General features: G+C 41.6%; 2 protein-coding genes and 2 pseudogenes across 5 annotated transcripts in view; 3 read left to right on the plus strand and 1 right to left on the minus strand.

The window, feature by feature from the left end:
* The window catches only part of Wrnip1 (WRN helicase interacting protein 1), a 19,710-nt gene extending 8,765 nt beyond the window's left edge, over positions 1–10,945 (plus strand). Inside the window, exons 4-7 of one of the 4 annotated variants that reach the window (XM_090356370.1) lie at positions 764–993; positions 4,652–4,807; positions 5,749–5,828; positions 6,627–7,362. In XM_090356370.1, coding sequence (XP_090212496.1) covers positions 764–993; positions 4,652–4,807; positions 5,749–5,828; positions 6,627–6,902 — 742 coding nt within the window. In that variant the 3' untranslated portion in view covers positions 6,903–7,362. Of the gene's footprint in view, positions 1–763; positions 994–4,651; positions 4,808–5,748; positions 5,829–6,626; positions 7,363–10,815 lie in introns of those variants that run through there. The other 3 variants (XM_090356373.1, XM_090356371.1, XM_090356372.1) reach the window with 3 other exon arrangements.
* LOC150048394 (signal recognition particle RNA) lies at positions 148–392 on the plus strand (annotated as a pseudogene).
* Positions 10,946–31,158: 20,213 nt separating the features above from the next.
* On the plus strand, positions 31,159–31,702 carry LOC150048395 (THO complex subunit 7 homolog pseudogene; annotated as a pseudogene).
* Positions 31,703–36,199: 4,497 nt separating this feature from the next.
* Serpinb1 (serpin family B member 1) lies at positions 36,200–44,761 on the minus strand. Its single transcript, XM_090356374.1, has 7 exons — positions 44,610–44,761; positions 43,696–43,871; positions 40,881–41,018; positions 40,015–40,132; positions 38,442–38,584; positions 38,060–38,227; positions 36,200–37,004 (listed from the first exon to the last, which is right to left on the minus strand). The coding sequence occupies exons 2-7, from the start codon at positions 43,861–43,863 to the stop codon at positions 36,600–36,602; spliced, it is 1,140 nt and encodes a 379-aa protein (XP_090212500.1). The 5' UTR covers positions 43,864–43,871; positions 44,610–44,761; the 3' UTR covers positions 36,200–36,599.
* Between the last annotated feature and the right edge of the window lie 23,393 nt (positions 44,762–68,154).

Raw genomic sequence — 68,154 nt, forward strand, 5'->3', positions numbered from 1 at the left:
CAGAAAGGAATTCTGTGACCTCTAGTATGGTGACCCTCTGTTATGGAAAATGAGAAGGTAAACCAACCTTTATTCATCCTGCAGTACAGACTACTCTAAATGATCAAAGATCCTCAGATCACCAAAATGTCTTCAAAACACCCTGAAGCCGGGCGCCGTGGCCCGCGCCTGTAATCCCAGCTTCTTGGGAGGCTGAGGCCGGCTGATCGAGGATGCCCAGGAGTTCGGGGCTACGGCGCTGCACCGGCCTGGCACCAACATGGGGAGCCCGGGGGTATCAGGTTGTCTAAGGAGGGGGGACCCGACCCAGGCCAGATACGGAGCAGGTCAAAACACCCTGAAAAAATTGTTTGGGGACCTAATGGAGCCTTTATTAAAGTTTTGGGTTTTTTTTTTTTAAATTATTACTTCGTAAAACAGTATAATTTACTGACCATAGGGCATCTGGTGTTCTGTTTCACACAGTTTATATGAGTGAATTTTCACAGTGAGGTACCCTTGTGGCTCATAAGATAGAGTACTATACCATTCAGTATGTGATTTGTAGTAAAATACTTCATGATTCATGAGATAGTGAAATCTTAGAAGATCTGGTCAGTTTCTGCTCTCCAAAATGTTTCATTAACAATACTTTTTCAGAATCAGAGGCAAAAGCCTTGATCTAAGGTAGCTTTTCAGTCAGCCTTGCCAAGAAATTTACTTAAGATATGCTGCAGAATAAGTGTGTGACCTGAGTGTGACAATAGCACTGATTGTGTTACAGGCCCTCTGTGTTCATAGAAGATAAAGCTATAGACACCCTGGCATATCTCAGTGATGGGGATGCCCGCACTGGCTTGAATGGACTGCAGCTAGCAGTGCTGGCCAGGTTGAGCTCTAGGAAGATGTTCTGCAAGAAGAGTGGACAAACCTATTCTCCCAGTAGAGTTCTGGTCACTGAGAATGATGTGAAGGAAGGCCTCCAGAGGTCCCACATTCTATATGATCGAGCAGGTGAGTAATTGAAATGTGGAGAGAGTAAAACTAGGGAAATAAGTATGCACACAGCAGGCTCTTTGCTAGGTGTCTAATCTTCTGCTGGGTCCAAAGCTTGTCCTTCATATTCAGTCGGTTTTGTATATAGAATTAAACCTCACAGGGGCTAATTACTTTCTTGAATAAAGGCCTAAAGCAGACATTCCTAGGGTAAGAATCAAGATTATTATCTCCATTTAACTCCTAGAAAATGGGAATTGGGACTGTAGCTGAAGGGTTAAAGAAGTAGCCTTGAGCTGAAGAGCTCAGGGACAATGCCCAGGCCTATGGGTAGGGCAGTAGCCTTGATCTGAGGAGCTCAGGGACAGTGCCCCAGCCCAGAGTTCAAGCCCCCATGACAAAAAAAAAGAAGAGGACCTTGAGGTTTGAAGTTTTAGACTTCTCTGTCATTTAGAAACTTGTTTGCTATTTCCCATTCCTCACTAGTAGACTTTAGTTGACAGTGAGTAGTAATTGTTGACATGTCAGTAACAAGAAAGCTTTTGCAGTAAATAACTTCGTTCTCTTGAAAGTTAAATTCTTTATATCTAGAACCTAAGCTAAAAGTTAAGTTTTCTAAGTTGATACTTTTGTTTTATAGTAGCTTTTCTGAAAATTTAGTTGTAGTATGCATGGGACTTCATTTATGGATGGTATATTTGGGACAGACATCCCAATTTATGAAATTCTTGAGCTAGCAATGTTAAATATTGCCAAGTATGGCACATTTGGGGTTTTTGTTTGTTCATCTGGTTGGTTGGTTGGTTTTGTTTTGTGTTTTGTGCTGGCTGTGGGGCTTGAACTCAGGGCCTGAGTGCTATCCCTGAACTTCTTTTTTTTTTTTTTTTTTGCTCAAAGATAGCTCTCTACCACTTGAGTCACAGTTCACTTCTGTTTTTTTGTTTTGTTATGTTTTGGTAGTTTATTGGCGACAACAGTCTCATGGACTTTCCTACCTGGGCTGGCTGCTAACCATGATCCTCAGGTCTCAGTCTTCTTGAGTAGCTAGGATTACAGCTACTAATACCATGCATGTTTCTTCTTTTTTATGAAAGCGTTGGGAGATGAAGATAATTTACTATAGATTAGGCTAAACTCTGGTACTTTAACATTTGTATGACTCTGTAGTCTTAGTGCAGTAAGTGGAAAACCTTTTCTAAACCTTTAAAAATCCTTCCAGAAAAGGAAGCTGATAAAGATAACTGCTGGCCTCTAGTGACTATGCTGTCTCTGCTATTTCCCAATGGTGGGAAGTACTAGCTAGAGAAGGGCTGAAAGGACTGAAGAGTGACTAGTCCCAGGCACCACTTCTCCTGAGTGAACTTGCTTATTGCTCGTTCTAGAGTAATTGGAGCTCTATATAGTCTTATTACCCTTTGGCTAGTGGGATTGCGGGGTGTTAATTAATGCTAAAAGCACACTGGATATATTGAACACACAATCCTATAGGTGTTCTGACCAGCACATTCCTCTCTCCAGGAGCCTACTCACATAGTCAGCACTCCCTTGTACTCTTGAAAGTCATGTCAGTGCTTGAAAAGTAAAATACTTAGATGTAAACCTTTTAAGAAGTAAAAATAGGATATTAAAATAAACTACCTTCTATTTTGAAACTTTTAGAAATCTGTAATAATCAAGTTTTAGTGGATATCAGTTCCAGTAGTGACACTGATTTTCGAGTGTCAGTTTGGCTAGCCATCAAGATCAAGTCCTTCACTACTGTCCACGTGTGCCACAACAGCCCTGCCATGCAGTCACTGAACTCACCTGCGTGTGTGCTACTGAGAAGAGTTAACCATTGTTTAGTCCTAGGGAGCCAGGGGCATTGGGTATCACCTTGATTCAAGCTCTTCTCTGTCAGCTCTTCTCTTACAGGTTCCATAAAAAAGAGTTATAGAAGTGTTGCCCTGGGAACCTGGTAGATTTGATTCTTAGGGGTTTTTTTTATAACTCCACTGAGACAGACGTCTCACCCTGAGTCTGTATTGTTTGTTTTAAAGTCAAGTAATACATAGTTTCTCACTAGGAGGATTCTGTAAGAACTTTCTACATCAGAGCAGAGAACTTTGCAAATGAGAACAAGTTTTCTGTATAAATAATGTGAAATTTCCAGTTTTAAAAAGCAAAACTAAAGAGCAGTATAAGAAAACAGCAGAAGCTAACCTTGATACCATGTTTTAGTAATGTTTGCTGTGTGCCAGGCCTGTATTATTTAAAACAACATTATGAGGTATAGCTGGTCTTGGTCACCACTTTTACCATTGAGAACCTTGGGGCATAAAGAAGATCCTCAACTTGCCCATGGATGATGAGTTTGGGATTCAAGCCCAATCTATTTGGTTCCAGAACCCATGGTTTGGCCCACTGTGGGATTATGTCTTTCACTGACAAAGTAAAGCTGAATGAATAGTATAACAGCTGACAGAAAGTAGGCTTGAGATGGTTCCTTCCACCTATCCATACTCATATTTTGGCTAAGCCTGGTCCTGTTGTGGAGCGTAGCAAAGCAACGAGTTTCAGGCTAAGATGGTGGGGGCAGGGCTAGAACCACGTGGATCACCTAGGACACTTTCCCAACCAGAAGGAATACTCAGTTTGTCCACAGAAATCTAGTGTCTGGGCTAGCCATCCATCTTCTCAAAACCTGAGTTATTAAGGCTCTGCCATCAGCTTTTTGAGTGTTTCCTCTTTGGCCAGCATCGTGTCACTTGCTCTCATTTCTACCTGACGACCAAGTGTCATCTTACCAGCTGCTAGGATTTGTTCCTGCAGCCCAAGTTCTGCCCAGAATACAGTTTTGCTGTTAACATGGCTTAGGATGAGCAGAGACCAGGTGCTTCTCTAGGACTCAGAAGAACAGTACCCTATGTCTTCTTGGGAGACAGTGTTCTCTGTGTTCTCTTCTTGCTCTTCTGTGAAAGAGTAGTCAGAGAGTTGAGAAATGTATGCAAGTGCCACTGCTTATTTTTGTAATCATTTACCTATTATTTCCTCCCTTTAAATGTGTATTTTGCAAAGTACTGATTTTTTTTGGGGGGGGGTGAGGGTGAGTGACAATATTGTCAGGGTGAGTGCTCCTTATCCATGGACCCATACCAATCCTCTTGAGATTCTGCCATGTAAGTAATCCCATACCAAGGCTGTAGTATAAATGACCACTGGCTTTGAGAATTAGGCAACTGGAAATGACATAGAGAAACAAATGGACTGTAACAGCTGCCCTACCACTCTTTTCTCTATTCTAGTGTCTATGTCTAGGCCCACAGCAGTTCTCCTCAAATAGACTTACTAGGGCAGAGGATGAGACTAGGATATTTGAGTGTTTTTCCCTCCACCCCTTGTTTCTGGCCAACCCACTGCAGTGGAAGAGTTACTTTTCAAAGTGCCCTGCCCCTTCCCTCCCCTTGCCTCTTGTCTCTGAATACACTAGATGTGAACAGCTACACAGGTTCCTCCATCTTCTTCCCCTGTATGGACATGTACCCTACTGTACAGACATCAGCCATGGGGCTGAGCCAGGCTTTGTACCCTAATAAGAGGTTTGAAGGCAGTTGTCAAGTCCTATCCTCCCCAGTGCTCCTAGCAGCCCAGGCCTCTCACTGTAACCCATTTAAATGGTGCTCTCTCTGGTATACAGGAGAAGAACACTATAACTGCATTTCTGCCCTGCACAAGGCCATGCGAGGCTCTGACCAGAATGCCTCCCTCTACTGGCTGGCACGCATGCTCGAGGGAGGGGAGGACCCACTCTACGTAGCAAGGAGGCTGGTGAGGTTCGCCAGTGAGGACATAGGTGAGTGTGATGGAAGATCACAGGAGGGTGGGTAATGTGAGGGAGGAAGAAGCTTCTTTTGGACTAAAAATATCATTAGATCCTACTGGACACGAAGAAGGAAGCTTTAAAAAAAAACTGAGCAGGAACTCAGTTATCTATTTCATGGTGTGTGGCTGTGTTCATGAAGTCACCATTTTCTGTTTCCCCTTCAGGAATTTCTTTTTAAACACAAATGGCTGTTTAATGTATTGAAATAACAAAAGATAAGCTTTTGAGTTTGCTTTGCAGATCAATACTAAGGTTTTCATTGGACCTTTCCCGAGGCAGAAATGGATGACATTTTAAACAAAGATTAGCAAGGTACTGGTGGCTCATCTCTGTAATCCTAGCTACTTAGGAGGCTGAGATAGTAGTTCAAAGCTGGCCTCACCAGAAAAGCCCATGAGACTCCCATCTCCAATTAAGTCCCCTGAAAAAGCCAGAAGTGGAGCTGTGGTTCAAGTGATAGATCACTAGCCTTGAGCATAAAAGGTCAGGGCCAGTGCCCAGGCTCTGAGTTCATACCCACCCCAGGATTGACACAAAAAAGTAAAATTAAAAAATGAAAACGAAAACAAAGATCAAACAAGCTTTACTTTTCTCTGTTCTTTGCAAATGTTTTGTTTTTAATGTGTATGTCCTTGTGAGTTTCTTCATGGCCTTTGCTCCTTATGTTTGTTGTACATAGTGTTTTTCTTACTAGATAACAAAGTTTTTTGTCCACAAGAAGGTAATTTTTGACACTCTTTAAGTATTTCTTCAGTATACTATGTCAGAAAAATCACTCTTTTACTAAATGGGACTTCATTGGTCACTAAGTCTATATACAATAATGGTTTCTGGTCACAGCAGCATGCATGCAGTTTGGAATGATGTGCATTTGACTTAAACTTTCCTTTGTCTCTCTGTGTGTGTGACAGGCCTGGCAGATCCGTCTGCATTAACACAAGCAGTTGCTGCCTACCAAGGCTGTCATTTTATAGGCATGCCCGAATGTGAGGTAAAGTAATCAGCTCATTTCTCTGTAAAACTTGTCTCTTTCTCTTGTGTTCTGTCCCTTTGTGGATTTGATATATGTTTTGCCTTCACCATTGGTTTATTGGGCCTACTGAGTAAGCTGCTTAGTTTTTAAATTCCTTTGTGTAGAGTCTTGGCCTTCTAGACAGATGAGACCTGAGTACAAATGGTACCAACAAGGTTATGTTTTCAGACTATATATAAGAATCCCAGAGCTCAAGGGAAATACTCTAGGCTGGGGTGGGGACAAGGGACAGAAAAGTTAGTTTTACTGAACAGAAAGCCTCTTTACTTTCACCTAATCATCTGGGTTTTTTTGTTTGTTTTTTTGTGGGTTTTTTTGGCCAGTCCGGGGCTTGAGCTCAGGGCCTGAGCACTTCCTTGGATCTTCTCAAGGCTAGAGCTCTACCACTTGAGGCTCAGCACCACTTCTGGCTTTTTGCTATGTATGTGGTACCGAAGAATTAAACCTGGGCCTTCGTGCATGCTAGGCAAGCACTCTACCACTAGGCCAAACTCCCAGCCCCAAATCATCTGTTTTTTATACAGTGAGTTTAAGAAAAAGTTCATATACCACAAAGTTATTCTGTTTAAAGGAGAAGCCCTGGTCTAGCTAACCTCAAGTGAATTTCTTTTCTCTGTGGTAGGTGGGTGTTCAGATGAGGTGAGAAGGATGAAAAAACATGGTGGGACTCAAATTAACTAGAGGGGTCATAAAGCACTCTGCCAAACAGGAAGTTTCTGGCATCATCCTAATAACATGTGCCTTTCTGCATCTAAGGTGCTTCTGGCCCAGTGCGTGGTCTATTTTGCCCGAGCCCCCAAGTCCATTGAGGTGTACAGCGCCTACAACAATGTCAAAGCCTGCCTGCGGAACCACCAGGGGCCCCTGCCCCCTGTTCCCCTGCACTTGAGGAATGCTCCCACCAGGCTGATGAAGGATTTGGGGTACAGCAAAGGCTACAAGTACAACCCCATGTACAGCGAGCCTGTGGACCAGGAATACCTGCCTGAGGAATTGAGAGGAGTTGATTTCTTCAAGCAGAGGCGATGCTGACTCTCAGGCAGTGGCAATAGAATGAGGATTCTGGCTTCAGGCAGGCCAGGAGGAAAAAGTCACTGGATATTGATGTTGGGTTGCCTGGTAGAAGTTAAAAAGAGACCAGCCTTTTGTACCAGAAACTTAAAGAGTTCTGTAGGCAGAGGTGGTTACTTCAACTAAATGTGTACCATTGAAATTTGTTCATTTGCACTCTGTGCAATGGTTATGCTTATGAAAATATCTGGCAGCTTTGTGCAATGAATTAATGTTATAAGGAATTATCTATTTTGTCATAGTATTTAAGTCATAATGTCATTTCAGAATTGAGTTCAGTAGGATTTTTTTCCTTTAAAAAATGTATATTCTGGGTAGTTTCAATTGGTAAAAAAAATAATGTAATTGTGATTTAATACTGCATAGTGTTTTGGGTATTTTTTTTATATGCAAAGGTCTTATGAGCCAATAAAACTATTTCAAAGTACTCTTCAGTTCTTTAATGTTTCTTCTGCCAGGAACCACTGTCATTCACCTATCATTTCAATAGTTATTATGAGCAATAAGTTGTCATAGATGAGAAGATTAAAGAGCATAGGAAGATGTAAGTGGGTCATTTGAAAATTGACTTTTTCACTTTGAGAGCATCTTGCTGTATTCACTCAGGTTGCCTAAACTTGTCATTGACCTGCCTCAGCCTCTTGAAGAGGGAGTGATTACAAGTGTGCACCACCATATCTAGCTAATTTTATTTTATTTATTTACTTATTTATTTATTGCCAGTCCTGGGCCTTGAACTCAGGGCCTGTGCACTGTCCTTGGGCTTCTCAAGACTAGAGCTCTCCAGTTGAACCACAGCACCACTTCTGGATTTTTTTTTTCTTTCTATGTATGTGATACCAAGGAATCAAACCCAGGTCTTTGTGCATGCTAGGCAAGCACTGTACTGCTAGGTCAATCTCCCAGCCCCAATTTTAATGTTTTTAGTAAAAGGACTACTTGTACATAGTTTGAAATGGCCTGTAAAAGACTTGGGTAATTCCTGGCCCATCTCCCTTCTAGTCCTTCTAGTCCTGTATTTCTTATTGCCTATTGTTTTTTTCATGAACATTCTATATGTTATATATGGATATATATCAGTATATATATATATGTCAGTATTTCTCAGCTTATATAATATGTAAGATATATAAATCCAAGTATTCCTCAGCTGATACTAACAGATAGATAGATAGATAGATAGATAGATAGATAGATAGATAGATTGCTCGATCGATCTCAGTATTCCCCAGCTTGTTTTCTTTGGATCAACTAATTCTCAGGCTTATACACCATTTTGTGTATGTTCTCACAAGAAGTTGTTGAGTCAGTTGTCTTTTTCCCCTTGATATAGGGTCTTCCTTGAAATCCTACTGTCACTCCAAAATAGCTGCCTCTCCCTTTCTCTTGAGTAAGATACCCTATTTTCTAGTTTCTCATGGTTTAGTGCACTATTTTAGTGCATCTAGTTTCATCAGCCTGCGTGGGTATGCATGCATGTACACACACACACACATACACGCACACTGCAGAGGCTTTGTGATCAGAGACCCTCCCAACTGCCTCCTCTTCCAGACGAGCTGTGATTTAGAGTTCAATTGTCATCTCAAGACTATCTTCATTGTCATCATGGAGGTTTCCTCTGCTCCAACGTGCATTGCCTCTTCAGATCACAGGGCTGGCAGAGGCCCCATATGTTTGGGCTCCTTGGTCAGACATCCTCCAGTGGTCTGGGTAGGAGAAAATGCCTAGGAGCATATCTCCCTTTGCATACCCTTTCTTTTGTGTACTTTCTAAGTCTCTGAGACATCTTCCCAATGTTGACCTTGACTGACCTCACTGAATTTTCTTCATCATCTTTGCAGTCTCCAATATCATGTTGCCATTATCTCCCTTGCTTATCCTATTTCTAAGGGTAAATAGAAGTTTTTAGATTCTTTCACTGAGGAGGAAATGAAATTAGATATACAGCCAACCTGTCAGTTTTGCTGATGGTTCATGAATGGATTCACAGCTCAGTGCTTCCTTCATTGAGGACACACACTTTTCAGTAAGTGTCCTTGTGATGGACCTGCAGGTACCATTAACTGGGAATGTGCATTTCTACTGCTCTGGCCTGTTTTCAAGGACAATACTATAGACATGGATGTGTGTTCCAAGCCAATGGACTGCAGCGCTTTCTTAGACCCTTTTACTAGACATGCAGCTCAGAGGATCATGTGTGAAAGAAACAGTGCCTGTCATCAGAGTACTGATAACTAAGAGGAAACAGTATGATTCCCAATGTCCTAAAAGGTGTTGACTATTATTGCACCATCAAATTTTGAAGTCAGGAAACACTTTTGTTGTGTATTTCATAAAAGTTAAATATAAAAAACAGAGTTCTTGGCTAGGAGTTGCCTAGAGGTTGAATGCTTGCCTAGCATGCATGAAGAGCAGGGTTTGATTCCTCAGTACCACACACATAGAAAAAGCTGGAAGTGGTGGTGTGGCTTAAGTGGTAGAGCTCTAGCTTTGAGAAAACCCAAGGACAGTGCTCAGGCCCTGAGTTCAAGGCCTGGGACTGGCAAAAAACAACAACAACAAAAAACCCAGTTCTTTATGTTTTGTTTTGGTTTTTTAAGGCAGGTCTGTGATACCTGAACTATAGCCTATGTAATAAGCATGAGTGTGAAAGTACATTCATCCAAATCTTAGAAAATCTCCTATGTCAGAGTTTCAGAGTATAGGGGCAGAACTTCCACCTGCTTTCAGCAGAATTTTGTCTAGTAGATGCAGGATTCTGTGTGAAACATTTAAGTATTATATATGTCCTCATTCTGCAGTCACCAAATACGGTGTTCACTTGAATTTACTGACAACTATGACATAATGAATGACTTGAAAAGGCTCATTTCAGTTAGTTCAAGAAAAAAATACCCTAAATTAATTCTAAATGAGAACTGTCCTTTCATATAAATGCCTCAGAGACTTGTGTATGTGTATGCCAATAATGGCATTTGAACTTGACCTCGTGCTCTCAAGCTTTTTTTTTTGCTCAAGGCTGGTGCTCTACCACTTCACCACCATAGCTCTAATTCCAGCTTTTTGCTGGTTAGTTGGAAATAGTGTCTAGGATATGTCCGCCCAAGTTGGCTTCAAACGTTGATTCTCACATTTCAACATCCTGAATAGCTAGGATTATACCAATGTTGGCTACTACCCACTCACCTCCACAGAGACCCGATTGTAAGCATCCTGGTAGACATTTCTAGATGTGATTACAGACAGTTCAAGCCCCCAAGAACATTTAAAACTTAAGTAGAATCAAGCAGAAATATTTTATAGTAGGGTTAACAAAGTATTAATAAAAAGCAACTGTTGTAAAGCTTTGTAGCACGTAAAAGTCTCATTAAAATGAAGAAGAGGTACTTGCTGTCCTGTATGCACAGGAGGCAGAGGCCAGCAGGGTCATAGGGTTACTGAAACATTCTCTGAGGTTACAATGTTCCAAAGGTATAGGGCGGGCTCAGGGGAGCATTATGGGATAGGATACATTTCCTCCAGGCTTGAAGAGGAAAAGAGTCCTAGATGGCAAGGGCCAAGGCCAGTGGTCTTTAATGAACTACAGCCTTGAATGAGTGTGTGTGTGTGTATACATGTAGGACTCAGAAGATGCTACATATCTGGAGAGGGAGAGGAGTACAACAAATAAGTGCAGGGTGAGATCAGTCTCCTCTTCTGACTTCTTATTTGTTAATGCCTCCTCCTGGCAGAAACTTCATCAGAAATTTCCCTGATGAAAAAGCAGGCTACCTTCTCAATGCTGTTCTGTGAGAATGTCTTTTGTGTGGTATTTATACTTTCCCTTGCTTTTTCAAACCATCCCTGATCTGCATCCGTCTGTACCCTGCAGGATGAAGATTTCGGCTCCCAGTCACCCAATCTACGCTCAAAATTTGGACATAGCAGAAAATCCAGAGAGTGAGAAAGTTGTCAACATCCCCTTGCTATATCTGGGATGAGTTTACCAAGTCAAGAAAAACACCAATGTTGTCATCCCCTCACTGTTCTTTCTTTCTGTCTTCAAATAATGATGATGAGGCCCACACTAGCAAGGTTTTTGATAAGAATGAACCCAGAGGATCTAAGAACTTTTGCATTACTAACGCACTGCTGTCAGCATCTTAGGATGTGAACTCTGATTTGCAGTTGGATATTCTGCTGTATTTGTTCCTTAAAGGAATGGAAGCCATCAAATGTCTCATAATTAAAATGCAGAAACTAGGAAACTTGCAGATCCTGCCAGTGTAGGCTGGGACAGCTGGAGAAAGGCAAATAAAGGACCAGAGAGATTCATATCAAAAGAATTAGGGAAAAAGAAATAAGACAAAATACACCTCAGTTTTCTCTACTGTGTGGAGAGGGTACATGAGTTTGAAATACGAAAGGAGAAAGATATCTCTGAAATTCTCATTTCCCTTCTTCTATGTGAATGAAGCCATTCTCTCCTTTACAAGAGTAGGAGGAGCCTAGGCCCAGAGTTCAAGCCCCACAACCAACAACAACAACAACAAAAATTCTTTTCTGTAAGACTATTATCTTGGGAACCAACAAGAATGATCTGAAAAACCAATAACACAGTCCAATACTGCAGCCAGATACAAACAATACATGCAAATCAGTAGCTCCTAAACTAATACTGATAATCTACCAACACACCAGAGGACATGTCATCCTTACTGGCAGCCTGGAAACAAACGTCATGATACTTAGAAAGAGGAACACAACTTAGGTAAGGAAAAACCCATACTGTTGAATCAAAGACAAGCCCAAGTAGAAGGTTGCATTTTTCATGTCTAGCAATGTGCTCCATTATACTTCCACTGTGCTTGGCAAGTAGATGTGCAAAGCACTTATTTACTTTTCCTGCAATGTATTTGATTTTTTGCTTTTTTTTTTTTTTGATCAGCCATGAGGCTTGAGCTTTGGGCCTGGGCACTGTCCCCGACCTTGTTAGCTCAAGGCTAGCATTTGACCACTTTGAGCCACAGTGCCACTTCTGGTTTTCTAGTGGTTAGTTAGAGAGGAGAGTCTCATGGATTTTCATGCCCAGGCTTGTTTTGAGAGCCTTTTGGCTAGGTATGATGCCAGGGGATCATACCTGCAAATGTAGCTACTCAAGTGAATAAGATTTGAGGATCACAGTTCAAAGTCAACCCGGGGGGAAAAAAAGTCCATGAAATTCATCTCCAATTACCAAGCAAAGAGCCAGAAGTGGAGGTATGGGTTCCAGTAGTAAAGTACCAGCCTTGAGTGAAAAAGCTAAGGGAGAGGGGTTAGGCCTTGAATTTAAGTCCCAATACCAGCATATACACACATACACACACACACACATACACACACACACACACACACACACACACAGCCTTTGGTTACAAAAGCATGGAAATGGCTACAACAGCAACAAAACCACCTAGAAAAAGATTAATATTTCCTCTCAGTAGCACCCACTATATACAATATGAATCTGTTGAGTATTGTTTCAGTGTGTGTATCAGTGACAGTCGGGACCTACATCATCTCTTGTACAGCTGGTATTTTCTCACCACCCCACATGATTTTCCACAGCCTGTCTCATGACCTTAAAGGTCTAGGTACAAAGCCACAAGGGGGCGCACAGCACACATTCTACACACTTAGAGCAATGTCAGTCACAGGGGCTGTGATCCTTTGCCATTCTTTTTTTTTTTTTTTCATATATTTTTATTGTAATTAATAGAAGGGTTACATTATATTTGCCAGATAGAAGGTACATTAATTTACATACATTGATACCCTTTCTCATGTCTTGGTCCCCATTTCCCTCCCCCCTACCCCCATTCCTCATCTTGTTTCCCCCCCCTTCCCTATCCAATTTCAAATAACCAAATACAAACATATCCAATATATCAGATAACAAGGTAAGATACTGTAACAATATGAGATAATCAAGGGATAGCAAAAGAGATAATATAGTACATTAAGGACAACAGTCACTCATTATCTGGCTTTTGTTTCTATATCCTAGAGGTCTTTTCATTTAGCATCATACTATATGGCCTTATGTATCTAGGTTTTGTTCTATTGCACATCTCTGCTAGGAGAGCCCAAGGTTTCTAATGATTAGGACAAATGTGGGAAACCATTGAGCCTATCTTCCTTTGAGTCTGGCTTACTTCACTTAATATGATTTTTTCTAAGTCTTTCCATTTCCTTACAAATGGGGCAATGTTGTTCTTTCTAACTGCAGCATAGAATTCCATTGTGTATAAATACCACATCTTGCTGATCCACTCATCAACTGAGGGACATCTAGGTTGGTTCCATATCTTTGCTATGGTAAATATTGCTGCAATGAACATCATTGTGCTAGTGGATTGAGTATGTCCTTGTTTCAAGAAGATTGGGTAAATGCCAAGTAGTGGAATTGCTGGGTCTTAGGGGAGCTCTATGTTTAGTCTTTTGAGGAACTGCCATACTGCTTCCCATAGTGGTTGAACGAGTTTACACTCCCACCAACAATGTAGTAGTGATCCCTCCTGGCCACATCCCCTCCAGCATCTGTTGTTATTAGATTTCTTGATCAAAGCCATTCTAACTGGAATGAGGTGGAATCTTACAATTGTTTTTTTTATTGTAATTAATAAAAGGGTTACATGATATTTGCCAGATAGAAGGTGCATTAATTCACATACATTGATACCCTTTCACATGTCTTGGTACCCATTACCCTCTCCCCAACCCCCCTACCCATCTTGGTTTTCCCCCTTTCCCTATCAAATTTCAAATAACCAAATACAAATGGCCAATAGACACATGAAGAAATGCTCAACATCTCTGGTCATAAAAGAAATGCAAATCAAAACAACTCTAAGATTCCACCTCACTCCAGTTAGAATGGCCAGGATCAGGAAAACAAATAATAACAGATGCTGGAGGGGATGTGGCCAGGAGGGATCACTACTACACTGTTGGTGGGAGTGCAAACTCATTCAACCACTAGGGAAAGCAATGTGGAAGTACCTCAAAAGGCTAAACATAGAACTCCCCTATGACCCAGCAATACCACCACTTGGCATTTACCCAACCATCCAGAAACAAGGGCATACTAAATCCACTAGCACAACAATGTTCATTGCAGCACTATTCACCATAGCAAAGATATAGGAACCAACCTAGATGTCCCTCAGTTGATGAGTGGATCAACAAGTGGTGGTATTTGTACACAATAGAATTCTATGCTGCTGTCAGAAAAAACTACATCACCCCATTTGTTAGGAAATGGAAAGACTTAGAAAAAATCATTTTAAGTGAAGTAAGCCAGACTCAAAGGAACTTAGGCTCAATGGTTTCCCTCATTTGTCATAATCAGTAGAAACCTTGGGCTCTACTAGCAGAGATCTTCAATAGAACAAAATCTTGATACATAAGGCCATATAGTATGAAGCTAATTGAAAGGACCTCCAGGATATGGAAACAAAAGCCATATAACGAATGATTGTTGTCCATAATGTACTATGTTATCTCTCATCTTCTTTGCTGTCCCTTGGGTATCTCATATTGTTACAGTATCTCACCATTGCCATTCTTAAGTATAAGATTTATTAAGGGACGGGACCAGAAGTTTGGCCTAGTGGTAGAGTGCCTGCCTAGCAAGCATGAAGACCCGGGTTCGATAGAAAAAGCCCGAAGTGGTGCAGTGGCTCAGGGTAGAACACTAGCCTTGAGGAAAGCCCAAGGACAATGTTCAGGCCCTGAGCTCAAGCTCAGGATTGGCAAAAAAAAAAAAAAAAGATTTAGTAAGGGGAAAGGGGAGCGAGCTTGGGACTATTCCCCCTATTCCCCCTGTCCTGTGAGCCCTCATCTCCACCACCAGAATTCTCTGTTCCTTGGCCAACAAGTCCTAGCAAGAACTACGGGACTCAGATCCTATCTAGGCCACTTCTCCACTGTGTGACCTTGATCACAATTATCATCTTTGTTTACCACCTTCCTCATTAATTGACTAAAGTCTCTAGTCATTAATTGACTAGAGACTAAAAATATTACTCAATTGTAATAGGAACTACATTATTTGAAGCATTAAATAGTTCAGCAAAATTCCCAGCATAGTCATTCTCCTGATCTCACTCAGGGAAGTGCTCTCTGCCTTCTCAGTCTGAGTCAAGTTCCCATCCTAACTGTGTTCCTGGCCCCGTGTCTGCTCAGCCACCCCAGGGGTGTTCTGCTCATATCTAGTGCTCTTGACATAGCTGAGCCTCGTTGGCTGTTGGGTAGACACTATTCTCTCCTGTACTTACATGGTAAGCCAACTTGTGCTCTTTCCTTCCCTATGAAGAACCAAGCTGAAATGGGAGTGTTAGCCTGAGGGCTAGGAAGTCAATCTTCAACACTCCTGATACTTAATTTTGGCTGTTATCAATAATGGCAAAAATTGTCCTCTTTATGAGTGGTGTATTCACATGCATATCTTTGGGAGGATGGGGGAAAGGTACAAAACTTGAGGGGAAAAAGGATAAAAATGTGCAGCAGTGAAGTTCACTGGACATTGACAAAAGTAGACTACATATCTATCATGGGTGGAGATGGGTGGGAGAGACTGGAAGAGAATGAGGGAAGAGAAGAAACTGTATGAGAGGAAATGTACTCATTACTGACTCATGTAACAGTAATCCTTCTGTGCATCAACTTTATGTGAGGAAGACACATTTGCATTTAAATCATGGCATTCCCCTATCTAGTATGTGTCCGTGAGCCCTAGTCTCTGTCTGAAATAATCCCTTTCTCATCATGTTGTTGCAGAAGAGGGGAAATAATGTAAAAGAAAATTTCAGCCAGGTACTAGTGGCTCATACCTATAAGCCTAGCTCCTCAGATTTGAGGATTGTAAGGACTGTAGTTTGAAGCCAGCTGGGGCAGGACAGTATATGAGACTCTTTTTTGTGTGTGCAGGTTGTGGGGCTTGAACTCTGGGCCTGGGTGCTGTCCCTGAGCTCTTCAGCTCAAGGCTACTGCCCTACTCCTTGAGCCATAGCACTACTTCTGGATTTCTAGTGGTTAATTAGAGATGAGTCTCATGGACTTTAGTGCCCAGTCTGGCTTTGAATCTTTATCCTCAGATCTCAACTTCCTGAGTAGCTAGGATTATAGGCGTGAGCCACTCACTAGCTCTGTCAGACTCTTTATCTCCCATTGACCACCAGAAAACTGGAAGTAACACTATGACTTAAAGTGGTAGAGGACTAGCCTTGAGTGAAAAAGCTCAGGTGCAGTGCCCAAACCCTGAGTTCAAGCCCCACAATCAAAAAAAAAAATTATGTACAGACTTCCAATGGATGCTCCTCTGTTGGTTCAGTTATGCCTATGTTTGTGTTCCAAGTTATTTTTTGTCACATAAGTAAGATAGAGAATTCATGAATAACAGTGATAAAGAAACATATACCAGAAAAAAGACAGAAATTTTATGATACTATCTTTTTTTATTGCTGGGATATTATATAGAGGGGTTACAATTATATTTGTCAGATAGTAGGTGCATTATTTCTCACACATTTATACCCCTTCTTATGTTTTTGTCCCCATTTTCCTCTCCCTACCCCCTTCCAATCATCTTATTTCCCCACTTCCATTTCCTATTTCAAATAAACAAATAAATGTATATACAATATACCAGGTAGCAAAGTCAGATACAGTAACAATATGAGATTAACCATAGGGCAAAAAAAAGAGAAGAGAAATAATATAGTACATTAAGAACAGCAATCACACAAGATAAAGCTCTTGTTCCATATCCTAGAGTTTTATGATACTATTTTTAATGTGTAGGTAGCAATAAGATTCTAAATTGTCAAGAACATTCTATAAATGTTAGAATTCAAAATAATACAGCAGGCTGAATTAGTAAATTGAAACTCGGAAGACAATGAGTAGGCAAGTGAACAATTATAAAAGGCCTAGATGCTGTGAAATATCCAATTCACAGAGTTTTAAAATATAATAATAATTGGAGCCGAGAGCATAGTCTAGTGGTAGAGTGCTTGCCTAGCATACACGAAGCCCTGGGTTGGATTCCTCAGTATCACATACACAGAAAAAGCTGGAAGTAGCGCTGTGGCTCAAGCGAAAGAGTGCTAGCCTTGAGCAAAATGTGTCCAAGGACAGTGCTTAGGCCCTGAGTTCAAGCCACAAGACCAGAAAAAATAATTTAAAAATACAATAATTGCAAACACAGAAATACTGCCTGCTTCGTGTAGGCACCATTCAAAATGCTTTCAGAAGTTCATTAATATCTCATGGGTTCTGTCCATTCTGTCTCAGTTCCTAAAAGGACCAAGTCAATACTGCTGGTTTTGCATTTAGAAGAAGCCCTTAGAACTTAGGATAATCAAATGGCAGCTAGAGACCCCAGAGATAGGCCTGTACCTCATACCACGTGGCCTGCCTCCTTCTCTTCCATTCTTTTTGTCCCATCACATCTTCTTAGGGTGCTGTCTAGAACCATCTGCTGGGGTCCATGCGGGCTTGTAGTGTCTATGGTTGCTTGGCTGAAACTCAAGCAGTCAGCAGGCTGGCATCCAAAGAAAAGTACATCTTTTTCTAAGACTCACAAAGGTACCCATGGGCTGGCTGTCCTGTAGAGAAGAGAAAGACTTAGAAGCAAGTTGACCTGTGTTTGCCTAATGTGGTTAACTTCCAATTTCAAAACAAAACAAAAAAACAGGCTCCTTACTGAGAAAGAAAATGTACAGACTCCAGTCTATAGCCTGCAGATTCCCTGACTTGCCACCTGCTCACTGTTATAGAAAACTGAGGAAACAAAGGTTTAGTCCTACACGGGGAACGTGGGGAAGAGCTGAGTCTTAGGGCACACATGGTAGGGAGGCTCTTGTCAGTCACACTGGGCATGCTCTAATTAAAGCTGGTTCTGAGGAAGTCAACATTCATATGGCTACCTGCTAGAGCAACCAGCAAAGTCCTGGATCTGGCATTTCTTTCCTTTGTAGGCAAATCATATGTCTGGCATCCTCAACATTTTCCTGAAGCAGAAACTATTTGAAAGCAGGCCACTGGTAGTTTGTGCCTATACTCTAGCTATTCCAAAGCTTAGGTCTGAGGATTATGGTCTGGAGCCAGCCTGTGGAGGAAAGTCCATGAGACTTTCTTCAATTATATGAACTCTTGATGTGAACTCAAAGGGTAGAACACTGACCTTGAGTAAAAGAGCCAAGTGTGAGCACAAAGCTCTGAGTTCAAGCCCCAGTCCAGGCACAAGGAAAGACAGAAAGGAAGAGAGAGGCGTGAGGGAGGAAGGAGGAAGGGAAGGAAAGAGAGAGACAGGGAGAGAGACAGGGAGAGGGAGAGAGAGACAGAGACAGAGAGAGACAAAGACACAGAGAGAGACAGAGACAGAGAGACAGAGACAGAGAGGTTGGGAAAGGGACAGAGGGAGGGAAAGAAGGAGGGAGAGAAGAAAAAAAAAGAAACTAAGGGGCCTGGAGTTTGGCCTAGTGGTAGAGTGCTTGCCCAGCATACACAAAGACCGGGGTTGGATTCCTCGGTACCACATACATAGAAAAGGCTGGAGATGGTGCTGTGACTTGAGCAGTAGAGCACTAGCCTTGAGGAAAGCCCAAGGACACTGCTCAGGCCCTGAGCTCAGTCCCCAGGACTAGCAAGATAAAATGAAATACAATAAAATAAGAAACCGAGTTGGCATCCTACATTTCTCCCATTCTCCAGGTTTTGAAATCCTGTCTCAAGACCTATCAAAAATGTGAAGTCTTCCTTTACCATAGTTGGAATATATTGCTGCTCCTTCTGCTCACAACACCTGGCAGAGAATATTGCATGGATTCCCTCTATTCACTCTGGATTTTCAGCCTTTGGGGAAATTGTAACAAGAGTAACAGTAGCCCTGAAATGTCTGGCCCCTCTACTAAGCTTTCAGTGGGCATTTATTTCATTATATCTTTCCTTTCTGGAAAGATGGAAAAATGGTGTTGGGGGGGGGGAGTTGTGGGTCATGGGGCTTAAACTCTGGGCCTGGGCCCTGAGCTTTAAAGCTCAAGGCTACCACCCTACCCCTGGGCCTGGGCTTTGTTCCTGAGCTTTAAAGCTCAAGGCTACTGCCCTACCCTTGGAGCCATAGCCCCACTTTCCATTTTCTAGGGATTAATTGGAGATAAGAATCCCAACGTCTTTTGTGCCCAGGCTGGCTTTGAACCTTGATCCTCAGATCTCAGCCTCTGGAGTATCTAGGATTACAAGCATGAGCCACCATGCCCGGCTAAAGATGGTGATCTTTATAGGGTCAGCTAATGCAGGCATGAGCTCTCCCTGGCTCAGACAATGGCTTGGCCAGTTTCGGAGACTATCTTCTATAGTCTGGCTTGAGGAGTGGAGAAGCCGGTGTTTTGTGGGATATGGTATGAATTTTCTTCTTTTACACTTAAATGAGATCTTATCCCTTATGCAGAATTTTTGCCTAAGCAACCTCCTGATTACAAATTTAGTGTTATTATACATTTTTGTGATCTTAGCCTCCTGAGCAGCTAGGATTATAGGTATGAGCCACCATGCCTGGTTTGCAATTTATTTTTTGATATACTATTTTATGGGCTTTTTGTTTGTTTAAAGGAAATTACCAGCAGCTTGATTCTATTAGGGGTTGGTTTGATGAGCTATATTAGTGGAAAAAGTGATGATTAAACATATCATCTATCAAAATCACTGTGATTTTGATCTCCTTTCACCGCCATGGTCAAGTTACTGTCACATTGCAGGAACTGGATTCAGTGACTCACAAGTTCCTTTATTGTTTTATAATGTGATATGAGGATACACTAATTATCTCTGTGAGATTGTCACCCAGTACCTTTTGTTTATTTATGTTTTAGCAGCATAAAGAAAAGGATCCTTGAAAATAAATTGAAGAATAAATGACTCATATATTACCGAAATCAGTGATATAGCCAAGGTTATCCCAAAATAGGTTCCCATCTAAAGCCGGAGCCACCTGTGGAGCCCAGAAATCCAGATGAGAAGTAGCTATGGAAGTTGTAGAAGTAGCACCATCTTGTATTTTGTCACTATCTGAAGCTTTTATCCAGATATCCAGATGCTGATGGTAGGACAGACACACTTTATCCCATTGGATAAAAGATCTAGAGCAATTTTTTTTTTTGCTAGTCCAGGGCCTGAACACTGTCCTTGGACTTTCTCAAGTCTAACACTCTACCACTTGAGCCTCAGCACCACTTCCAGCTTTTTTCTATGTATGTGATACCGAGGAATCAAACTCGGGTCTTGGTACATGCTAGGCAAGCGCTATACCACTAGGCCAACCTCCCAGCCCCTAGAGCAATGTTTTTAAGTAGTACTGGGGTTTGCACTCAGGGGCTAGGTTGACATGATATCCCTGATCCACACCTCCAAAACCATAAAATAAAAGTAGATTTTCTTATCTCCATTCAGTTTGACTTCCATTAATGAGCATTAATGGACAGGGCTTTTCCTTTAAGCCTGGCCTATACACACCTTCCATCTGATCAAGGCTCTGTGTGACTCACAGCTATTGGAGAATAGACTGACCAAGGCAATTAGTTTGAGGACAACTTGACACAATTTTTCTCCACATTGCTCTGTGTTCCTCCACATATTATTGCACAGAGACCTCATTCATTTTCTTACCTTAGTTGCACTAATTCCTCCTCTGTCACCCACAGTCTCTTACCTTCTTCACCACCCACAGTCTTGTGGTGGGGCAGGGGTGGGGTGGGGAGTGTGGGTGTATGTACATGCATGTATGCTGGTACTGGGACTTGAACTAGAGAGCCCTGTCCCATAGCTTGTAGCTAGCATTCTACCAGTAGGGCCATCACTCTTTGTCTGGTTTTTAGGTAGTTATTGGGGATAGGAATCTCATAGATTCTCTTTGGGCCGTTTTTTGAGCCATAATCCTTAGAATTCAGCCTTCTGAGAAGCTAGCATTGTATTAGTCAGCAACACCTGGAGAGCCCCAGTCTTTGTTTGTTTGTTTTGCCAGTTCTAGGGCTTGAAGTCAGGGCCTGGGCACTGTCCTTGGACACTTGACTCAAAGCTAGCACTCTACCACTTGAGTCACAGCACCACTTCCAGATTTTGCTCTGAATGTGGTACCAAGGAATTGAACCCAGGTCTTCAGGCATGCTAAGCAGACTGTCACAGGTAACGCATGTATGTACCCTACCACAGGTGTAATTCATGAGAAAATAATGGAGAAGAGAGAAGGTGTGGTCAGTAAGCTTCTTAATAGACATGCCACTCCCTTCCCTTCCTCTGGGATGAAACATCTATGAAAGAGTTTGGAGTTTTTGAAAGAGGAAAACTGCCAGGGTGTATGAGAATCATTCTGGGAACTGTAAGGATTTAGGCTGGAGGATATGTATAAATGCAGACTGCAGACTGTCCTAAATGTTAGCTTTTCTTAATCTGTGAAAAAGTGTCCTCAAATATGCAACCAACCTAACATGTGCCTACCTTGGGCCTCAGTGAGCATGTCTCTGACAAATGCAGGTTTTAGAAATCATTGGAACATATAATCCTATAAATCTAGAGATTCAGAAAAGCTACCATTACAACGAATACAGAAGACATAAAGATTTCTTTCTTTTTTTTCAGACTTAAAGATTTCTAAAGATCAGCCTGAAGCTGCAGCTTATGCCTGTAATTCTAGCTACTCAGGAGGTTGAGATCTGAGGAATGCTATTCAAAGCTAGTCTTGGCAGGAAAGTCTGTAAGACTCTTATCTCCAATTAGCCACCAAAAATCCAGAAGTGAAGCCGAGCCATGGCTCAAGTGTTAGCCTTGAGCAAAAAGACTCAGGGACAGCACCCAGGCCATACCAGTACCCTCTCTTTTTCTCCCCCATCCACTTCCTCCCTCCCTCCCCATCTCGCATATGTACAGGCATGCATACACACACACACACACACACACACACACACAATTTTTGAAAAGTCTGAATAAGGATCAGGTGCCTCCTAGCTACTCAGGAAGCTGAAATCTGAAGATCAAAGTTTGAAATCAGCCAGGCCATAAAATCTGAAAGACACTATCGTCAATGAACCAGCAGAAACACTGGACTAGAGATGTGGTTCAACTGGTAGAGCACAACCTTTGTATAAAATAACCAAGCAAGAAGGAAGTTCCCTGAGTTCAATCCCTGCTACCAGTACACACACACACAAATACACACACACACACACACACACACACACACACACATGCACGCACGCATGCACAGAAAGAGACTGAATAAGTAATATATGCAAAGTCTCTTGCATAGGACTACATCCCTTCAACCAGTGGATAATGGCATTGAAGATTCTGAAGGTTTGAAAGCAGAAAACTGGTTTCTTCTTGGCTGGATCCTAAGAACTCGAATCTTGTGGCATTGTAAAATAAGATAATACACAATAAGCATCTACATGGCTATCACTGTACAGCAGAAGTGAGATAGAAAACCTGACCTCAGTAGTATCAGTGAGAATGGAAAGAAAGATGTGGGCCACAGAGATATGCAGAGCTATTTAACTGAGATTCATTCACATGTAATGCACAGAAGTTGTGTTTGATGTATTTGCCTGTGAAATCATCACCACAACAGGGATAGTGAATGTACCTATGTTCATATTGTATCCAGGCTGACTGCATGCTCTGCCATGCGGCACAGGTGGTATTTTTAAATCATAATGTTTTAAACTTGAATTTCAGGTTACATTAATGGTGAAACACCCAGTTTATAATTGAGCTTAATGAGTCTATTGCTGTTTTTCTGTTGTTCAATAAGTTAGGGAACTTTATTTCATGTGAGAAGAAACAGAATAGGGTTAGATTTGCTGATGTGATAGAAACAATAATCAGAGGAGACAGGAAATCAACACGGAAAGCGTTGCCAGGCAACAGGATTGATTGTCAATGACAGCAATCTTTGAGATAACTCATGAGCAATCTTTGATAATTGTCCATAAATTCCTGAGCTAGAAAATTCCTGATTGTTCTAAGGAACTACGTGGCCACAGAACCAAAGCATCCAGCTCTCCCATTCCATCTACAAATCAACAATGCTCCCTGAGTCCCTTGTGATCCCTTTGCTGTGATCTCTTTGTTGGCTGGCACATTTGTCAGCTGCAAGTTTATAGGGATGGCCCCCAACTGTATGTGATATTTTTGATTTAATATAGTGAACTGCACTTACATGACAAACTCAAGTTGTGTCAGATGATCTTGTTTTATCAGCCTGACAAAGCTTTACTGGTTTGATCACCCAACATTTATCTACAGGATCAGGAACATTTTATGAACACTGCAGAATATTTCAATTCGAGGGAGAGTTCCACAATGCTGAGCCCACAGCCTTCATTCCTCCCAAGGGGAATAATGTGTCTTCTCTCACTGACACACTCATGGCCATCTCCTTTTGGTTTGTGAGTCTCTATCAAAATACAGCCTGAGCTGGGTGCAGTGGCTCACGCCTGAAATCCTAGCTACTCAGGAGGGACAAGGCCCAGGCCCTGGGTAGGGTGGTAGCCTTGAGCCGAAGAGCTCAGGGACAGTGCCCAGACCCAGAGTTCAAGCCCACTGAGACAAATAAATAAATAAATAAATACATTAAAAAAATAGCCTTGGGGGTGGGAGTTTGGCAAGTATAGTGATAGAGTGCTTGTCTAGTATGCACGAAGACCTGGGCAGACCACTAGCCTTGAGAAAGTCCAAGGACCGTGCTCAGGCCCTGAGTTCAAGCCCCAGGACTACCTGATCATTATGTGTGGAGTCCTCTGCAGATGAGGGCATTCTGACTTTGGCATGTATTAAATGAATACTTTAGGGCCGGGAGTTTGACCTAGTGGTAGAGTGCTTGCCTAGCATGCATGAAGACGTGGGTTCGATTTCTCGGTACCATATACATAGAAAAAAGCCAGAAGTGGTGCTGTGGCTCAAGTGGTAGAACTCTAGTTTTGAGAAAACCCAAGGACAGTGCTTAGGCCCTGAGCCCAAGCCCAGGACTGGCAAAAAAAAAAAAGAGTATTTTAATCACAAGATCTCTTCTATACCCATCCCTGGCGCCACCAGCCACCAACATGTTTCCAATATTCAGAAACAATGCTCATCAAGATACACAGTAAGTCATAGCCAGAGATTTGTCTGAATACATTTGGGAAGTCTTGCCTCTCCTTCTCTATCCTACATAATGTTAAGCTGCATTATACAGCAAACTCTTGGGGCAGGCTCTCTAATTGAACGTTGGCTCTTTGTGACAGTTGACAACTTGCCTAACTTGTGGCTCAGTTTCATCATCATTACAGTGAGGACACTGGTGATATCCAAATAGTTGAGAGAATGAAATAAGCTAGAAAAGTTCCTGGTGTGTATTCACAATGTGATGTAAGATAGTATTGCCTTCCTTTCAGAGTTCCATCTTTACCAATGTCATCCTGATTATATGTGGGGTGAAGGAAGGAAAGGGAGGTGGATGGTCAAGGCTGGAGAAGAAGAGAAGACAGATTCCTTTCAGTTTGAGGGGATTCTTCTTTTCTTTTCTGTTGGAGCCAGAGTGTGGAGTCAGGCTGGCCCATGAATCTGCATCACTGAGTAAGATAACCACACAAAGAAATGAGCTGTCATGGAAAACAACTTGTATCGTGATAAATGACGCCATGCCTATGAACTTTGAGCTACGTCAACTGTATTGGGAACTTCCCGGCCTTATTGCTTCTTGTTTCTTGCTTGACTGGTCTGAGACTTGCTTGTTAGTTTGTACGAAAGTAACCCCTGGTTTCAGGAAAGCATATAAGACTGGATTTAGAAATAAACGGGGCTACAGTCTTAAGCTCACTGCCTTCTTGGGCTGCTGACTTGGGCTGTGGTCCTCCCGATCCCATCTTTTTCTTGTCTTCTTCCCAAGTCCTCACCCCCTAAACCAGGAATTCCCATTTGCTGCCGGCTGGCTCTGGCACTTTTCTTTTCTTCTCTCCTTCTCTCTCCCTCCGTCCCTCCCTCCCTCTCTCTTTCCCTCTCTCTTTCTCTCTCTTTGCTAGTTCTGGAGTTTGGATTCAGGGCCTGTGCACTGTCCTTGGGCTTTCTCAAGGCTAGCACTCTATCACTTGAGCCACAGCACCATTTCTGGCTTCTTCTATGTATGTGGTACCAAGGAATCGAACCTAGGGCTTTGTACGTGCTAGGCAAGCACTCTACTATTAAGCCACACTCCTGGCCCCAAGGGATTATTCTTTTTATATTTGTGTCACTCAATTGTTGAGTTGAAAATTTTAGCCATAAAAATCAAGCAGTCATTTGGCTTTTTTTTCCACTTAGATTCCTCAGCTAATGCTCATTTTCAGTCTACTTTAGTTTCTTTCAAAAAGTAGCAAGGAAGCCTGGTTCATCATTACAATATAACTGCAGTTGAACTGCTCTGAAAAACGATGGTTTCCTGCTTAGCTGGAGACATGATTGCACGTATCTGCGGCAACATTTCTACACATCCGAGAAGGGGGAAAAAAAGCAGGCTAGGGCTAGAGAGAGCAGATTAGTTGAGAATTCCCTTGTTTGTTTGTTTTTTTTTAAATAATAATGTATGTACATGAATCATATAAAGTAGTGGGTTTCTCTACGACCTTTTCATACATGTATGTAAGGTACTTTGATCATATTTATCCTCCACTGCCCACAATTTAACCTCTAATACAGTACCTCTTTCCCTTTCCTATTCTCTGATAGCCCTGTTCTTTTCAGGTCTTTTTAAGGTAATACATGTTTTTTATGTACTGTGAATTGAACTCAGGGTCTCCTGTTTGCTAGACCAGCCCTGTTGCTTGCAGTTACTTTTCAGGTAAGATCTCATGTTTCTTGTCAAGAATGCTTTGGACTGTAATCCCCCTAGTCCTGCCTTTTTTGGGGAAAAACTAAAGAATAATAAGTATACGCCACTGTGCCCAGTCCTAATGCAAGAACTCTTTATGAGCTTTATATAATGAAGGGACTGATTGTGGAACCAATGTGGAATATTTAACATTAGGAAAACTTAGACAAGACATGGACAAAACTACTTGATGGTCATTACAAGGGTCTCTGGAGCACTGGGAGAAGTCCATTTTTTAATGTGGCTTTCAAACACATGAGTATATTCATGTTGTGAACCATTTTTATAAATCTTATTATTTAGTACAATAGGTAGCAATTCATTCATTGTTAATCTCATTTATCTAAGTCTAGACCATGTTTTGTTTGTAACTTTTATGAACTAGATGAAGGCAATATCTACTTAGGAAGCTGATGGTTGCAAAATTGGAGAAGATAAACAGTATCAATCCTAGCCAGGTACCAGTGGCTCACACCTGTAATCCTAGCTACTCAGGAGGCTGAGATCTGAGGATTTCTGTTCGAAGCCAGCCTGGGCACAAAGGTCTGAGACTCTTATCTCCAATTAACCACCAGAAAACAGGAAATAGTCCTGTGGCTCAAGTGGTAAAGCACTAGTCTTGAGCTAAAGAGCTCAGGGACAGCACCCAGGCCCCACAAACAACATTAAAAAAAAAAGAAAGAAAAAGAAAGATAAACAGTATCAAGCAGTATCAAGGAGCACTGTATGGTAACATGTGAAACACAGTTTGGGCTTAACTGGTCTCTTGGGCAAAGTGAGTCACTTCTCCCACTGTGCTGTGAAATGACATGTGTATCCTGCCTTTGCCTCATGCTTCTAACACCTGAGCAGAGTCATGGTGGGATTTGTCTTCTCAAGTAGACAGCCATCTTCCAAAGGAATTGCTCTGTCTTCTTTATGTTTTACTCTTTAACATCTTAGAAGGAAAGGCATGTCTTCAGTGTTCATTATCCATCTGTTCAATGAATGAGTGGACAGTATTTGGATCTTGGTCAGGCTTCTTGAATGACAGAATCAGCGTCCTGTGGCTGAGAGACCAACCACACTGATAACTGCATAACTAGAGACCAACAGAAGTTAATGTGTTGGAAACTTAATCCTCAAATTCACAAGTGAATGATAATTTGGATGCAAGGTCCTTAGGAAATAATTATGATAAGATGCGCTCATGGGGGTCATCCCTTACGATGTCACCTATGGCTTTGTAAGATAGAAATCTGAGCTAGCACCATTCTCTGTCTCACTAAACAACAATGATTCCAACTTGGCAGATATTACCTTAAGATTAGGAAAGGATAATGCTTAATATTCAGGGCTGACATTCTGGAAAGTTTCATATTATTAGTACCACATTATTTAGCAAACTTGCATTCTAGGCATCTTAGTTGCTTTCTGCTGCTATAACAAAATACTTGAGACTAGGTAGAAAGTAGAAATGTAGTGACTTACTGTCCTGGAAGCTGGAAGTCTAAGGGCATAGCATCAGCATGTGGTCAGCATCTGATGAGGCCTTCTTGCTGTATCCTAACAGAAGTGGTGCTGTGGCTCAAGTGGTAGAACTATAGTTTTGAGAAAACCCAAGGACAATGCTCAGGCCCTGAGTCCAAGCCCAGGACTGACAAAAAAAGAGTATTTAATCACAAGATCTCTTCTATACCCATCCCTGGCACTACCAGCCACTAACATGGACACAGCAAGAAGGCCTCATCAGATGCTGACCACATGCTGATGCTATGCCCTTAGAGCTCAGGGACAGTGCCTAGGCCAAGTTCAAGCCCCATGACTGACTAAAAAAATACTAACTAAAATTATTAATCAAAACTGAGTGCCAGTAGTTCATACTTGTAATTCTAGCTACTCAGGAGGATGAGGACTGAACATTATGGTTTGAAGCCAGCTTGGGCAGAAAAGTCCATAGCTCGTTATCGCCAAGTAACAACCAAAAAGCCAGAAATGGAACTGTAGCTCAAGTGATACTGCACCAGTCTTGCATGAAAAGAACAAAGGGACGATGCCCAGGTCTCGAGTGCAAGCTCCAGTACTGGCACAACTAAAAAAATATATGTCAAACAATAGCATCCGTCATAAAAAATATATGTCAAACAATAGCATCCGTCAATGCAGGGGATAAATATAGAGAGCAATGAGTAGATTGAAAAATCACATAAATCTTAACCTTTTAAAATATGTATGACATGATGCAATCAGGTAAATAATATAGATAGGTACAGGTTTGCTCTGATAGAAAATATCAGGATATTCATCCATGGTATATACTTGTAACTGCAGCACCTGGGAAGCTTAGGAAGGATTGCAAGTTCAAAGCCAGCCTGAGCTCCACAGTGAGACCCTGTTTTCAAACAAAAAGCAAACCAAGTTGGGTTACCTGAAAATGGGGCGAAGGGGGGAATCTTACCTCTTTTCAATATATTTCAACTAAAGTGCCATATTTGGACTGGAATCTAAAATTTGCAAGCCATCTTCATTTCTAAATGACTTTTAAAAACATTGTAGAATAAAAATATTTATATTTTTACTATACAGGGAAACATGTTAGTGCAGAAGTGAAATTTCGACAGAATTGTTGTAACCCTCTGTAGAAAATGAAGGAAGGATGGTGTAAGAACTCTTTGAAAACCTCTTTCAAATGGAAGCAAGAGGTTTTCTCTGTGGTTGTTTTTCTTTTCTTTATGCCTTGCTTGTTCATTGTGTCTGTCTTTGGGAAAATAAGGGAGGGCGTAGAAATGGATAAAGAGTGAGTAAATGTAGCAGTGTATTCACTAAACACTATATTGAAAATGAATTGTGGGTGGCATGGGAGGGAAAATTTTGAGAGAGTGAAGGAAGGGATGCCATTGTCCAAAACGAAATGTACTCATTACCTGACTCATGTAACAGTAACTTCTCTATAGATTACCTTTAAAATAAACAAATAATAAGAAAACTACTTTCAGCAACATCAACCTGTTCCTGAGATTTGAACTTGTCTCTCCTGTACCCTAGGAAGTCATCTCTGTTCTAGGAAATGTGGTGATCACGCTCTAAGTCAGTCTAGAGACAGTCATTTGGGGTGGATTCGGTCACTTCACATAGCATGGATTCAGTCACTTCAGTGCAGCTACTGACTGGGTTTTCTAATCAAAAAGTCTAATAAAAAAAAGGTAGGACTTTAGTCCTGTCTATGTCATTAAATCCCTGACAGTTCAGGTGTAGGAATGCTTTCATACTTTACCATCTGTAGAGGTTTCTGAGCTACAGCCTTCTCCAAGGTGGAGGTTCCTTTCTTAGTCCTGAATTGTTATTTTATTTATTGCAGTGCTGGAAGTGGACACCGGAACCTCGCTCATGCTCTATCGTGCTGCACATGTGTGCTCCAACCCTGGATATGCGGAATTTTATTCCAGGGATTTGGGTTCTTGGCAGCAACATGGAGGAATGAACAGGTGAACTGGTGTCTTGGGGAAAGAATTACTTAGCAGGTTTCACTGATGCCATCTATCTCTTTCCATTGTCTGGATCTGCTTTGTCAAGGGCAGGCTTGCCTGAAGTTGTAACATTATCTTGAATCATTTTAACTGGCTGAAGTTCAGAACAGAAAGTACTTTTCATATTTTTATTTATTCTTGTTAATGTATTTATTGATTGATTGATCGATTTAGTCAATCCTGGGGCTTGAACTCAGGGCCTGGGCACTGTCCTTGGACTTTCTCAAGGCTAGTGCACTACCACTTGAACCACAGCACCACTTAAGCCTTTTCTAGAGAAATTGAACCCAGGGCTTCATACACTCTACCACCAGGCCACATTCCCAGCCCCAGCATATTTATTTTTATATTGGCACTGAGGCTTGAAATGAGGGCCTCATACTCTAGAATAGCTTTTATGCTTGCCTCCTGAAAAAGTTTTATTTTTAATTCAAAGAGAAAATAAAAAACTTAATATGAATTTCTATTTCTGCCAATGAATGATACAATTAGAAACAACGTGAACATTTTTGTATTATTACACTTAAGAAATTAAGTGTAATATTATACTTAATGGTTTAATAGCTGGTTATGAGGTCACTTTGTTATTACAACACACTAGAGTTTGTCAGCTGGCGATATGAGGGAATGAGGTGATGGAATATGATGGAATCGACTCCAAATGGATCAAAGACCTTAAGGTGAAAGCAGATAATAACCTGAAAATTTTACAGGAAGGAATGGGAGATACACTAGGTCTCCTTGACATGAGTCAAAACTTTCTTAGTAAAGGCCCAGAAACACAACACATCAAAGAAAGTTTGTACAAATGGGACTGCATTAAATAGCAGATCTTCTGTATGGCCAAGGACAGAGCTAGCAAGATAAATAGGAAGCCCACAGAATGGGAGAAGATCTTCACTAACCATACAACAAACAAGGGATTCATATCTAAAATATACCTACAGCTCAAAAAATTAAATCTCTCAAAAGCAAATCTGCAAAGAAACAACCATCCCATTAAAAGGTGGACTAAAGACTTAAAGAGAGACTTTTCTGAAGCAGAAATAAGAATGGCCAGGTGGGGAGGTGGCCAGAAGGGATCACTACTATGCTGTTGGTGGGAATATAAACTTGTTCATATGTTCTGGAAAGCAGTATGGCGATTCCTCAGAAGCCTAAACATAGAGCTCCCCAATGACCCACTCCTGGACATTTACCCAAATGTCCACAAAGAAGAACATACTGCACCTACCAGTACAACCATGTTCATTGCAGCATTATTTACTGTAGTTAAGATATAGAACCAACCCAGGTACCCCTCAGCAGATGATTGGATCAAGAAGATTTGGTACTTTTACACAATGGAATTCTATGCTGCCATCAGAAATGATGACAGTGCCCCATTCATAAGGAAATTATGTGTCTAGGATTTTCCTAGCAAAAGAGCTCAACAGTTCAGAAGCTATGTACACATGGCCACATAGGATGAGGCCAATAGCTCACACCTGCCAGCCTAGCTATTCAGGAGGCTGGGATCTGAGGACTGTGGTTCAAAACCACCCCAGGTAGGAAAGTCTATGAGACTTTTCTCCAATTAACCATCAGAAAACTGGAAGTGGCACTGTGGGCCAAAGTGGTAGATTACTAGCCTTGAGTGAAAGCTTAGGGACAATGCTCAGGCCCTGCGTTCAAGCCTCATGACCAATAAAGTAAAATAAAATGTAAGATCTTAGGATTCTCGATTGTAGGAGTTTGACTTTCGCCACCACTGGGAAGACACCGTTGAAGATGCCATGGGAACATCAATGGATGTTCAATGGATATGGATATGGATATGGATATGGATATGGATATCCATATCCTGATTGATGGAGACGGCGCGGGTGATGATCGGAGAATGAATCGGCTAGTGAAAAGTTTTGTTAAATGGTGCAACTCTGGATCCCATGAAGAAGGATACGGCCAGTACCAGTGTATGCTGAGCACCTTGCCTCAATATGAATTTTCAATGGGCAAAACTGTGTTGGTGTATGATATGAATCTCAGAGAAATGGAAAATTATGAAAAGATTTACAAAGAAATAGAAGGCAACATTGCTGAAGCGCATAAAAAAATTGCTGAGTGCAAAAAGGAGATTCTTCAAGTAAAAAGAATACGCAAGAATCACCAAGGGAACTAGAGGCTCTGGGAACAGAATTAGAACATCTTTCACACATTAAAGAAAGTGTTGAAGATAAGCTGGAATTGAGACACAGTTTCATGTTCTTCTTAGTACTATCCATGAACTTCAGCAAGCATTGGAAAGTGATGAGAAGCTGTCGGAGGGAGAAGATGGTGAAACAACTTTCATAGATATAGAACCTAAGTCATAGACAGGCTAGTTACTCGTTCCCAAGAGTATTAAAATAGCTATATGACTGTGGTATGTTTAGAATTTGTTATATTCTTGAAATATTTAGTTTTAGCAGTGAAATATTTTAGTTTTAAATATTTACATTTTATTCATATTCACACAAAATGATTTCAGTATATATTTGGTTTTATTGAGATGAGGGGTTATCTGTTATTGTACTGTAGTTTGAAGTTGCATTTGCTAGGCAGGTACTTTACCATGTAAGTTTCAACTCTGGCCTGTATTTTTTATCCTTTCCCACCCTTTTCTTTTTATTGGTACCAGAGATTGAACTCAGGACTCAGGGCTACCTGTTCTTACTCTGCTTTCTTGCTCAAGAGTGAGCCATGCCTACAGTCCAGAATTTTTTACTGCTAAGCTGAAGATGGAGTTTTCTAGATTTTTTTTAATCCAGGATTCTTTTGAGCTGTAATCTTCAGATCTCAGCTTTCTGAGTAGGGCAGGTTGCAGTCCTGAACCACCAGTACCCTGCTCAATTTTTAGTCTTAAAAGAAGGAAATAACATTTTAAAATGTTTTAAAGTTGCATGATTTTGTTCCTTACCACTCTAGGTAGTTTTTGGTAACACTGATAGTTTTATAAAGAAAGACTATTAGAAAGTGACATTTTTTTGTATGTACATGAGGTAGTAAAGTCCATGAATAAAACTTTGAGGGACCCAGAACCTATAAACTATATGAAATGATACTTGTATATTCCTTGTGGGAAAGGGTGCCATGATGTTGGGGATTGCTGATTTAAGAGATAAATCTTAAGTATTTTATACTTGAGCATTGAATGCTAGTATTAAATTTTAGTATTTTTTAAATTTTATTTTATTTTAATGTATAGAGGGGTTACAGTTGTATTCACCAGATAGAAGGTGCATTACTTCTCACATATTGATACCCCTTCTCATGATTTTGTACTCATTCCCCTCCCCCACCTCCTCCTAAATTTTAATATTTTAATACTTGCTTTAGTATGTAACACTGGAGAAACGTGGTTAAGTGTTTTGTTATTTTTTTCTCTATGGTTCCTTAAAATCCATTTTATTAGAAAAGTGATAGAATAAAGAGTTGTTTGAAATAAAAAAAAAAGGTCTTAGGATTCTCTCCAAATCTTTGATCAATGAAGAAAAGTCACTACTTGAAGAAAGAGTAGCAGCATTAACCGCAGGAAGGCAAGTTGGTCTTCGGTGCCAATAATTCTGGATACTGAAGGCATCTCAGATGGGGAAGCAGGGAATTGTGATGCTCAGAGCAAAGAAGGAAACCAGGCTTTCCAGCATAGCTTCAGCACAGTCAGTGAACTCCCTGGTGGCTTTCAGCAGTGGAGTAGCCCCTTGGAGTTTTTGAGACTAGAGTCATGATGGCTTCAGTCTGTGGCACTTCAAAACCTACAAAGCTGATAAGTCTCTGCATGCAAAACTGTGGAAGAGAAGTCCTATTGTTCAAAAGCCTCCAACATCTGCTTTGTCTTGTTTCCCTTCCCTGCTCCAGGTGCTCCCTATCACCTGACCACTCACCAGCTGCTCATGCGCACCACGAGCAAAGCCAACAGTGGCTAGTGATCCTCATCAACACACTGCCTGAAGTCAAAGGGATCCATGTCACTGAATTTCAGCCCTTGGAAGGTGGGGATCTTATCCTGAATCCCACCCATCGACTTAGCCTACATCTTTACTCCATCAAGGCAGGGATGGGCTAGCAATAAAATAGCAATTCTGTGGCTCAAGTGGCAGGGCTGTAAACTTGAGCAAAAAGTGTCCAAGGACAGTACCTAGGCCCTGAGTTCAAGCCCCGGGACTGATTTAAAAAAAAACAAACAAACAGAAATTAACAACAACAAATAAAACTGTGATCCTCAGATCTCAGCCTCCTGAGTAGCTAGGATTCTAGGCATGAGCCACTGGCACCTGAGTGCAATGTCTCTTTTAAATTGCAATTATCTACTGAAGTGTCTAACCTCGTCTTTTATTGTCTCCATCCTATAAAGCAGAGGTTATAATTCATGTGGTGATTCTGATACTTGGAGAGCATATTCTATTTCTCATTTCTGTTGTTTGTGTTGATTTGGGTCTGTGTTACTGAAATGACTTTGTAGGTGAGAAAATCCATGGAGGAATGTTCAAAGGATAGCAGAGGAGTTTTATTAGTCTGTCTGGGACTGCCTTGTCCTTGGTTACCTAGGAACTAAGAGTAGCCACAACCAGCAAGCTTCTTTCTATCTCCCTCTCTCCCCCCACCCTGACCCCTGGGAACACACAACCTACATACAGAGTGCCTCCTCAAGCCATCTACTGACCTTTGAAGCCCGGCCCTCAAGATGCCTCCTGCCAACTGCTCCATCATTACCATAGCTTCTCGCCCAACTAGTTACCTTCAGTTATAAGCTGAATGCTGCATTTGAAAAATGAATAGTAAAAAGAACTTCAAGTTTAATGATAATTTTACCCCCCTCCCTGCCCATGCCCAGCAGAAGTGATCTTTGCTTGCTTCTACAGTGTGACATTATGTGGTAGTAGGCCCAGATTGGAGCAGTCCAGTTCAGGAGTAGACAATCTGGGTTATTCCAGGATATTAAGCAGGGCTGCATGGTGCAAAAAGCAGGGGAAGAAAATGTGGCTCCTCAAACTGAGTTTGGGGAAGTGAAAACTCAGTTTGCTTATACAGCCTTGGGACCAGGAGAAAGAGAATGAAACCCTACAGTCCCTTGCAGAACACACTTGCAGTGATCTAAAGACCTTTCACTAGGCTCCACCTCTTAAAGGTTCTCTACCAGTCCTCTCTATAACACCACTGTGTGGACCACACCTTTTACACAGGTGCCTTTAAGAGAAAGTGCCTGGGAATTTCCAGGATTGAAGTTATAGCAAGGAACCAAAGACGAAGAGTTATAGTTTTTCCCTAGGGTTGCGAGAACTTGGAATATGGCAGGGGTTAATAAGTATTTTAAGTGGAGGAAAGAAAGGAGGAGGACAGAACAAAGAAAGGAAAGTAATCTTTCTGGTGAGCAATCCATTACTATTTTACTTTTAGTCTGCACTGTACCTCATTATAGTCAGTAATTTTCACTCCAAGAAACCTCTGTATGTAGCCTTGGTTTGTGTGAGGGGCTTATCTGAGGGGAACTGAGATCCATCTACCTCACTGAATCTGGGAAAAACGGATTCATGATGCTTCCACCAGCCTGTGGAAGCAAGAAGTACCACATTTCAAGCCCAGGCAAAGGAGTGCATTTAGTGAAGGTTTATATTAATCCAAAAATCCTCCTCTTAGCCTGTCTTCTACCACACCATTGCACAAGACACTCTTGACATATAAACCTGTGTGATGGGCATCTAGAGCCATACGAGAAGGCAGGCACTTCTAGCTCCTGTCTGTAATCCTAGTTGCTCAGAAGGCTGAGATCTGAGGATACAGGTTTGAAACCAACTGTAAGTTCAGGAGACCCCTATCTTCAATTAAGTTAGAAGTGGAGCTTTGGCTCAAATGGTAAAGCACTAATCTTGAGTAAAAAACAGGCCTTGAGTTCAAGCCCTAATATCAACACACACACACACACACACACACACACACACACACACACACACACACACACACAAACTATGAAAACTAGTTAAGGAGACCTTTCTCCTACTATAGTCTTCTTCTTTTGTCATGTTTTAGTGTCTTTAAGCCTAAAACATATATACTTCAACTGCTTTGACTCTTCAACTAAAGGGCCAGCTACATTGCCTTACTTCTGCTTTAAGAATGCGGCTGGCCCTTTAGTTGAAGAGCCAAAGCCGTTGAAGGCTGCCACAGAACAGGAAGTTTACAGAACAGGACAAGAAATAGGGCAAGGCAAGGTTGTCTTCACAACCCATGACCTTTAGTGGAGTGTGCACCTGTATTTCAATTGCCTGTTTGCTTTTAATCTTCCATCAACAGCTGGGGTGGTTACTCTAGTTTCTAAAATAATAGGGTAAAATAAAGGACACATTTTTTCTTTTTCTTTATTTTTTTGCCAGTCCTGGGCTTGAGCTCAGGGCCTGAGCACTGTCCTTGGGCTTTCTCAAGACCAGAGCTCTACCTTGAGCCTCAGCACCACTTCCGGCTTTTTTCTATGTATATGGTACTGAAGAATTGAATCCGGGTCTTTGTGCTTGCTAGGCAAGCACTCTACCACTGGGCCAAACTCCCAGCCCCAAGGACACATTTTTAAGTCACAAAACATGAAGGGACTCTGTTAGCAACTGTACATAGGTTCATTCATTTAAATAATGTTTTATTACTTTGTGTGTGTATATATATATATAATTGATTTCACCTCTTCTTTTTGCCTCATCCTAATTCCAGATTGAGAAATAAGTGACTACTGAAAATCATGACTCCTCAAAACTATCAGAGATTACTTCACAAATTACTACATGGTCAAGAATTTATATGTATGAGTTTTCTTTTATTTTTAACTCAAAAGCATGATCATTGGATTTTTTTTTACTGTAAAAATCTCTTGCTTATAATCCTAGCTACTCAGGAGGTTGAGATCTGAGGATCCAAGTTCAAAGTCAGCTGGTAGATAAATGGGAGAGAGTCTTATCTTCAATTAACCAGCAAAAAAAGGCAGAATTAGGAGTATGGCTCAAAGTTGTAGAGTGCCAGCATTCAGTGAAAAAGCCAAGCAAAGGAAGCTCTGTGTTCAAGTTCCAATACCAGCACCAAGTAGCAAACTAAACAAATAACTTTAAAAAGATATAAAAAGCCAACAGGAAATTGAAGATAGCTTCTGGAAAGTAATTTTATTGGTAAAAGTAAATGAAAAATCTTAACTATTAAAAGCTCAGGAACTAAAGCTGTAAGCTTGACCTTGATCTCCAGAGACTCTTTCTTTTAAGGGGAAGAATATCTGCCCAAGAACAGAATGTTTCCTGTGGGTTTGTCCTGGATAAGGAAAATGAATGGATGGTCAGCTGTGAACTCTTCCTCGTGCATCAACATGGCGAAGGTGGCAATGCCTGCTGTGGCAGCTGCTGCCTCTGTACCCTCTTCGTTCACTTCCACAAAGGATTTGTGGACAATATTTGATATGAAAAGATCTGTGGCTCCTGATATGCCAGACAGATCAGCCTTGCTACTGCTGAACAGATCCTGTACTCCCAGGCGGGCTAGATCAGAGTTGAGGACATAGGTTTCTTCCAGTTTGAATCTGGGTAATCTAACATTGACCTCAGTGTTCATCAGATTCTTAGGTTTGATCCACTCACGCAGTTTTTCCAGAGTCAGTTGTTTCTCAATCTGGAATGTGAATAAAGCAAAAGGAAAAGGTAAAGTAGATTTTATATAAGCCCTGTTCAACTAAATGGGCATACAATAACAATTGCTAATAGCTTTCCTTTGTTTTTGTGCCCGAACAGAGTCTATTAGAAAGATTCTATTTAATTTTTATTGATCAATTGGTGCAGCAGAACAGAAATATCTAAGCTCCAAGGACAGGAACTTTGAACACTGAACTTATTATCTATCTATAATGGAAACATTATACCAAGGTCATATTAAAATAGGCTGAACTCTCCCACTAGCATGTACTCATTGGAAACTTAGTCTATATGAATTATAGTAAGAATGAACAATGTCAATGATGATATGATGAAAATATACACTAAAATGTTGGGGTTTAAAAAGCTTTTTCCTAAGTAAAATAATCCTCATCTTATTATCCTCATCTCTAAGGCAATTCCATGACTGTCACTAACAAATTTTACTTTCTTATAAATCTGCAGTCTTTCCTAATCCCAGTAATTCACTACAAATGACTGGGCAGCTTAGCAATTTCAATTTAAGATTACTAGCTAGAGACATAGATCAGCGGCAGAGCACTTACCTAACATGCACAGGGCCCTGGATTTGATACCTAGCACCATTAATAGAGGCTCACACCTGTAATCCTGGCCCCTCAAGAGACTGAGATCTGAGGATTGAGGTCTGAAGTCAGCCCACGTAGGAAAATCCATAAGATTCATCTATAATAAACTACCAAAAAGCTGGAAGTAGAGCTATGGCTGGTAGAACACCAGCCTTGATCATCATAACCAAGATGATGATGATGATGATGATGATGATGATGATAATGCTGATGATGATGAAGATAAGGTTAAAAGTAGGGCCTCAGAGAAGTAAATGCTGATGAGCTATATTTATAAAGACATGACAAAGCATTGGCTTGGGATGTCAGATAACATCAGTGGACAAATAGCAAGCACCTACCATGGAACTTAACTCGCAAGACAAATAGCAAAAGCCCAGCAATGTAGTAAAAGAAAATAGGAATCATGAAATCGGGAGTGGGTTACCTTCTTCAAACCTGTAGACTCGTCCTCAATGTCATCAGGAAGCAGAATGACCATGCTGAGCTCCTTGCCCTGGTAAGGCAACTCAAGCACCTGGCACTTCAGGTCCTGGATGTAGCCAAATGGAAACTTTTTCTTCTGGTACATCATCTTCACTGTTTTTGTTTCTTTCTGAAACATTAAGAAATAAAAATACGCTAATTGTTTTCTACGTTCTTTTCATAGCAAAGAGTAATGTAGAGGCTGGAGTTGTGGTTTAATTATATTGGGTAGAGCAAATGGGATACCTGGATTCCATTCCCAGTGCATGTATGCACACATGAACACATACACACACACACACACACACAGCCCCAAAGCATTTTTGGACAGTGGGTTCCCTGACCTTATTCAGTCTGAATGGTGCATCAGTTGTGTCTTCTTTCATGAATTTCTCCTGCCAGTTTCCCTTGAAGTAGATGGCATTCACAAGCACAAGTTTGGTCATGTTATCAACCATACCTGCAGCCAGTAGTTCAGGAATTTTCCCTGAGAAGATAAGGTGAGCCTATTGAAAACTCCTCCACATTAGAATTCCAAGTTTGAACAGACAATGAATATAGCAGTGAAGTGTGATTCAAACATATAGTTTCCAATTTATTTTCTTTTCATTCAGTGTTAAGGAAAGCTCTAACGGTTCTTTTGACTTTAAACATAGCAACTTGTTGGGAGATAGACCAGGATGGTATGCAAATTGGTCATTGGCGGGGTTTGGAGTGTGCTTAGCATGCACAAGGCCCCGGATTTCATCCCCTATATGAAAGTCAGAAAGTTCATTAAAACCAACCAAATGTCCTGAAAGGCAAAAATTAGGAAAAACAATAAACATTATTTTGTGAGTGGGAATTACTCTACAGAACAAATATCCTTAATGAAAATGTTTATAGTCACTTGGAAATTCTTCAAATCTATTAAATCTACTCTAAAAATAATTTTAATAAATATTCATAAGGTAAAACAATAATTCTTCAAAGTCACAAGCACAGCAGGGAAAAATGTCCTGTGTCATGGAACAAGTGTTCAGGTGTTCTTTGGGCATGTTGATACACACAGGAACAATGTTAAATGTCAGCTGTTTTTAGTAAATTAATTGAGCCCTGATAGTAAGTCTACCCAACTCACTGTTTCTGATTTTCTGGACAAGATGATGGGAAAATTATTAATAGCCACAATAATTTTTAAATATTGATCTCACAAATTCTGTGACATTTCATATGAATATTAACTATTTGGGGGCAGGCATTTTATTCCTTTTATGCTGTATTCAGAGTTGGTTTTAACTTTAAAAGCATAATTTGAAGGCACTTACAAGAAGAAACTATTTAGCTACCTGAGTTAAATTATGTCTATATTTATTTACCCTTTCATGGATTTCTGATGTCTGAAAGTTGTCCAGAAATGAGCATGGCAAAACTTATGCCCAGGAAGTGGCATCTGATGGGAAGTGTGCATGAGTCAGGATTTGGAACATGGTGGAGAAAGAAACAGCATACAAGTAAGGAGGGTGAATGGCAGAAAGGCCTGCACAAAATGATTCTACTATTCCTGGGAAGTGGCTTTATGTGTTCAAGATTTTTCTCCCCAGCCCTTATCACTGTTGGAAAGTGGTAGAATCTTTAATAGGTGGGACTTGGTGGAATGTGTTCAGATTACTGGAGGGGAAGGGAAGAGATAACCTCGAGGGGAATTGTGGGATGCTGGTCCCATCCTTTTTCTTGTCTTTCCTACTTTCTTTTCCCACACAGTCATGAGGTAAATTACTCTTCTGCCACATACTCCTGCCAAAAGGAACTGGGCTGCCACTGGATGAATCATTCCGGGACTGACTAAACAGCCCTTTCTCAACACAAGCTATCTTAGGTAGTTGTTGCAATAAGGACACACGGGTTAATATAGATTCCATATGCCCAGTCTCTTACCTTCTGTTTGCCCTTTCACCCACTTATTTATCACCTTCCTTGCCTCTTCAGAGGCATGCTGAAAATCCACACTGGCCAACTCAGCACCGTACATTTTCTGAGTTGAAGCCAAGAACTCCTATTTCAAAAATTAAGAATAAATCATGAATAATGCCTACTAGATATAGAAACAATTTTCCAGAATTCTAGACAGTGAAAGAACATAGCATAAATGACTACATTTCATTAACACAAAATTCTAACCACTTTGCTATTTGTCACCAAAAGTATATTATCATGCTGGGTGCAGTGGCTCAGATTTGTAATCCTAGCTGCTCAGGAGGCTGAGATCTGAGGATTGCAATTCAAAGCCAGCCCAGGCACTAAAGACTGTGAGATTCTTATTGCCAATTAACACTAGAAAACCAGAAATTGTGCCATGGCTCAAGGGGTAGGGTGGTAGCCTTGAGCTGAAGAGCTCAGGGACAGCACCCAGACCCAGAGTTCAAGCCCCACGACCAATAAATAAAAATTAACCATTAAGGGTTTGTTTTAGCAGGGCTAAGTTAAATAAACTTTCGGTGCTGCATAAAGTTTACCAATTTCTTTTTAAAGCTTGGGCAGACATTTTCATAACTAGGCAAATAATGATAGTAATTTGGAAGGGAAAAATAACAAGATTCAATCTTGATTTAGAATAACAGAACTGGTCTTTTTACAAAGCAAATGGAAGTACAAAAAATGGGAGTGCCATTTGCCATATAGTCTCACTCTGTATTGTTTGTATAAATATTAAAAATACTAAAGTGCCTTTTGTGACTTGATTTTACAGGAAAGTATCTGAACTATCCAGTGGAATTATAGAATATGAAAAGGAAAGTACTTACCGGGAGGAAATTATATGTTTTCTCCCCATACAATCTGTTAGCAAGCTTCAGAATATAGGGACTTCCTTGTTTATTAATTGCAGCATGCAGACCTTGAAATCTTGAATGAATATCCTCAACTTTATCAAAATGAAAAGCCTGAAAGGAAGAAAATGTTCTGCATACAACCATTTGTTTTGAAATTACTAAGTCTAGGTTTGCTTTTAGTGTTTTTAGTGTTTTGCTTTTAGTGAATAGTGTTTTTATTCTGTGTGTGTGTGTGTGTGTGTGTGTGTGTGTGTGTGTGTGTTGATACTATGGCTTAATCTCAGAGCCTAGTGATCTCCCATAACTTTTCTGCTCAAAGCTTGCATCTATTGGGATGGGAGTTTGGCCTAATGGTAGAGTGCTTGCCTAGCATGCACAAAGACCCGGGTTTGATTCCTTAGTACCACATACATAGAAAAAAAAAAGCCATAAATGATGCTGTGGTTCAAGTGGTAGAGCTCTAGCCTTGAGAAAGCCCAAAGACAGTGTCCAGGCCCTGAGTCCAAGGCCCAGAACTGGCAAAAAAAAAAGAAAAAAGCTCGCATCTATCACTTGAACCACCAGGACACCTCTAGCATTTTGGCAATTAATTGAAGAGTCTCACAGATTTCGTATCTGGGATGGCTTTGAACTATGATCTTCAGATCTCAGCCCCCATTAGTAGTCTGAGTAGCTAGGATGACAGGTGTGGGTCACAGATGCCCAGCTTTTTTTTTTTTTTTTTGGTCGGTCATGGGGCTTGAACTCTGGGTCTGGGCATTATCCCTGAGCTCTTCAGCTCAAGGCCACTCCTCTACCAGTTGAGCCACAGCACTTTTTCTTTGCCTACTGTTCACAGCTCATTTATTTAAAAGTAACTTGTATAAACTTTCTCTGACTGTGTACCAAGGTCTCCCCTCTGTAATGCTAGCAACTCAGGAGGCTGAGATCTGAGGATTGCAATTCAAAGCCAGCCTGAGCAGGAAAGTCCATGAGACTCTAATTAACTACAAAAAAGCCAACAAGTGGAGCTATGGCTCAAATGGTAGAGCACTATCCTTAAGAATAAAGCTCAGGGACATCACCCAGGCCCCGAGTTCAAGCCTAACTGGCACACACACACACACACACACACACACACACAAACACAACTTTCTTGGGAAGTTTATTTTTCATGTGTCACTTATCATAAGGCCCTTTATGATTTTATGAGATCTGAGCTGGTTCTTTGCTTTTAAAACACAAAGAACAGAGCAACCACACAGTCCAGAGTTCACACTGCCCACTGAGACAGATATACAATATTTGCATTCTTACTATGACCCATGTGTCATAGTAAGTGGGGGAGGAAAATAATCTAAAAGAAAGCTATTCTCAGCAGAAGTTGAAAAATCCCTGGAAAGCTTTAAAATAGGAGCCAAGGCCACCATGCAAGAAGCAGCTAGCTTTAAAGGAAACTAGGCAGATCAAGAAGCAATAGATACTTAGAACGACATGTTAAATTGTCTGTTTGTTAAATTGTGACACCCCTCCCTTTTGAAGTTCAGGAAAAAATGAATTACATTGAAAAATACACTAGCTTTTCCATAATAGTTATACATATTTATATGATACAATGTGATTATTTGATATATAACATGATACAAAATGATTATTTGATTATATCATATATAATGTGTGTGGCTGGGAAGTTTTACATTCCTTTCTCTAGTTATTTGAAACAGTTATAAATAATAATCACCCTAACAAAACAGGGCAGCTTCTGACAAGTTTTTTTCAAATGCTTTCAGGTTCACCATGATGAGTACAGTAACATCACAGCTCAAAACATTTCTTGAATTTTGAGCCCAGAACTTCACCCTCCCAGAATCCCTGCTATCTGATGTATGGTGGGCATGTTAGAAAGTTTTCCACATTTACCATTCTCCCCTAGGCTTCACAGGAAGGCAGAGTTCTCTCTGAATTAAGGAACATAGCACAGAAAATCCCTGCCACACCCATTAAGGAAAACAAGGAAGTCGGGATGCCCTTTGTCTTGCTCAAACAGTCATCTGTTTGTATCTTTTGCCAGGGGCATGGCTCCATTCACCAACCTGCCCAGCCTCGCCACTCCACACTTTCTAGAGAACCCTAGTGCTGCTCCTGAGTCATTCTCCTCTCAGGCACAGGGTCAAGGTCTGGGGTTAGACTATACAATGGGTTGGTTTTTTCCCCAGTCCCTGCAGGAAGGCAAAACCACCAACTTCTCACTGTCATTTGTATGCAACCCACATGTCCTCCCTTGCAGGTTTAAAGGTGACTCCACATAACAAGCATCATTTGTGAGTAATTAGATACCATATGCAAAGCAAAACCTGGAAACTACTAGCTCAAGGGGAAGCAAGGACTCAGGAGTCCTTGGAAGCAATGCACTGGACTGCTTGGGAATGTCATTGGATTTGCTCCCTGCTACATTTTAGGCAAAACAATATGCAAAGCCTGGCATCTAATAAGGGCTCTGCATGAAAGCCTGCTTTTGGGCTTTTCTAAAAACCTGGGTTAACACAGATCATTGTTAAGTGCAGCTCAAACCACCATTTCAGAGAAACATCAAGAGCTCAAAGGTGCCACGTTTTGAGTTAAAAAGTGGAGCTATGGCTCAAATGGTAGAGCACTAGCCTTAAGCATAAAGCTCAGGAACAGCACCTAGGCCCTGGGGTCAAGCCCCAGGACTGGCGCGCATGTACACACACACACACACACACACACACACACACACACACACGTTTAGCAGAAAGTAGCTGGAAAGGCCCATTTTCCTGCAGCTGACCTTGGAGATCTGTGATGCCGTTTTGCCTCTGGACCCCAGAAGAACCATGGCCAAAGCGGATGAGATGCTGAAGGGAGAGATGAAGATGTTTCCTGTCGGGTTGTTTTCGCTCAGCAGATGGAACAGGTCCAAGGAAAAAAGGGCGTTTGCATTGCTCAGTTGCTCCATGGTGAAAGCTGGAACACACAGCAGAGGCCCAAGGCTACCCACTGCCTGTGATACCACACAGGAAGCCTCCCCCCATACTATCTTCTCAATTTGTGCCACCCACTCCTTAACACCCTAGAACTTGGACTTCACCTCGTCCCCACTCAAAAGAGAGAAGAACTGAACACTCCCCATGCACACAAAGGTAGATCTGGAATTGAGCCATGACACAAGGTCAGATTCCTGCTGATCTCACCTGTGGGACAAGTGCATCTGATAACAGCCCCCAGCCCTTCCAAATCGCTAGGTTTAGGACAACACACATATCCGTCCCTCTGGTCCAAGTCTATTTGTCCGGTTCAAGACTTATGTGTGTGGGTAATGAACCCCTTGCCCACATTTGCTTGAAATAAAAATGCTCCGGCTAGCAAACATAACCATCTGCGACCCATTAAAACAAGTCCTGGCACAGATTATAATTCACAACAGGCATCATTTGGGCTTGAGATTCAGTGGCAAATGTCGAGGTCCAGAATCTCGGTGGGTGTAGAAAGTGTGCGTCTGATGGATACAACGTTCTCTGTCCCTTTTGTGGGGAAGGTGGTGTTTGCAGTGGCAGGTGGGGTGTGTGTGTGTGTGTGTGTGTGTGTGTCCCCTTTGTGGGCCACCCATGGACCCAGGACTCTACTCTGACAGCCTGTTTCCCCAAGCAGAGGCAAATAGCATCAGTGGATAGCTAGGGGCCCAGTGCTTAGCTCAGTGCTTACTGTGGCGGAGGAGCGAAGCTGAGGCGCGATCTGTGCGTGGCTCCGGCTTCCTTTCCTTCCCTGGGGCAGCAGAAGGGAGACGTAGCCGGCTCTGGTCGGCTGGCAAGTCCGCCCAGCTCCGGGAGGAAGGAGCTGCGCAGGAAGGAACCCTGGCCTTGGCTTTCGGTTCTGCCCTGGCCGGGATCCGCCCCCCATTCCCCCACCCCGGCACCTCCCCGGGCCTGGGCGGGGATCCTGGGCAGGAATCGAGGACTGGGGCAGGGGGGAGGCTGAGGCGTCAGTGGCTGTGGGCGCAGAAGGGCCCAGATGGGTGCCATGGCGGGGCTCAGCGGGGTCTGCCCTTCCCTTCGGGGCGGCCTTCCTTACCCTCTGGGCAGCTGCTTGGGCTCCTCGGTCCAGGGCAGCAGCCCTTATAGTGTGGAGAGGAGTGTCTTCCGCGCTCCCCTCGGGTGACTGCTGAGCGGCCTGCGCTCAGGATTGGCCAAGGAACCGCTCGCTCGAGTGTGTAAGGGCTGCACACCCGTCCCTTCAGGGACTCCGCACGTTCCTCAATTCCCCAAATTTCTGCCAAGGACTTTTAAGCAATGTCTTCCTAAGGTGTGAATGACAGCGATGATAAAGTGTGTTACTTCTTTATATGGCAAACTATGGCCACATGCTAGGATGGGATTTGGGGGGGAGGGAGAGGAAAGCAAAACTGGAGTCTCCCAGCAAACCTGGAAGGGGGGAGGGGAAGGAGTGGGCATGGTAACCAAGAGTCAGCTTCAAACATGACTGTATTGTCTTCCATCCACCAATAGGTTGAAATGACTGCACAGGCTGTGTTGACACAGCCCACCCAGTCACTCACACCTGTGTGAACAATTATGCAGTCCTCCTCCAAAATATGAAAATAAACTATTAGGATTGAGTAACATAGGCTTCCATTGAATCCCTCTATTGAAAATCTCTCTGTGTAAAATCAGTTTGACTCCCTTTTCACACCCAGATACGTCATTTCACCAAGTTAACAGTTCTTAAGGTCACAAAAAGTCGGTGGTGAAACTTTTCCTTTACTTGCTTGCAAATCTCATCGTGAAAACTGGCCCAAAGGAAAAAGTCTTGTTGTTTTGTTTTTATGAGTCATACCAGGTGCCGTGGTAGGTCTTTTTGTGATTATGAGAATGTGTTTCTAGATGGGTGCCAGTGGCTCATGCCTGAATTCTAGATAGCCTGCACTGAAAACTCCTTGAGACTCTTATCTCCAATCAACTTGCAAAAAGCCAGAAGTGGAGATGTGGTTCATGTGATAACGCTCCAGCCTTGAGCAAAAAAGTTAAGCACGATCTGGAGGCTCTGAGTTCTAGCCTCCTCTCAACAACAACAACAACAAACAAAAGCCAGATAAGAAGAAGATCACACTAATTGGGTAACAAAAAATATCCCCTATTTTTAAAAAAGCTCTTGAAACAAAAGTCTGAATTAGTTAAGTAAACTTAGTTAATAACTAAGCTTGCATAGTGTCTTATAGTCTAGTGGAACAAAGAAAGCAATACAATTGTTTTAAATATTTTTGGTGCTGGTACTGAGGCTTGAACTCAGGGCCTCACTTACTTTAGCTTTTTTGCTCAAGACTGGCATTTGAGCTACATCTCCACTTCCAGATTTTTGCCAATTAGTTATAGAGTCTCAAAGACTTTTCCGCCCAATCTGGCTTTAACTGGAGATCCTCAGATCACAGCCACCGAGGTAGCTGTATGATGGGTATGACACCAGGGCCCAACTCTGAAGCCAATACTTCTTGACAGGCAGTCAGTCAAAGTTAGCTGATCAAGTCACTACTGCTTAGAAGCACTGCATATCAACGTCCGGGTCAGAAGGCCAGGGGATTTTTTTTTTCTTAAATTAACATTGATTTTTACATCATATTTCAAATGACATGTTTAACAAACAAGTATTCAAGAAGGAAATCTCTATATACAATCGCAGGCACTTCCAGGGGCCTTTTAAAAGTATTTATTGTTATTATTAAGATATTGTACAGAGGGGTTTCCATTTCAAAACGCAGGTAATGCATATATTTCTCCTTTGTACTAGGTCACCCCTTCCTTTACTCTCCACCAGTCCCCCTTTGGCATCCCTGCTCTAAAGCTGCATAGTTCTTTTTCCTCAGAGTGGGTGCTGACTAGTTATGGTTGCATTTGTTCACCATGCCTCCTTCCTTTTCTGTTCTCCCTTTGCCCCCACGAAGAAGCGGAAAAAGAAAAAGAAAAAACAGAAAAGAACAACCACAACCGCGCAAACACCACTACCATCACCAAAAACAACATAAATAAATAGCCCATGTTTCCATTTCCTATCATTTATTTCAAGAAATAGTATTTTACATGTTCAGGGGCATTACATCCTTGGGTTGGTTCCTCCTCTACTGGTTTTCTCTTTTGGTCTCATTGTGTGTGAATGCCTAGATATGTGTATAATTTATTATGCCCCTGCAGTTTAAATCAAGCTTCCACATATGAGAGAAAACATGTACCGTTTGTCTCTCCAGGCTTGGCATACCTCAAACATGATTTATTCGAGGTTCATGCATTTCCCTGTAAAGGACATACTCTTCTTCTTTCTAATAGATGTGTGAAATTCTTTTTTGTATATGTATCACATTTGTTTGATCCATCTATGTTAGGGTACCAGGGTTGTTTTCATAATTTGGCTATTGGAAAGGCTGTTTTTAAAGATAAAATCCAAGACATGGTGCTGGAAAAGGGGCTCAGTGGTAAAGCACTAGTTTAGCAAGCCTTAGGCACTGGGAACCATCCCGAGCACAAGGGAGAATGGAGGGAGGGAGCAAGGGAAGGAAGGAGCAAGGGAAGGAAGGAGCAAGGGAGGGAGGGAGGAAGGGAGGGAAAAATAGCAGGCAAGTTCTAAGATATGTTAACTGAAGAAAATGATACTCTGAATTTTCATTTACTTTTTCTTTTGACACTTTGTATTTGTGTTCAGTTGGAGTTAAATATAAAAATAATAAATACAAATAAAATAAAAATATAAATATAAAATTAAGCAGGAGGGGGGAGCCCCTTTTTAGGCAAGTGCTCTTTGGATGTTTATTACATCTTTTGAAAACCATACAAAATTATCAATATTACAAATGAGCTGTCTAAATTTCATCCAGCATTTAATTATCTTACTCCTCGGGTGATAACTGGAGTTGCTTCTCTTAACTGAGGTGCAATGCTAGCTGTGTTCATGATGTTGCTACTTGCAACTGGTTTGCTAGGTTTTCATTGTCCAGTCTGGAGTGCTGTCCACATTTTGCACTGGAAAGTACTGAAAAGCACTGCTTGCAGTAATCTAATGTTCTGGACACAGATGTTTGTTTCAGTGAACACTTCCAAAGTCCTTCCAGAATGGGGAAATAATCACGTTGTTGGTTTGTTGTTGTTATTGTTTCAGTTGTACTTTCCACGACCTCATTTAGTTTCAAATGATTTCAGGGTTGAAAACAGGGAGCTGAGAAGCTATTTGAGGGCCTGCAGCTTGAGGTTTGATTCTGAGTACTCTGTGCTTGCTAATGTCCAACTGAACAAAACACCACACAATCACTTGCTATCGTGGAAGTCCTTGACACAGTTTTACTTTTCGCCATGAGCTGCTTGACTTCCACCCACAGTCTGTAAAACTTCATGAGCATGTCCCCAAGACACAGCCACTACTCTTCCCAGTGGTAAACAACATGACCAGCCTGCAATCAGGAACATCAGTGAACTTTGCTCTGGAAAAAATTTATTCCTGACACTATGGTTGACATCGCATTCTTCACCAACCTTATGCAAAAAAGCCAGGGGAAAATTACTGTATTTAATTAAGCCACAATGCTGGTACAAAATAAAAACAAGTGAACAAACGAACAGTAAAATCACATTAAGTCACATGACTGCACAGAGATTTTTCTCAGTATATGATTCAGTGCCATATAATTAAATCGTTTCTTTCAATACTGCGATTTTCCATTTTTTCTTAGCAAACTCTTTCTTGTTTTCATTTATTATTATTATTATATATATATTTTGTGGGATTTGAACTCTGAGCCTGGGCGTTGTCCCTGAGCTCTTCTGCTCTAAAGCTACCACTCTACCCCTTGAGCAACAGCGCCACCTCTGGTTTTGTGGTGGTTAATTGAAGATAAGAGTCTCGTGGACTTTAGTGCCTGGGTTGACTTTGAACCATGATCCTCAGATCTCAGCCTCCAGAGTAGATAGGATTACAGGCATGAGCCACCACACCCAGCTTTGTTTTTATTTTTATTTTTTGAGTGACCATGGTAGAGCTCCATTTGACAGTAAGACTTCTTACCTTTGAAATTTTTTCATTCAGTAAACAGATCTTTAAACAAGTCTCACCTCTGATAATCCCAAACCTGGCTTTCAGTGACAGCAGCTCTTATATGACAAACTCTGCTGTTATTTCATGAACAAAAATGGCCAGTCGGGCAGTATTTATGTCTGTTATCTTGTCACAATCCAGAGAAAGTTGGAAATTTTCTGCAGAATCCTTCAATGTTTTCCCAGTGCATTGTGATAAATCAGTAATCCAATATTAGTCAATTCTCTGAAACAAAATAGCGTTCTCAAACAACTTTACTTTGATGTCACCCATAGGCCTTCCCAAAATCTCACCCTCTGCAGGAGACCTCGGCTTCTTTCCCTCACTTCATTACTAGAGTTGTCTCTACCACAATAAGGCCTAGTGGGAGTGGTTTGTGATTCCAAACTCAACCAGAGACACTGGGTTTTACCTAGATGCATTTGGCCTTCCAGTTCACTGAACTTTCCACATTTTGAGCTATCATGATGCTCCAAAATGGCTTTTTTAAAAAATGACTGCCGAAGCACTGCCACAAACTAGGTGTGCAGGTTTCTCTTTGACTTTGACAACAAATAATTTTTTTGTTCTCTTAGAAAGATCAACACCCTGAATCAAAGTGTGTTTGCTGTGCCATTTGTAGGATCTTTTATCACTTAAGTTTTAATGACCATCGTGTGTGTGTGTGTGTGTGTGTATCCAACGACATGATTATTTGTTTCAGTCTCTAGTCTAATCCTGCATCTTGATTTGAGTCTTTTTTGTACACTATCATTTCTTTAATCGTCATCTGAGATCCAGTCTTTTCAAGGATTATTGATTATGGACATGTGGATACAGGTTGCATTAGAGTTAGCATTTGTGTAGACAAAGAAATCAACATCATGAACAACCATCAGAGGCACAGAATCCCTGTAGTCTTGGGAGTATACTAACACTTTCACAGCATGTACATGCCCAACCTACCTGGCACCCACTGTCCTGGTACTCATAGAAATACAGGCAGCTCACTACTAATGAGAAGTGTACTCATCCTTCCCCTCATCTACTCATATGTGTCCTGTCTATCCCATAACAGGTGTTCCTTGCTTATTTCTCAAAATTTAAATTATTATGTAAATTTACTTAATATAAATTCATATGCCTATAAAAGCAAGTTTCTAGATTTGTAGAATTTCTGATACCTTGGTATGGCCAAACCAAATGGTTTTATGAGCCTTATATTTTCATCTCCCCCACCCAATTCAAAAGCATGGCATGTCACCCAGTCATATTGCTTGTCACCTGGAAGGCTTTGTATGGCTCTAGGTAAACTGGCAGTGCCACTGACTTTCCTCCATTCCACCACCCACGGAGTCCCATTTGGGGAAGGAACCAGGGGAGGAACTTTCAGGTTAATATTAGTGGGAGTCCTGTGTAGCAATGTGGGGCCCCCAAACAAGCCTTCTGAGAACATCCCTCAAAAGGGGAAAGGACAGAACATGGCTGGGAACATGAAAACTGTGCTTTTCCAGGAACAGCCTAAACAGGCTGCTGGGCCTGTTCCACTTGCTAGGCATTGTGGATAGGTGGCTAAGGCTGGAGGATACCCTGCTCTTCATCTGTAGAAGTAACCCTTATGATTTGGGGTCCAGTACCTGTCACTTTCACAGGCTGGATTGGATGGTGGCTCAGTAGCTCAGGAGTATTGACTGACCATGTTTTTTGTTGTTGTTGTTGTTTGTTTGTTTGTTTGACTTGAACTCAGGGCCTGAGCACTGTCCTTGGGCTTTCTCAAGACTAGAGCTCTACCACTTGAGTCACAGCACCACTTCCAGCTTTTTCTATGTATATGGTATGGAGGAACCAAACTCTGGTCTTTGTGCATGCTAGGCAAGCCCTCTACCACTAGGCCACTGGTCTTTCTAGAAGGTTCCACTGAACATTACCATTGCTGGACCCTGGTGGCTTGAGTCTGTAATGCTAGCTATTTAATTAGCTGAAATCCGAGGATTGAGTTTTGAAGCCAGCCTGGGACTCTTATTTTCAACTAGCCAACAACAAGCCAGAAGTAGAGGTATGGCTCACTTGATAAATTGCAACCAGAAGTGAAAAATCTAAGCAAGAGTACAAGGCCCTGAGTTCAAACTAGGCAAGTACTCTATCACGGATCTACACCCTCAGATTTTTTTTTGTGGGTCATGGGGCTTGAACTCTTGTAGCCTGAGCCCTTTAGCTCAAGGCTACATCCCTATTCCTGGGCTGGGCATTGTCCCTGAGCCCTTTAGCTCAAGGCTACACCCCTATTCCTGGGCCTGGGCATTGTCCCTGAGCTTTTCAGCTCAAGGCTACCACCCTACCCTTGAGCCAAGCCCCATTTCCCGTTTTCCAGAAGTTAAGTGGAGATAAGAGTCTCAGGTCGAACTGGAAATAGACCTTCCTTATGATTCCGCCATACCACTCCCGGGCATCTATCCTGAACATCATAACCCAGGATATGATAAGGACACCTGCTCAGCTATGTTCATTTCTGCACTATTCACAATAGGTGATGGAAACAATCCAGTTGCCCTACTGCAGATGAATGGATACAAAAAAATGTGGTATATATATATATATATATATATATATATATATGCAATGGAATTCTACATAGCAACAGGCAAGATAAAATAATGGCATTCACTGGGAAGTGGATGAGGCTAGAGTGAATCATGTTGAGAGATAAGTCAAGACCAAAGAACAAAAAGCATATGATATCTTTAATATGTGGCTATTAGATCCAAACAGTACAAGAGAGATGACTCAATATTTGCATACCCAATGTTATGGATATGGTATTAGAAATATAAACGTAACTACATGGACATAAATGACATAATGTTTTATTACAGAGATTAATATGTATCTATGACATATAAACCCTCAGCCTAATTTTAATTATGTTCTAAAATCTAAGTGCCAATGATTGAATATAGAGATTCCCTTCTTAAATACTTGTTTGTTAAACATGTCATTTGAAATATGATGTAAAAATCAATGTTAATAAATTCTTTTTTTTTTAAAGAGTCTCAAGTCCTTTTGTGCCTGGGCTGGTTTTGAACCTTGATCCTCAGATCTCAGACTACTGAGTAGCTAGGATTATGCTGCTCCCAGCCACTCTCAGATTTTTAACCTTTTTTTGGTTTTTTATTGCCAGGCCTAGGGCTTGAACTCAGGGTCTGGGCACTATCCTTAGACATTTTCTGCTCAAGGCTAGCTCTCTGCCACTTGAACCACAGCAGTACTGAGGAATCAAACCCAGGGCTTTGTGCATGCTAGGCGAGCATTCTACCACTAGGCCATGCTCCCGACCCCGAGAAAAGATTTTGTTTCTAGGTAGCCCATGCTGGCTTCAAGCACCTGATCCTTCTGCTTGAGCCTCACAAATGCTGAGATTGCAGATGCACGCCACCACACCAGCCTCTAAACTTAAGAAAAAAAAAAAACACTTGTTTTTTTTAAATCATTAAAACAACTAGAATAATAATTGGTAATCACTCTACAAGTATGAGAATGCTGAATGAGACAGTAATTCCCAGCAATGAATAATTGGAGGTGCAAGCCGTGGCTGTTGGGGAGCAGAATAACCCTAGGTTAAGTCTAAAATTCACTGTGCACTTCTCCCAGCAGGGAGCAGACTTTCCTCACAATCTAACAAACTCCAGGCCCTCTGCTGGGAAATCCCTATGACTTTTCTTTCTTCCACAGTTCCTCCTGCTCACCAAGGAAGCTAAGGTTTCCCCTGATTTCACCTCCTGCTCCTTCTTCCCTCGGTTTGCTTTCACCATCTCCTAAGATCACTGGCTTCCACTGTATCTGTGCCAGCTACTGCCTCTGCCCCACAAGCCCCTGCTCTTGACTCTATTTTAGCCTCTTTGTGTCTTTCTTTGCCCTCTGGTTTCCACACTCAACCCAAATTACTCCCCATTGACTGGGCAACAGGAAGCATCACCAGAAATTATTGACTCCTTCAAAGGACCATCACATTGGGGAAAATGGGTTTTGAGCCAGTGGCTCACTGCTGTGTCCCAGCAACCTGAACAGTACCTGACACATAGATGTTTAACTCATTTTGTCTAATAAATAAAGGAATGAAAAATCTAGGCCAGACCAAACATGGATTGATGGTGTGATACTATTCAGCGTTTGCTTTTTTCCCTTTCTTCCATTCTTTCTTTTTCTTTCCTTCCTTTCTCCTTTGTTTCTTCTTTCTTTCTCCTCCCACACCTCTCTCTTTGCTTTACTTTACTTTTTTCTCTTTTCTTGTTTGTGCCAGTACTAGGACATAAAACTCAGGATGCTGTCCCTTAGCTTTTTCCTTTTTCACTTTAAAGGTGGTGGTTACCACTTGAGTCAAAGCCCCACTTCACCTTTTTGCTGGCCAATTGGAAATGACAGTCTTATGGAGTTTTCTAGCCTAGCTGGCTTCAAATCATGATTCTCGGAACTCAGTCTCCTGTGTAGCTGAGATTTCAGATATGAGCACCTGGAACTCAACTTTATTTAAACAAATATGCAAGACTCAACCACAGCAAAAAAAAAAAGTCTACCTCAGTAATTCAAAACTGAGAAAGAGGAATTCATTAAAGTGTCTCATTTTACTCTGAGGAGAAAGTAAACATGGGTAAGAAAGTATGTCAGGGGGCCAGGAGTTTGGCCTAGTGGTAGAGTGCTTGCCTAGCATGCATGACGACCCAGGTTCGATTCCTCGGTACCACATACATAAAAAAAAAAGCCGGAAGTGGTATAAGGCTCAAGCGGTAGACCTCTAGCCTTGAAAAGGTCCAAGGACAGTGGTCAGGCCCTGAGCTCAAGCCCAGGACTGGCAAAAAAAAAAAAAAGAAAGTATGTCAGTAAAGAGTTGTTAGCATGGGACAGCGATGACCTGAAGCTGAAGGGTGGGTCTGTCTTTGGAGAGATCCTATCTTACCTTTGCACAACAGCTTTGATGGAGGCATAAAAGGGCAAGAGAACACATTTCCAAATAATGAAACCCTACTGTCTAGGGTTACAGAACCAAGGATCATGGTTTACAACTAACCTAATATCTTCAGTTAATCACATAAGAAAAAAAACTGAAGTGGAGCAGTGGTTCAAGTGGTAGATTACAGCCTTGAGTGAAAAAGCTAAGGGGCAATGTCCAGGCCCTCCCCCAAATTAATGAACTGATTGTTTAAATTAGATAGAAAAAGAAAATCAAATGTGTAAATACAGTAGTAAATTTAAATTAGTAATAAAAATTTAAATGTAGTAGTAAATTGTAAATTTAGTAGTACTGCATGCAAAAACTCCTGAAAGAGTTTAACCACAATGTGATTCTCAGTATTAACAGAAACACACTCATCTCACGAGGGTGGGTGGTGCTTTGCTGTTCCAGGCAGCAAAGGTACGCAGAGGCCAGGTTTCACATGGGTCAGCGAGGTCACAGCACAATGAGGGAGATGTTCTGGAAAGGATTTTGAAAGGAATTGGATGCGCCTGATTCCACAAGGTTAGGATTCCAATACAGGCATTATGTAGATCACTGTGATTCAGGACCTGAACCTGAAGGAAACACCTATCAACCAATCCAAGAGGCAATCTCTGAAGAGTGATGGTGATAGTGTAGAGACAGAGAACCTAGAGCCTTGTACATGCTAGCTAACTACACAGCCCAAATAAGTCACACCTTAGGTCACTTCTTCAGTACAATACCATCTGAACCCCATCCCCAGCTTTAAAAACATTTATTGGCACTACAAGGAGAATATCATATGAAAGATGTTGAGGCAAGGGCAACCCAGCCAGGTTATGGTAGACATACTGGAGCAATAATCCTTGGCCAACATGATAAACAACAAGGATGATGTCAGACTGAGGTTGAACTGACAATTACTGAGCCATCACTGAGCCCTGTATGTAGAAAGTAGCGGTGACATTTATATACCACTGTGGTTTGACACAGCCTTATGTGACTAGTTATCGTAAAGCAATAGTATAAAAAAAGCAATAGTATATGAGAACCCTCCCTTTATAATTTCCCAGACTAACTGATTTGGTTAGAGTTGCCACAAGCAACTCCATTTTGATTCTAACAACTGTCCCAGAAGTCTCTGTGGTGAGATCAGCTCTGAATTCCCAACATGATCTCTGGCTGCTCCTTGAGACAAAGCACTCATTCCTCATAGCTGTACCAGCCATATAACCTCCTAAGGCTTGGCAATGGCTTAAAGGAGATATTTGTGCTGGTCAGGATCAATCTGGATGAGACACAGAATATTGGATTAAGGTCTATAGAACATGTGGCACACACACAATAACGGTCGTGATCATTTACAGTTGGAGAACTTCACACTGTCCATGCAATCCCAGTAGGATAACAGGAAGCTTAACCATATATCCCACCAACTATGAACTTTAACCCCACCCACTAGGATATCTTCAATTGCAAGCATTCACCAAGTTCTCTACACTTCTGCATGAGAGAAGCAGGAGGTGTTCGTTTTACAATCCCTGGGTAGGAATGAGAAGCCACCTGTCCAGTTGTTTCCAGCAATAAGTACTGCTGTGTGGGGTGTGATCCCTGCACAGCCGGCTCCCTCCTCCCAGCTCTGGGACCAGTGGGGAAATGAGACAGAATCAGAACAAATGCCAGGCCCTCACTCACCTGTAAACAGCAAGCCCTGTGTCAGTAGCTCACACTTGCGACCCTGGCAACTCAGTAGGCTAAAGGTGAGGGCTCAAGACCATGAGTTCAAACCCCAGTACAGGACAAGAAAGAAAGAGAGAGAGAGAGAGAGAGAGAGAGAGAGAGAGAGAGAGAGAGAGAGAGAGAGAGAGAGAGAGAGAGAGAGAGAGAGAGAGAGAGGGAGGGAGAGAGAGAGAGAAAGAGAGAGAGAAGGAAAGAGAGAGAAGGAAAGAGAGAGAAGGAAAGAAAGAGAGGAAGAAAGAGAGGGAGAAAGAGGGAGGGAGGGAGGAGGGAGGAGGGAGAGAGGGAGAGAGGGAGGGAAACAAGAAACCTCTGCCTGAGGCCTAGCCTAACAGCAGGTCTCCTGTTTGCTACTTCAGTGTTGAAACCCCAACATGGCAGCCCTTGAGGCTCTCCTTACGTCTTCTGACATTTCCTTCACAGAAAAGGTTAGGGAGAGTTTGTAACTACTTTCATTTCTTTGAAATGCTCTCCTGCCTCTCCTGTTTCTGTATTTTCCACCATTGCACAAAAAGATATTTAAATATATTCACATGCCACTTCATCTCTGTCACAGGTGACGCCTTACATTGGAAATGCACTTTGTCATTTACTAACTGGTGACACAGTTCTCTGACCAGAATACCTTTTCATTTAACTCAGTCCTGACTCTAGAGCCAGTCAGCACAGATTTGCAGCTGGAGATGGGTTTCACAGGCTAATTCCACTTCACACAACGGCTACAATCCCCAGCCACCCACGCTTCTGACTGAGTGTCAGAAAAGATCAAGTAGTCGAATGGAAAGCAAGAAGGTAGAGAGCTCAACAGACCAGAACAGGCTTTAATCAGTGCTACAGAGGAACTATATGTAAAATGGAGCAGAGTCAGAGAAACAAGGCGTGGGGTGGTTGGGGGGAGGAATGTTAGAGGTTTTGTACATTTTGATTTGACTGTGAGAGTTTCCTTTCAATGTCTTTGTAGGTGTAGCAGACTGTATGATGTCCTTGCAGCTGAGGCAGAAGGTGCACTTCTGGATAAGGTCGGGGTGGAGTTTAGCTGGGAATAACTCAAGGATATAAAATCCTGTGGAGATTTTGAGCAGGGGGGTCAGAGTGAGGGTGGTCAGTGGATCGGGGAAGCAACACGGAAGAGTTACAAGAACACAGCAGGTTCCACCAGAGAGCACACGAGTGTGAAATTGCCAGGACTCTGCTCAGGTTCAGTGATTTGCTAGAATAACTCAGAAAACTTAGAGTACAAGTATTTGATATTGCAGTTTCATTTGTAGACAGCTGTGTGGAGGAGATGCAGTTGCAGATGCATAGGGCAAGGTCAGAGAGCTTGACTATTTGACCTATTTTTGTTTTTGTTGTTATTGTTGTTGTTGTTGTTGCCAGTCCTGGGGCTTGAAATCAGTGTCTAGGCACTGTCCTTGAGCCGCAGCACCACTTCCAGCATTTTCTGTGTATGTGGTACCAAGGAATTGAACCCAGGGCTCTGTGCATGCTAGGGGAGCACTTTACCAGTAGGCCACACTCCTGGCACTGACCTAAATTTTTAATTAGACAGATTCGTCTAACAACATAGATTTATCAAGTTAGCTTCAAGAAAATACTAAAGAATTACTTTAGCAAATATTGCAAGAACCTCAAACAGAAGCAATGAAATCAATGAACATAACTATCACCCTCATCTTGTATTCATAGTGAATTCAAGCCCAAGTACTGGCACATACATGCACAAACACTCACACACACAAATCACACATGCTTGTAATTTTAGATTAAACTCCTGCACTGGGTCTCAATAGATTAGGCTAAAAATGTCATCACTCATGCTAAAATTCCACAGGACCAACCAAACTGAAACATCTGAGAAACCAGGAAGAAATCACATCCAAATTTCCCAAAGTTTTGGTTGGCATGAGAATAAATCCTTACCAAAAAAAAAAAAAAAAGGTAACTTGGAGAAGCCTTATGTACATGATGCTCACTCATCACTGTTTTTTATTGCACTGCATGCCTCTTCCTAGGAAAGTAACTTTGAAATGACCAATCTGTTCTTTGTTGTGGTTTTCTTCAGCCCTTCTCTGTCTGTAAAACCCAATTCCTCAATTAAGCTCATTAGACTACTTACTTGTATGGAATCAGGCACTTTCAATGATAGACTCACACATAAGCCAGTTCAAAGTTTTATATTTGCTGACACTCCCCAGCCTCTTGTCCAGATTATTATGCAGGAAAATTGATTACATCATTGGCCATTTATGATAAAACCCCATCTATTCCCTAAAGACTGAAAGTTCTCAAATCACAAGCTTGGCTTTTCTGGCAAGATCATGCCCTCCCTTGAATGACACTACAGGCCAATAATGAGGCGCTTCCATTAGCAGGTGGTGGGGTAGGGTCAAAAGAGGATTCTGTGAACAGCAATACGAAACTCCTTTCACTTAGCAAACCCTAAGACTTGTTAAAACTCTATGCCAGGAGCCAGGGACTCTATATTATACCTCGCCTATGTAGAAGGATTGCCATGCTTCTACAGGCACTTAATAGTATTGGTCAGACTAGCGATCTTTTCTTTGGAGATAAGAAGACTCAGGAAACAGAGGTTTGAAATTAGAGTATTTGAGTATCTTAGAGGTATCTAGTTATTTTCCAGTTCAGAGACCTGGTAAAGAAACAACTGGAGAATCTTTGGCCCAAACTTGCCAAGCAGGCTGATAATAATCTATAACATTTCTACAAGAGGTCACAGTATAATTTTTTTTACTCTGTGTGGTGCTGAGTATAATTAAGTTGTTGTTGGCCTGAAGTGTTTGCCCCAAAGCGTAAATAGGAAACTTACTCCACAATCTGAGAAATGTTTATCTCATGAGGACTCTACCCTCACGAATGCCCTAATGCTGGTTATAAACGGGTTAAGGCTGAGTCTGGCGTCTTGTTCTTTGCTTCACCCTGACGGTCCTCACTAGATGAATCCCCTTGATTTTGGACTTGCAAGCCTCCAGAACTGTGAGGCAAATACATTTTCTGTCCATCCTTAGTTACCCAAAGTGTGTTATTCTGATATAGCAGTGTAATTTAGACTAAGAGTGAAGTGGTTTTAGCCCTGAGCAAAAATCTCTTTAAAATACTTGGAACCTGCCAATTGCTAAAGGGGCACATGTGCCAGCTGTATCTGGGTGTCTTTGAAATTTAGGTCCACACATCTATTAAAAAAGGAGAGGAAATATTTGATTGGCTTATATGGAATAAAGACAGAGTGAACCACAACTTCCAAAGAGAAAACTAGAGAGAAAGAAGGGGTTATTAACTGCTTCCCAAAAGGCTAGTCCTAGTAGCAAAAAGCTGGCCTACTTTGTTGATGAGAAAGTGGGCAGTGTCAGGAAACCAGAGTTTAAACAGGCTAAGATGTCCCACGCAATGGGCCAGAGGGGAATTTGAACTTGGAAGGGAAGTCAGAGAATACAGAAGAGAAAACAGGAATTAGAAATGTTGGGAGCAAGGGGGGAAAGTGAAAGAAATCTCAAAGCACCGTGGCCGTGTGACCAAGAAGAGTTCACGAGTCAGGTGGCTGAGGTGGGGTGTGGGGGAGTTCTTAATGTGTTGACTGTGCATATGGCTCCAACTCCCTTCGCTGTCTATCCCTCTTCCATCACTGGCCTTTTGAGCCTCCCTCAACTGCCTGCTGTTTCTGTCATGGTTAGGCTGGGGGTGATAGGCTTTGCCAGGAAGCGTATATTAAAGGTTTACATGTAGCTATGGTTAATCATTGGTGGTCCCTTGGTCATCTGGCTTGAGAAATCTTTTTCAGTCTCTTTTTCATAACTCTAGCAGTGAGAGACCTGATCCCCACCAGCCCCATTCACTGCTCAGTTACTGAGCTCACATTCACACAAGATTGTGGCCAGGAGAACTCTCAGGGATACTGGGTACGACGAGCCGCTGCTTTAGTCATAGTTCCTCCAGCAAAAGCCCCAGGGTTTCACTTCCACCTCCTCACTCTTACTAACCTGGGGGAATGATGGGCATTCTTTTATCTGGTGACTTGGAAATTTTGTGTAAAATGCCACTATTAAATTTTTGACACATCCAAAAGTTCAGAAAAATTTCCTGTACAACTACGGAAAAGAACTTGAATCTTATGCTACAGAAAACTTTACAAATGAGCTGCTAATTGTATATACTCATGACTGAAGTATGATCATTTGATTCATTATATGGTATATTAGGATCAAATAATGGCAGGTAACATGTGTCTCCTTAAAATGGTGCGTGCGTGTGTGTGCGCGTGTGTGTGTGTGTGTGTGTGTGTGTGTGTATGTGTGTGTATTGGTCCTGGGTCTTGAACTCAGGGCCTAGGCAAAATCCCTGAGCTTTTTTGGTCACTGGTCGTCTCTACCACTTGAACCACACCTCCAATTCTATCTTTTCTGGTGGTCAATTGAAGATAAAAGACTAGCTAACAAGAAGACCCATGTTCGGTTCCTCAGTACCACATACATAGAAAAAGGTGGAAGTGGTGCTGTGGCTCAAGTGGCAGAGCACTAGTCTTGAGTAAAAAGTGTCCAAGGACAGTGCCCAGGCCCTGAGTTCAAGCCCTAGAATTGGCAAAAAAAAAAAAAAGTCTCACAGACTTTTGTACCTGGGCTGGCTTTGAACCACAATCCTCAGATTTCAGCTTCCTGAGTAGCTAGGATTATAGGAGTTAGCTACTAGTACCTGGCTCCTTGAGTGTTCTAAAAGTACTGATCAACTCTGGGCATCTACCCTGAACATCATAACCCAAGATAAGATGAGGACACCTCTGCACTATTCACAATAGCCAGGCGATGAAACAATCCAGATGTCCTACTGCAGATGAATGGATACAGAAAATGTGGTATATATACACAATGGAATTCTACATAGCCAACAGACAAGATAAAATAATGGCATTCACAGGGAAGTGGATGAATCTAGAGCGAATCATGCTGAGTGAGACAAGTCAAGACCTAAGGAACAAAAGGCGCATGGTATCCTTAATATGTGGCTATTAGATCCAAAGAGTACAAGAGCGAGGACTCAATAACTGCATACCCAAAGCTATGGACATGGTAATGGAAATATAAACATAACTATATAGACATAAAAACCTATGACTCTATAGACATAAAGTTTTATTTCATAAACTAATATGTATCTATGACATGCAAACCCTTAGCCTAATTTTGATTAAGTTGTAAAAACTAAGTGCTAGTGATTATATATAGAGATTCCCTTCTTGAACACTTGTTTGTTAAACTTGTCATTTGAAATATGATATAAAAATCAATGTTAATAAACTCTTTAATAAAAAAAAATCGCCAGGAGGGACCGAGAGTTTGGTCTAGTGGTAGAGTGCTTGCCTAGCATGCACGAAGACCCAGGTTCAATTCCTCGGTACCACATACATAGAAAAAAAGCCGGAAATGGTGCCGAGGCTCAAGTGGTAGAGCTTCTAGCCTTGAGAAAGTCCAAGGATAGTGCTCAGGCCCTGAGCTCAAGCCTAGATCTGGCAAAAAAAAAAAATCACCAGGAAAAAAAAGTATTGATCAACATAAAACCTACACATTTATGGAATATGTTAAATTTCAATACTGTGTATAATATGTACTAAACAAATCATGATAGTTTGTTTCGATCCCTTGACATTACTTTCTGTTTGGAAACTTCAAGATCCTCCTGAGATACGAAGATCCTGATGCAAAGTCAGCCCAAGAGGAAGAGATATGAGATCCGTATCTCCAGTTAACCATCCAAAAGCCTGAAGTAGAGCTGTGGCTCCAATGGTAGAGCACCAACCTTGATAAAACATGCCAGCCAAGAATGTGAGACCCTGAGTTGAGTGCCCAGTAATGGCAAATATGAAAAATAAAAATAAAACCCTTCTCATCCATTTATACAGAAAATGCCTAACAGATTCTCCCCTGTGCTGAGCAACAGTACAGCTCATTGCCTCTGTGTTTGAGAACCCATTTTTTACACTCCTTCTAGCCCCCTCCTCTTCTCAAACTTCCCAGTCTCTATCCACCATTGTCATTCATCAATATCCATGTTAGAGACAACATAAAGTATCAATCTTTATTTCTGTCACTTATTTTAGTTAACATCTGTGCTCCAGTTCCATTCATGTGGCTGCAAATGATAGAGTATCATTCTTTTTATAGCTGAATAATATTTCATTGTGCATATATATCTATGTGTTAATAGATACACATTTCTTTACTTACCATTTCTTTATTCACATTTTCTTTATTATCTATTGATAGGCCTCTAGGTTCCTTCTATGTCTTCATTATTACGAAAACTGCCCAGGGCATACAGGTATTACTTCATTTCCTTTAGCTATATGCCCAGAAGACAGGTAGATATTATTCTATAACTATTTTTAGTTTTCTTAGGAATATCTAACTCTTCTTCAAAGGGACTGTACTAAACGTTCCCATAAGCAATTTGAGTTACATTTTCTACTATAAATATAAAGTAGCCCTCCAATTACATGTGCTCTAGCTGGTGGTATCATTTGGGGAAGCTCTGGAAACTTGAGGAGGTGGGGACCAGCTGGGAGAAGCAGGCCACAGTAGGTGACATCATACCCTGTCCCCACTCTCTTTCAAACTTTCTATTTCCTGCCTAATATCAGAAGAAAAGAATTCCTCCCACATTCCCACGGCCATAATGTTCTGCCCAAGTATATGGGGCCCAGCCAACATAGATGCAACCAATCCTTTGAAACTGGGAGCAAAATAAATCTTTCCATCAGGCCCAGGTTTCCTGCTTATCATCCTAGTGCTTGGGAGGCTAAGAATAGGAGAATTGCAATTGGAGGCCAGGTAGGGCAGGAAAGTTTTTGAAATCCTTTCTCAACTCACAGTTGGGTGTGATGACATATACCTGTCATCCTACTTACAGAGGAGGCTGTAATTAGAGAGATCATAGTTCCAGACTACCCTGTGCAGAAAAGTTACAAGAATCTATACTTGCTGGGTACACCTGTCATGTTAGCTATGGATGGAAAGGAGAAATAAGATCATTTCTCATAAGTATACTCTTACAGAAAGCAAGACCTTTATTTTAAAAAATTAATCAACACAGAAAGGGGTAGGAGGCCAGTGGCTCACATCTGTAATCCCAGCTTTTGTGAAGGCTGAGACCTGGGGTAGAAAAGTATTGAGACTATCTCTAATTAGCCTTCAAAATGGCAGACTTGGTGGTATGGCTCAAGTGGTACAGTAACAGCTGTGAGTAAAAAAAGCTGTGGGAGAATGTGAAGCTCTGACTTCAAATCCTGATCCTGGACTTGAAAAGGGGATAGGTGATGATAGCCCTCAGTTCAAATCTCATTATAAATCAGCAAAAGCAAGCAAACAAATATTTGCTAGATATGTTGAGATGTAACATATCTAAGTAAGAACATATATATATACATATATATGTTGTGCAAAAATAATTAATGCACAATCCTCACTAAAATTTTCTTGTTATTTTTATATCCATTCTAACTAAAGTGAGATGATATAGTATTCATGCCTATAATATATAAGCAAGGCTGGAGGCATGGCTGAAGTGGTGTAGTGCTTGCCTACAAGCACAATACCCTGAGTTCAAACCTAAGTACTATATACACAGAGAGAATATATAAGGAACTTTACAACACCAGAAGTAATTTGACCAGCTTGAAAATGGTCAAAAGAATATGAGGTTTTTAAACACTTCTCAAGAAAGTGGGGAGCATGGCCTGGTGCTAGCATGCAGAAAGACCCAGGTTTGATTCCTCAGTACCACATACCCCCCAAAAAGCCAGAGTGGTGCTGTGGCTCAAGTGGTAGAGCTCCAGCCTTGAGAAAGCCCAAGGACAGTATTTAGGTCCTGAGTTCAAGTCCCAGGACTGGCAAAAAGAAAAAAGAAAAGCTTAAAATCATTGTTATCAGCGGATACAGATCAAAACCAGAATAAGATTCCAACTTTTGTAGAAATTAAGGTTTCTCTTCTCTGGTTAAGATTACCTAAAGACCAAAACTTCTCTTGTTCTTTATTTCATGTCAAGCTCTATGGGAAGGCCTTCAGCTTTTAGACCAAACCAGAAACAAAACAAACCTAACAGACATTTGACTACATACTTCCTTCCCAGAAGCATATCAAAGCATAAAAAGTTTCTGATATGACAAAAATATCTTAAAAGAGAGTTTATTTTGGCTCATTATTTAATACGTTTCATCTATTGTTACTCAGTAGATAAAATGATTAAATGAAATTCTGAAGTAAAATAATAAAATGAAATAAAAATTAATAAGAAAATAAAATAAAATGTGGGGGACAAGATAACCCCTGCTGCTGATCTCACAGAACATACACTGGAGTCCATAGGAATTAACCTAACACAGAAATAGAGCTGAGACAGCGAGATTTATGTGAATGGATGACAGTATGTGAGACACATGATTAGGGGCAAAGACCCAAAAAAACCAGATGCAAATCATCAGCTATGAGCTTTGTTCCTGTTTGTACAAGAAGGGGAGGGAGCTACTGAAAACAGCCCAGAAGTAAACGCCAGAGGAGGAAGAGTGCTTACTATCAGGGAGGGAGATGTAAATGTAGAAGATACCCCCTTTCTTGGGGCCCAGATTTGTTTATAGAAAACAGTCAAGGTAATAAGAAAAGAGTCTAAAGCATTTCCTTTCCATTAGTCATTCCCCACTTCCCTTCTCCCCCGTCCCCTCTGTATTTACTTCTTTTTTTTATCCTGTAACTTAGAGAGTTCTGCCACAAGACCTGAAAAAATTGTTTGGCTTCATTTTCTTCTCTTGAGTTAATTGCAGGTGATTTCTGAGGCAAACATCCATCCACAATCTCTTCTTATGTAAACAGAGCACATTCCTATACTCGGACATGAATTTCTCTGCCCTACACTGGCCTCAGTTCAGACTTGCCCACAACCCAAAGCTTCTTGACACTGTCAAAGGATCCTTGAACAAGCACTTTAGTTGTTTACTCATTAAATATGTATGATGACAAGACTGCCAGGAATCAGGATGGGTTCTGGGAAGTCAAGAAAGAAGGAAAACAAGATTTCAGCCAAGGCCCTGGAATTCAGTCTGAATGCAACATTAATAGAGCTCTTGCCCTTACATATGTCACTTCTACCTCTTCTCTGCCATGTTGTCAACTCCTTTTGAAAGGGATGACATGGTGCCACCTCTCTCTTGGACAGTGGAATAGGAGGTAAACATTGGTAGAGCACTGTTAATCACTGGTAAAGAACTGCTAAGTCCCTGGACACTAGTGGCTCACACCTGTAATCCTAGCTACACAAGAGACTGAGACCTGAGGATCACAGTTCAAAGCCAGGCTGTGAGACTCTTATCTCCAATTAGCCACCAGAAAACTGGACATGAAGCTGTGGCTCAAAGTGGTAGAGCTAGGGCTGGGAGTTTGGCCTAGTGGTTAAAGTGCTTGCCTTGCATGCATGAAGACCTGGGTTCGATTCCTCGGTACCACATACATAGAAAAAAGCCAGAAGTGGTGCTGAGGCTCAAGTAGTAGAGCTCTAGCCTTGAGAAAGTCCAAAGACAGTGCTCAGGCCCTGAGCTCAAGCCCAGGACTGGGCAAAAAAAAAAAAAAGTGGTAGAGCACTAGTCTGAAGAACTCAGGGACAGCACCCAGGTTGAGTTCAAGCATCATGACACACAAAAAAGGAACTGGTAAGTCTTGACCCTAAGCAATCTTTATGTAGTTTGTGGGTGGGGAGGGGCATCCCTTGAAATACACTGAGATTCTGGGCACTGGGGAGATTCCCTTGACTGCTTTAAGCACAAGACTCTCCGTCAAGTAGTCTGGCTTCCTAAAGCATGACTTGAACTTCTGAAGTCACTGCCCCAGCCAATAGTCTGCACTGAACTTTTTGTCACTGTGAAGATGTCACTAAAGTCATTTCCACCCAGGATGGGAAGGAGGGGGAAGTGCACTTCTCTGCCATTCACTTAACAGAAGATGTGTAACTGGTGCAGTCCCTTTGGGGAAGGAAATCTGCTCATGAATGGTGACAGAGACTATGACATAATTGGCACAAGTCCAATTATTTATATAAGAGAAGAACTATGATGAGTCACACCCCTTTCTGGGTATATAAGCAGGTGGTTTGGCTCTCTTTGTGAGCAACTAGGAGACATTCTATGATGGGCTTCCCTCAGACAGTACATCAGTAGGTCCAATAAAGACTTGTCTTTATTGGTGCCAGTGGTTCATGCCTCAAATCCTAGCTATTCAGGAGTCTGAGAGAATCTGAGAGAATCATAGTCCCAAGCTAGCCTGGGCAGGAAAGTCTATAAGACCCTTATCTCCAATTAATCCCTAAAAGAAGCTGGAATTGGAGCTGTGCCTCAGGTGGTAGAGCTCCAGCTTTGGGACTGGCCCCATGCCCTGAGTTGAAGCCCCAAGACCAGTTTTTAAAAAATGTAGAAAGAAGGAGAAGGGGTAGGGGAAGTGGGAGGGGAAAGGGAAGAGAAAGAGGAAGGGGAAGGGGAAGAGGAAGAAAGAGAAGGAGAAGGAGAGGGAGAGGAAGGAGGAAGAAGAGGAGGAAGAGGAGGAGGAGGAGCAGGAGGAAGAGGAGGAAGATTGTCCTTGATTAGGCCTCCTTGCCTACTTTTCACCAGCTGAGCTGAGAACACACATGCAAAAATACAAGAGCCAGCCATGAAGGAGCAGTGCCTAACCCATAGTAGACATTCCAGCAAGGCCAGAAATGGAGCTGATAAACAGCAGCATCAATATTAGGCCAAAGAGCAGCAGTGCAGCAGAGGGGCAAGTCGAGAATCCCTGCATCAACAGAAGTATCAGCAGCTGACGGGGGCCTTGCACAAAACTGCAGCATCAGTGGCCAATCAGGAGGTCATGAAACTGCCATCAGTGAAGCAGAAAACTGAAAGCTTTCCTTGCACCAAAGGCTTCAGTGCTTCAGATTGAACATAGATCTCAGGACTCACCAAGTCCTCCAGCCAAAGCCTGAGGGACAGATACCTGAGCTGCTCAAGCTGCTGCTGTCAAAACTCTCAAGCCCTGGCCCAAACCTCAGGAGTTTCTATGCTATAAGAGGTCACATCCTGCTTCCTGTTGTGATCCACCACTACTTAGTAGGATTATTATTATTTTTTTAATCTCACCAAGGTTCCACAATAACTGGAGAGGCATCTCCTTTCCAATACACAACTTCTATCTGAGTAGAGTGAAGAACCCATCCATCTACTCTATGACACTTGTATGATCATTTTCTGGGCTCTCTCTCTGCGCTTCACTCAGGTTTTGCCTAGAACACCCTCTCTAACATGTCGTTTATGAGCTGTATTCATGAATTCTGACTAAACTTCCCTGTCCTCCTCCTTTGGTTTGCCTTTGCATCTTAACATATGCCTAATTTACAACCCTACTCTGTTGCTTACTTGTTTAAGATTAGCTACACTGTGGACAAAGCAGTTGTTTGGTTTTTAGACAAGTTACTAACCATCATTTTGTTCTCAGTTCCTCATTTGTAAAAGGAAAATGATAGGGCTTTCCTTGCTGTGATTTCAAGTTGCTATTTTATTTTATTTTGTTTTATTTTTGCCAGTTTTGTGCCTTAAACTTGGGGCCTGGGTATGTTCCTGAGCCTCTTTGTCTCAAGGCTAGTGCTCTACCACTTGAGACTTGAGCCATAAAGCCACTTCCAGCTTTTCTCTGAGTAGTTTATGGGAGATAAGAAAGATTTTCTTCTCCAGGCTGTCTTTGAACTGTGATCATCAGATCTTAGCCTTCTGAGTAACTAGGATTACACGTATGAGCCATCAGTGCCTAGCTTAAGTTGCTACTTTAAAGTGTAAATAAGTAAATAAAAATCATACAATCAAGACAACAAGTGTTATAAACTATACAAATTGTGGGAGGGAAAAATTAGGGAAGTGTGAAAGAAGAGGTGACATTATCCAGACTGGCTTGGTTATTGTGATCAATGTTATAATAAGCACAGTACTGCAGATACCTCTTTAACATACTGGTTTTGTCTTTTTGGATACAATCCCAAGGGATTCCTAAATGATATAGCGGCTCTATTTTAATTCTGTGTGTGTGTGTGTGTGTGTGTGTGTGTGTGTGTGTGTGTGTGTGTGTGTGTGTGCTTCATGTTCTCCCTTTGTTTTTGTGCTCAAGTTTGGTATTCTACCACTGAATCACACCTCCACTTTTGGCTTTTTGCTGGTGAGTCTCACAGACTTTTCTGCCCTGTCTGGCTGTGCAGCAGTCTGAGTAGCTGGGATTACAGGCATGAGCCACCAACGTTCAGCTTCTAATTTTAACTTTTGGAAGCCTCTCTGCTTCCTTCATGTCCGTGCCAATTTACAACCCCACTAACAGTGCACAGGGTAGTTCTTTTTCTTCATTCCTTACCAACACTTGTTATCTTTCTTAAAAAGTATATTTTTAGGGGCTGGGAATTTGGCCTACCAGTAGAATGCTTGTCTA

This window comes from Megascapheus bottae, chromosome 22 (genome assembly GCF_031878675.1).
Source record: "Megascapheus bottae isolate mThoBot1 chromosome 22, mThoBot2.hap1, whole genome shotgun sequence".
NCBI classification, from domain to species: domain Eukaryota; kingdom Metazoa; phylum Chordata; class Mammalia; order Rodentia; family Geomyidae; genus Megascapheus; species Megascapheus bottae.

Excerpts from the sequence above, each read along its gene's own strand:
- Serpinb1 (XM_090356374.1), bottom strand. The coding sequence starts at position 43,863 with ATGGAGCAACTGAGCAATGCAAACGCCCTTTTTTCCTTGGACCTGTTC. Across the intron at positions 41,019-43,695 it reads CGGCATCACAGATCTCCAAG|GCTTTTCATTTTGATAAAGT; the intron begins GTCAGCTGCAGG and ends TCTTCCTTTCAG. Across the intron at positions 40,133-40,880 it reads AAACATATAATTTCCTCCCG|GAGTTCTTGGCTTCAACTCA; the intron begins GTAAGTACTTTC and ends TTTTTGAAATAG.